General features: G+C 39.0%; 1 protein-coding gene across 5 annotated transcripts; it reads left to right on the forward strand.

Moving 5' to 3' along the window:
- The first annotated feature begins 17,365 nt into the window (after positions 1–17,365).
- Positions 17,366–34,106, forward strand: ZBED5 (zinc finger BED-type containing 5). Of its 5 annotated transcripts, none has more exons than XM_057552595.1 (3): positions 17,366–17,385; positions 30,627–30,742; positions 31,814–34,106. In XM_057552595.1, the coding sequence occupies exon 3, from the start codon at positions 31,955–31,957 to the stop codon at positions 34,037–34,039; it is 2,085 nt and encodes a 694-aa protein (XP_057408578.1). In that variant the 5' UTR covers positions 17,366–17,385; positions 30,627–30,742; positions 31,814–31,954; the 3' UTR covers positions 34,040–34,106. The 5 variants fall into 5 exon arrangements, with proteins under 5 accessions (XP_057408578.1, XP_028020510.1, XP_057408577.1 ...); XM_028164709.2 differs by lacking the exon at positions 17,366–17,385 and adding an exon at positions 27,665–28,767; XM_057552594.1 differs by lacking the exon at positions 17,366–17,385 and adding an exon at positions 28,783–29,002 and having other exon boundaries at positions 31,782–34,106.
- Positions 34,107–63,248: the final 29,142 nt, after the last annotated feature.

Genomic DNA, 63,248 nt, shown 5'->3' on the forward strand with positions numbered 1-63,248 from the left:
TCCATGAGGCACTCAAACCAGTGCCTCCAAAAGACCTGGCCACTCATTTGCTGAGCTCTGGGCCTGTTGACAACTCTCTTCTGAAACAAATTGAAATTTCTGTCATCAATTCACTTTGAAATGTCATAAAGTAGCTTAGGCCTTGGCTGGTTGAGCAATAAAGCAGGCCCTCTTGGCAGCTCAAATGAGCTGCCCCTGACCACAGGACAAGGGACAAGGCATTAAACCTTGCCAAGAATGGACAATTTGGAAGCCGCCTAGTGGCAGAAATGACAAGGCCAAAATCATAACCACTTTGAAAAGAATGACGTAGGTTGAAGGATAAACATAAAATGGGGCAATAGCAACATCATTGCAGGGCTATAAATGCTTAGAAGAACATTTAGCCTGATGTCCTTATATCTTAGCAGAGAATTCTTTTTATATTTGGTCAACCCCCATGATAATGACTGGCTCTGCCATGGATGAGTCACCTTGCAGGTAAAACCATGGACCACTACCTCAGTGAACCTCAGCTCATAACCATTACCTAGAAAACTAGTAGTGCAGATTTTAGTTACCTCATCACCCAACCCCATGGGTTTTTTTGTTTTTTGCTTTTTGTTTTAATTTTATTGAAGTATAGTTGATTTACAATGTTGTGTTAATTTCTGCTGTACAGCAAAGTGATTCAGTTATACATATATATATATTCTTTTTCATATTCTTTTCCATTATGGCTTATCACAGGATATTAACTATAGTTCCCTATGCTATACAGTAGGACCTTGTTGTTTATCCATCCTATATATAGTAGTTTGCATCTGCTAATCCCAATCCTTCCCTCCCCCACCCCTTTCCCCCTTGGCAACCGCAAGTCTGTTCTCTATACCTATGAATCTGTTTCTGTTTCATAAATATGTTCATTCGTGTCATATTTTAGATTCCACATATAAGTGATATCATAGGTATTTGTCTTTCTCTTTCTGACTTACTTTGCTTAGTATGGTAATCTCTAGGTCCGTCCATGTTGCTGCAAATGACATTATTTCATTCTTTTTATGTCTGAGTAATATTCCATTGTATATATGTACCACATCATCTTTATCCAGTCGTCTGTCAATGGACATTTAGGTTGTTTCCATGTCTTGGCTATTGTAAATGGTGCTGCTATGAACATAGGACCAAACTGTGTTTTGTTTTGTTTTGTTTGTTTGTTTTTAATAAATTTATTTATTTTATTATTTATTTATTTATTTTTGGCTGTGTTGGGTCTTCGTTGCTGTGCACGGGCTTTCCTTAGCTGCAGCGAGCAAGGGCTACTCTTCGTTGTGGTGCGCAGGCTTCTCATTGTGGTGGCCTCTCCCGCCATGGAGCACAGGCTCTAGGTGTGCAGTCCCCAGCAGCCGTGGCACACAGGCTCAGTAGTTGTGGCTCGCGGGCTCCAGAGCACAGGCTCAGCAGCCGTGGCTCATGGGCTTAGCTGCTCCGTGGCAGGTGGGATCCTCCCGGACCAGGGCTCGAACCCGTGTCCCCTGCATTGGCAGGCAGATTCCTAACCACTGCGCCACCAGGGAAGCCCCCAACCCATGTTTTGATGGAGCCTCCACTAAGCCTTTTTAATTAACAGGTTGACATTCAATGACATGCTAAGGATATTTGGCTTCCCTGGTTGGCTTTCTCCATAAAGCCTCAGCTACTGCTTTGAGTGGAGTTCAGGAATATGCATTTGCCAGGAAGACAGGCCTCCTGAGCCAGTTGTGTGCCTCTCCTAGTCCCACTAATAACTCCTTAGTATACAATTCCATCACAGCGCTCTTCATCCACAAAGAAGACACTTGACTATCAGCTTTTGGGGGGAAAGAGAGATCTAAAGGATCCGTTTGCTTCAGTGCCTCTAAAGTCTCCGAAATGAAAAGTTTAAGGCCCAGCAAGAGAAGATATCCAAGGGCTCTAGCCAGTAGAATCCTTTAGCCACACCTGGACACTATGGGTATAATGGAAAGATTGAGCATCAGAGGCAGACAGACCAAGTTCAAGTCTTAGTGTGTGATCTTCAGCAAGTCACACCTTTATGAGTTTGCATTTCCTTCTCATCTAGTATTATTATTAATTAATATAATATAATATTATTATATATTAATAATAATATTATTATATATTATAATATTAATAATTATTATTATTATTTCCTTCTCATCTAGTATATTATCTAGTATTATCTCATCTATATCCACGACACTAAAGATATGGTAAGCATTAAAAATAAAAAAGTGAGTTCTGCGAGCCCAGGCAGCTCTGATCAGTATTTCTAAGGACATTCCTGCTTTGAAGGACCCATCTAAGCAAGAGTTATCAATAAACTTAGAGGACAGAATAGAGTAGTGGAAGCATGCTGAAAGGTTTCATCTCATCAGCCATCTCTGCCTGATTCATAGTAGCTCCCTGGAACACTGTATTCAAAAACATTCTGAGGTCATATCTGGGTTCCAATCTGGGTTCAGAGGGAAAGAATGCCCTGATCAACGAGTACAAGAGGAGGGTCTGGCACTATGCATGACATCCCTATTGTAGTGATTGAGAGGACTGAGTTTGAAAGTCAAATCTTGGTGGAAGAAATGTGTATTAGGTCTTGCCTTAATAACAAACAACAAAAAACACAATTTCCGTAGCTTATAAACATAAACACTTATTTCTCACTACACAGAGGGTCAGGCTGTGGATTGGATTGGGTCTGCTCCACAGTTTTTCTCATTCCAGGACTCAGGCAGAAGGAACAGCCCTTATTTGGGACATGCTATGCTTGTAGCAAAGAGCAGAAACTCAAATGGCCAAACCAAATCAGACATTCATGTTTAAAACTTCTGTTCAGACATAGCATAAGTCATATCATTCACATTTCATTGGCCAGAAGTAGCCATATGGCAAAGCCCAAGTCAATGAGGAAGGGATATATAATCTTCTTACTGGAAAGGAGGAAGTGAAAAACTGCAATCAATGCAATATACCAGATGGTGTCTGAGAAAGATACTTTCAGTATTAAGACACTATGTCGGTTTTCTTAATTTTTTCTACAATATGCATGTAATTTAAAAAATGAAAAGTTAAAAAATGCTGGTGTATCTTGTAGATATTGGGAATCCCTGAGGAGGGAGCAAGCTGATACTTGGAAAGAGGAGGGCACCTATGCTGATGGAAGTCGGGGGAGAGAAGAATGCAAAAAGCAGGGAGCTCATCAAAGAATGTGTGAGTGTAAAGGAGGAGATGGCAAGGGAACTAATTAGATGACAATTACATCCACAATAGAAACCCAAGAAAAGCATCAACAGGAAGTTGATGAACAAGTGAGGTCATGCCCAGGAGGTGCCACTTGGATAAGCTGATCAGCTCAAGACCTGCAGAAGGCACAGAGCTCTCCGAACAGGGGGATGGAGGAATGGAGTGAATGAATGAATGAATGAATGAATAAGATATCTGAAAAACAAGGATTATGGAATACTGGTAAAGAATATAGTTGTCATCTAAGATAGCCATTTCAACAGAGTCAAACATCATTAAATCATTGAATATTTACTGAGTACTTACTAGGCACTGAGTCCCATACTGTGTGCCACAGGTACACTGGTGCACAACAAAAGAGACACAGTTTCTGCACTCACAGAGCTCAGAGTTGAATGGTAGAAACAGACAACAATGGAATCTCAAATGGATACTCAATCTTCTTTCAATCTGATAACACTTCCCTAGCATGTTTGCTTTCTACCATCCAAAACAACTGTTTTCTTCTTCTTCTCCCTCTTCAAATCCATTACCCCAATACTGCTGCCCCTACACACAGCATATAACCTCCCCTCATACCACCTACCCACTCAGCACACATTCTCTTTGCTTCCTTTCCATTACTATGAGCAACCCTTAGATCCTATCCCATTTTGTATTCAGTCTTCACTTCTGCAATTATCCCTTCTCTCTCTTGCATTTTCCCTCCCTACTAGATCATTTGCATCATTACACAAGTCATAGTTTGGAAGGTGGGAAGGCAGGATTTTCCCTTCCAAGAAGAATTAGGAAATGAATGAGAATGCATTTTGACTGTCACAGTGACAAGGGAGCCCTAGTGGCACTTAGTAGGGGCTAGGGATGCTAATTGTGTTCTCTCTCATTTAAAAAGGAAAACTCCCTTAAAACTCACAATTTCTACCAATAATTACCAACCAATTCTCAAACCCTCCACAGAAAAACTTCTTGGTAGAGTTATCTATATACACTGTCTCTACTTCTTCATCTCACAGTCTCTCATTCATCCACTCAAATCACATTTCTGCCCCCAGAGACTGCTCTTTTTGGAATTATCAATGACCCCCATGTTGCCAATCCAGTGGTCACTTCTTGGTCCTCATCTTATTTGATGTCAGACAACATTTGATGCAATGGTCCACTCCTTCCTTCTTGAAAGGTTGTCTAAAATAGACATTTTAAAATAACAAAACTGAACAAAAAACTCTTGATTTATTCTGTAGCCCAAGCAACCACCCAACCAATAAAACAAACAAAAAAGACCTCCTACTCCTCTTCTCCTTGTCTCAGGAAAGGCTATCCAGGTATGCAAGCAAAAAAAAAAAAAAAGTATTATCCTTGAGTTCTCTCTCCCATTCCCTACATAAGTCCATCAGCAAGTCCTATCCACTCAAGATCCAAGATATATCTCAAAAGTCTACATTTCCCTCCATCTCCATTATTGTCCCTCTGGTCAAGCCATCAACATCTCTTGCCTGGAGTATAGAAAAAGCCTCACTCCTTTCCCTGCCCTCCACCTGTACCTGTCTACTACCCATTCTTCATACAGCTCCCAGAGTGAACTTTTTAAAATGTAACTCCCATGCTTGAAACCCTCCACTGAATTTTCATTTCACTGAGAACAAGTTCCACACTCCTTACCTTATCTTACAAAACCCTGCATGATCTGACCCTTGCCTACCTCTCTGACTCCAGTTGATACTGATATGTTCAGCCACACTGGCCTTATTTCCATCCTTAAAATACCAATCTCATTCATAACTTTTTGTGCATCAAATGTTAAAGGATTTATTGCATAAAAGATTTGCTTAAAGCAGATGTTATTTAGAAGTGAGGTAGGTTAAATATCCACTTTACCACTCTAGATCAGAAAAAGCCTCTGATCAGAAAGACAAAGAAAGATATTATATATTGATAAAGGGGTCAATCCATCAAGAAGATATAACAGTTCCAAACACATACATACCTAACAACAGAATCCCAAAATATATGAAGCAAAGCTGACAGAATTGAAGGGATGAAAAGATCTAGAAGAATAGTTGGAGATTTCAATGCCCCACTTTCAATAATGGGTAGAACAATTAGAAGATTAACAGGAAAATAGAGGAATTGAATAACACCATAAACCAACTAGACCTAATAGACATATATAGAACACTCCACCCAACAACAACAGAATACACATTTTCTCAAATACACAAGGAAGAGTCTCCAGGATAGACCACATGCTAGGCCACAAAACAAGTTTCAATTAATCTAAAATGATTAAAATCATGGGTTTCCCTGGTGGTGCAGTGGTTAAGAATCTGCCTGCCAATGCAGGGGACAAGGGTTTGAGCCCTGGTTCAGGGAGATCCCACATGCCACGGAGCAACTAAGCCAGTGCACCACAACTACTGAGCCTGCGTTCTAGAGCCTTCAAGCCGCAACTACTGAAGCACGTGCGCCTGAAACAAGAGAAGCCACAGCAATGAGAAGCCCATGCACTGCAACGAAGAGTAGCCCCCGCTCACCGCAACTAGAGAAAGCCCACGCACAGCAATGAAAACCAAACACAGCCAAAAATAAATAAATAAAATAAATAAATTTATTTTTAAAAAATAATAATAATAAAAATAAAAGGATTAAAATCATAAAGTATTTTCTCCAAACACAGTGGAATGAAACCAGAAATAAATAACAAAAGGGGGAATTCCCTGGCAGTCCAGTGGTTAGGACTCCATGATTTCACTGCCAAGGGCATGGGTTCAATCCCTGGTCAGGGAACTAAGATCCCGTAAGCTGCATGTGGCCAAAAAAAAAAAAAAAAAAATACAGAAGGAAGTCTGAAAAATTCACAGATACATAGAAATAAAACACACTCTGACAAGCAATTGGTCAAAGAAGAAGTTCTTCGCAGAATTTTGAAAATTCTGCCTCCCCTAGCAACCTAGTAATTATAATACCTGCTGCCTTAATATCCTAGAGGAAGCAGTTGTATGATGTCTAGGCAATGCTATGAATCCCTGTACAAATCAGCTTTTGCTGCGTCATAAACCGCCATAAACCTGTCATGCAAGAATTAGCATTTATTCTCATGCTCACAAGGCTTCAGATTGACTGGGACAGCCTGCTTTAGGCTGCAGGTCTGTGGGGGAGGTGGGATGTTTAGGCAGAAGGAACAACAGCTACCTGAGGGCATTTTCTTCTCCTGCCAGAGGACAAAAGCTCCCAGAGCAATGAAGGGATGCACACAGTTCCTCTCAAGGCTCAGGCGCACATGTTGTATGTTATCACTCCTGCCCACGTACCTTTGGCCAAAGCAAATCACACAGCCAAGTCCAACATCAGTGGGAAAGGGAAGAATACTTACCCCTCTCATAAGGATTGGAGGGGAGGGAATGAATGTTTGCGAAACAATAATCTACTCTTCCACAGCCCCCTTGGAGAAGAGCTTTGAAAAATGGTGCTATTGTTACTACTATGGATGCTGAACAATAATGTCTTCTTATTAACCATGTTGGTTGTATTACAAATGAATGAGACTAATCTTCTTACTGTATTTATAATTATTAAAAGCCATACAGAAATGTTAAATTCTTCAAAGCCATTTTACCCAGATTCAGTCAACAAGTATTGATTTACTAATTTATTCTTAGCTGAGCAACATCATCACCTCAAGAAGAACTTTTGCTTAGACACAATTTCTATTCTAGGACTGAGTAGGAACTTTTTAAAGTGTCTGCATGATATGCCAAAACACGGAAAGTGAATCTGACACCACTAATAGGAATTGATTTAGTAGACCTTTTCTGAAAATCTTCTTAAAAGAAAAATCCCTGTGACATCTGAATTTTTGATTTATTGTAGAAAACTTCAACCCTCAGAAGGAAACTTAGTGAACTTTATCTCTGCTCAAGTAAAAAATATCCAATACAGAGTCTAATCTTTGATGTGTTGCTAATATTTTCACATGCAGAAAAAACTGATTATGAATGATGACATTATCCTGAATTCTGCGTTACTCAGTCAATTAATGGTGCATAGTTCCCTCTCCTTCTATAACCCCCCTTCCAATAAATATCTCTCCCACAAATATTTCCACTCTATTGTTTGATTTAGAACTTGGTGAAAAGAAAAATATTTTAATCTTAATTTCATGACAGAAAATATGAAGCCATGAAAACTTACTGAAAAGGATAGACATTTTTTAAACAGGATCTTAAGAGCCAGGCCCAATGCCTGTTGCCAAATTCAATGAAGAATTGTTTGGAGTAAGAACAGAACATTGCTCTGGGATTGAGCCAACTAGAAAGGCTGATACACCATGACATCTCTGGCTTGTATAACCTCCCTGCCCTTGAAATGAACTCTGGAGGGAGGCAGCTTGGCCAAAGTTGACAATGAGGTGAAGGGTCCATCTCTAAGTCACAAAGTACCCAAAACCTCACTATTTAAACCCACCTAGTTGGGGGAAAGATCCATCTAAATTAGTGGAAAATCCAAATTCCCATTATTTCCAAATACAAGGAATACCTCTGGATTTAAGAAATTGACAAATGGAATCAAAGTTTTTTCCACTTCTCCTTCCAAAAGTGCCATTGAAATAACAAAAATATAAAAAGAAAAAAAAAAAGCAGTACTAGAAAAATCGAGAGGAATGCTATTACCACCAAAGAAATATTGATGAATTCCTGAAAGATATGAAGCAGATAGGCTAAATATAACTCGATGTACATTTAAAAATTTATCTCTAAATATAAACATTTGACTTACTGATCAAACTGATAAGGCAGTTAATGACAAAGTTGAGCACCCAACACAGGCAGAACGGGATAGGGATGTACGTGGATAAGGTTTCCCCAAAATACTGTAGAAAAAAAAATCAGGTTCAGCACAACAAGGACATAAAGAAGAGTAGGCTGAGGGAACTCAAGACTAGCATATTAAAAGACTTAAATTTTAGAATTGTGTCACTGTCTCATATGCTGGACTAGCAGATATCATTGTGAGGCCTGTGAGATAAAAACTATTTTCAAAATAATACTGACATGCTATTTGCCTTTTTCACTGTGTTGACATCTACACTGATGGAACAAAAATAATTGTGGATGACACTGCTGACGCCTTAGACACCTAACTGGTACTAGCATCCATTGTATTCTTCATCACCAGACACAGATGGCGGGGGGTGGGAATCCGTTTCACATAAGAACGCCCTAAAGAAGCAGTAAAAATTATTAATGTTATTAAAATATCAAGTTTTGGATCTTTTTAATATTCTGTGTGACAAAATGGGAAGTACTTATAAAGTACTTCTATTGAATACCAAAATATGATGGTTGTCTCGAGAAAAAGCACTTGTACAGTTGTTTGAGTTGCAAGCTGACTTAGCTGCTTTTTTCATGGAACATCATTATTTCTTGAAAGAATAGTAGGCAAACTATTAAATATCTGGCAGACATTTTCTCAAAAATGAATGAAGTGAGCCTGTCACTGCAAAGGAAACAGCTGACAGTGTTTGTTGTCAATGACAACATTCTAGCTTTCAAGAAAAAATATTAGAATTTTTGAAAACTTGAATACACCACCATAAGCTTGCCATCATTCCAATATAACATAAGACTTTTTTGATGAGACCAGTGGTTTAAAAGAATGTTTTTTGATGTTGTATTATTAAATGTATCAGTACTTGAAAGATCTTCATAATTCAAGGAACCAATATTTTCCAAATGACCAAAGAATGATGTTACAAAATCATGCATGGGCAATCAAAAGTTTCAAGGTGCAAAGTAGATCACCTGATTTTAATGTAATAGAATAAAAAACATTCACTGCTAAGGTTTCAGATTCCACATTTGAACCATCCTTAAGAAACTTGCACTGGTCAAGTTTCAGCATAGTATCAAAGAAGATTATCCACATTTATCTGAAAAAGTTATTAAAATACTCCTCCCTTTTCCAATTACACATCTGTGTGATGCTGAGTTTTTTTCATCTGCTTCAACCAAAACAATATATTTTAGGAATTCCCTGGCGGTCCGGTGGTTAGGACCCTGCACTTTCACTGCCATGAGCCCGGGTTCAATCCCTGGTAGGGGAACTAAGATTTTACAAGCTGCGTGGCAAAAAAAAAAAAAAAAAAAAAAAAAAAAAATTTTAATAGATTGACTGTAGAAGCAGATGTGAGAATCCAACTGTCTTCTATTAAGTAGTTATTAAAGAAATTTGTCACAATGTTAAACAATGCTACTCTTCTCACTAATTTTTTGCTTTGAAAAATATAGTAATTTTTCATAAAATATGTTATTTATTATACATTAACTTGTAATGGGTTTCTATTGTTATTTTTAAATAAATATTTTTTAATTTCTCTAATTTTAATTTATAATATAATATAGTTACTATCAATAGATAATAATAATAGAAAACCATCACAGGGAATTCCCTGGCGGTTCAGTGGTTAGGACTCTGCACTTTCACTGCTGTGGGCCCCGTTCGATCCCTGGTCAGGGCATTAGGATCCCGCAAGCCAGGCCGCCAAACAAACAAACAAACAAACAAACAAACAAAATAGAAAGTCATCACAAACAAAAGCTCTTTGGGATCCTCAATAATTTTTAAAAGTGTGAAGTGGTCTTGACGCCAAAATTTTGAAGAATCAGTGCTGTATTCGCTCTCATGGTTGCCATGGTTGGTTTCTACCTTCTGGGGTAGAAAGCAGATGGAGTTGGGGAAGAGTGAGCATGGATAGTGTCCCAACTGCAACCAGCGTGGAAGGGAGGATGACAGCAGTGAAGCCCCTTAACTTTATCTGCTGTTTGGATAAATTTCCTCATACCTTTCATGAGGCTTAAAGTCCTGAGGGAGCATAGACACCCTAAGATCCATCGGTAGATGCTGGAAAAGTGATAGTTTGAGAACAGGATTGGGAAAGCAGATGAAAGGGTTTCCATACAACCCATTCAGACATGGAGCTGCTGGCCTGGCCCCATACCGATTTGAGAAAAGTTGGGGGATAAAATGAAGAAACTATGATGAAGAGAAAAATCATCTGATTTCAGTTGATGACTCCCCACCTTCAGGCAAACACACTATGAGTTTGTAGGCTATGACAGGCACTTTCTTCCTCTAGGAATGACAAGGTCAGGCCAAGAGCTAAGAGTATTAAGGCTTGGTGCATTTACAACCAAGAAAAGGTTGGTTTGGGATTTTAAAAAAAGGTTTAGATATATATGGATCTGCTACCAGATATACTCTCCTTCAGACTATCGCAAGTTTTCTCTTTTTTTTTTTTTTAGAAGTGGTTTGTTATTCTCAGTCTAGAAAACAAAATATTTCTAAATCAGTGATAAGGTAAAGCATTTCAGTAAATCTATAATGTTTCAATAATGCTGGAAACACAAATATCATTCTACTAAAATTATCAGTGAAATTACTTTCCAAAAATATCCAATGTAGTTTCTTTGGAGAGTGATAAAATCAACTGCTTTTCATATCTCAATTCTGGTGACTTAATTTGAAATTTTAAAAAGCACATCATTGATGGAGTTATGAGTCCTGAGAGAACTGGAAAATGGCTAACACCACTGACTGATAACACACCATCTTAGTTTCCTGTGTAATTGCCCCCATTTCTCATTTTTATTTTTGGTAACTAGGAGTGAAGTTTTGAGAACTCCTCCTCCCTGGTCTGCTATTATCCTCAGCAATCTTTGAAATTCCCACCCCTACCTAAAGTGACTCACCAGTTTTACAGCAGTCAGTGATAAAAATATTAGAGAGCTGGAAGGCAAACACTTCTTATTACTTCCTTTAGCATTTCTAGGAAATTGTGACTACAGGTGTGTTCCAGAAAAGGAAGACTATGTGTGTGTTTATGAGAGAAGAAAAAAGGCAGAGGGAGATTATTAAAAGGTGGTTAAGAGATGGTGTTGTGTCCATCTCAATGCCATATCTTCCACTATCATTCTTGGGCTGCAGAGGAGATACCATAGAGCTTGTCATGGATCCTTGTATCTTCCTCACTAATGAATTTAATCCTTTAGGGAAGGAAGTCTCCTCTGGAACCTCTTGGGAGATGTAAAAAGGAGGTAACACCAACTGAGTAAGAATAACTCCATCCTGTGTTTCTCCTACACTCTCGCACTACTACCACATCCACAATGCTTCTGACCCCAGATGTGTGGGCGTTTCCCATGCCAAGCAATTCTGCAACACTACCTGGGTGTCCTACAATTTAACTCAATGCTGACACTATCTACCTGGAGATAGCATAAGATCCCTCAGGTTAAGGGCTCAGTCCCATAAAACTGACCCCCTCTTCAGATGCCAATTGCAAGTAGTAGGTCCCAGGTTACCCACAGTTTCTCTCAGGTTTGGCTACAGATCATAGTTTTCCATGACCTCCTCCCCCTTGGATTTGACTATTTACTAGAACAGCTCACGGAACTCAAGGAAACACTTATGTTTACCAGTTTCTTATTCAATAAAGGATACGACAAAGCATAAAGATGAACAGCCAGATGAAGAGATATATAGGGTGAAGTCTGAGAGGGTCCTGGCATAGGAACTTCTGTTTTTGTGGACCTGAGGTGTGTCACCCTCCCAGTACGTGAATGTGTTCACCAGCCTGGAAGCTCCCTGAATCCCATCCTTTGGGTTTTTGTGAAGGCTTCATTATATAGGCATGATTGATTAAATCATTGGCCATTGGCAACTGAGGTCAATCTCCAGCCCCTCTCCTCTCCCTGGAAGTCAGGGGGTATGGGACTGAAAGTTCCAACCCTCTAATCACTTGATTGGGTCCACTGGCAACCAGCCCCCATTCCTAGGGGCTTTCCAAAAGTCACTTCATTAACATAAACTCAGGCGTGGAAAGGGGTTTGTTATAAATACCAAGACACCTTTCTCGCTTTTATCACTTAGGAAATTCCATGGATTTTAGGAGTTTTGTGCCAGAGATGGGGACGAAGACCAAATGCAGATCTTCCTCAACTTAAGATGGGGTTAGATCCCAATAAACCCAGTTGAAAATATGGTAAGTCGAAGGTGTATTTAATACACCTAACCTACCAAACATCATAGCTTAGCCTAGCCTACCTTAACCATGCTGAGAACACTTACATTAGCCTACAGTGGTCAAAATCATCTGACACAAAGCCTGCTTTATAGTAAAGTGTTGAATATCTTATGTAAGTTACTGAATACTATACTGAAAGTGAAAAACAGACTGGTTGTATGAGTGCAGAATGGTTATAAGTGTATCGGCTGTTTACCCTCATGATCACATGGCTGACTGGGAGCTGTGGCGCTGCCACTGCCCAGCATCATGAGACAGTGTCATACCACATATCACCAGCCCAGGAAAAGATCAAAATTCAAAACTTGAAATATGGTTTTTTACTGAATGCATATTGCTTTCCCACCATCTTAAAGCCAAAAAAAAATCATAAGCGTAACCATTGTAAGTTGGGAACTGTCTGTATACATTTCTTATTATAAGTCACCATATCATAGCAGGTCACACATGAAAATCTATTCCAACATTCCCACCTACTTAGCCTTTGGAGTCCTTCCGTATATTATGCAACGGAAGTTCTGGCACCAAACTTAATTGAATGTAGGCCATCACTGAGTCCACAATTTAGTCATCCAAGCAAGCTATTTGAGCCACTTCTAGCTTTAGCTAAAACATTAAATCCAGAATATCTGGTAAATGTACACATATTAATATATTAATCCTGATACAAAACTATATTCTGTTCTTTTTGGCCTAACACCCTTCGAATCTATTCTCACACATATTTCCTGGGCCTCTACTAATCAAACTAATCAAACTCCTGCATTTATTTTGAAGTATAAGCAATTTCTTCCCAGGTCAGAATCTTCATTCGTTCTGCTTGAGCATACTAAGGTCTGACTTTAGTTTACATATAGAATAGAAAATAATGGACAATGAAGATGGGACTTGAGGAGTATAAGAATCCCCTTGCAAGGTAGCTGCCTCAAGTAAGGTGATTACTGAGTCTTCAAGAAGGAAAGGTCAGTCTTCTCAGTCATAAGAAGAGGGGCTCTGCTTGCTCAGAGAGATGTGGGCATTTACTTTCATCCAAGTCCAATCCAAGTCTCAGAATCCCACTTGTTCCCAATGCCCTGACTGTCACATAAACAATTTGGTGAGTCTGTGAATTTAATTTCCATTATGATTCTGCAACCCACCCAGTCAAATTTTTAATAAAGTTAGTCTTACAGCTATAAGAAGGCCTCTTTAGGGTTGCCATAAAAGTTCTCTGATGTCTGAATGTGACTTGAGCTTAGACTTTAAAGCCTTGAGTTTTGTCATTTTCTGTCAGTTTTCTAGTGCAGTCATAAGATAACACCCCACCCACAGTTCTTGTTGTCATCATTACTACCATAATAGTTAAGTGCAACATCCACTTAGTCTCAAAGGCAATTACTTCAATAGGTACATCTTTCCAAGCAACCCCAGGTGATACTTTAATTAGTCGTGATCCTACTGTATGTTCTAGATTACCAGAATCCCATTTTCTGTTGACAAGGAACTAAGCACTTTATTCAAGGCCAAGGACATCTACAAATCCATCCCAGAATTCTATCTTTGAGGAATAGAAGGAATAACTTTAATTAAGTGGTACTGAGCTGGCACTACAGGTGACCCTCATTATGTCAGAGTCCAGTCAGAAAAAGAAACCACACTAGGTATTTCAGCAGAGGGAATTTATTATAGGGAAATTGGTGTTAGAGGGCTGAAAAGGGAAAAAGGAAATGCTGAGGTCACCTAGAACTAATAACCTCAGGAAGCCGCTACTGCCTTTAGGCCTGAAGGAATGAAAAGAAGAGAATGAGGTAACCAGAATAGGAATATACCCTTAGAGCTAGGGCTCAAACCTCTGAGGAGGGTAGAACCACCTGACTGCTCCTGGTAATCTCTGAGGGGGTGTGATGAGGCCGGTTCCAGTAGTACTGAATGAAGCTGGAGGCTGGACCAACTGCCAAGACTGGGAAGAAGTGCTGCTGCAGGTGAAGAGCTGCTGGCCCTGCAGGCAACACTAAAGAACAACAGGAACTGGAAGTCCGTTCTCCCCTTCTCCTGCCTCCCAGTCTCCCTCTAGTGCTCCCTATTGGCAGAACCTAACAAGAAGCAAGCTGACAAAGGAGTCTGGGAAACAGTTTGTGGAGAACTAGCCCCAGCATCCCAGCATACAGAAGGTGGATTTGGAGCTGAGACATAACATAATTGGCATAGATGGAGTTTATATCCAGTGTTTCTTTATAACTAGGTGGGGTTTATCCCCAAAATACAAGATTAGTGTAACATTTGAAAATTAAGTAGAGCATAGTTTTTCATAGATTATTAAGCTAACAATTTTTAAAATTTCAAATTTAAGGATTTAACAGTTTGAGTGATTGTGAAAACAGAAATACTACATTTTAATCTGTGTACTCCTTAGAGAAATGATTTAATATTTCAGTTATTAGAAATGCCATAATGTAACTGTAGTTTTTTATTATTGCTTTGTCATAAGTCACACTGTTTTGTCTAGTGTGTCCTGGATACTAGAAGTTTTCTATCCATAAAGCCCAGTGAACTCTCTCACTGTGGTCTGTATATATGTGTTTATATTATTTGTTTTGCCTTTGAATAAGAAGCTTTTCTTGTTTAAAAAATTCATCTCTTTTTATACTAGAAATGAATACATAGACACCAAAATTTAAAATACAGTACTATTTACAATCACTCAAAGGAAAAAAAAGGAAATGAAATATTTAAGTACAGATTTAACAAAATATTCACAGAATTTACATGCTGAAAACTACAAAATGCTGATGAAAGAATTCAGAGAGGATCTAAATAAATGGAGAGCCATGCCATGTTCATTAACTGGAAGACTCACCATAGTAAATATGTCAATTCTCCCCAAAATCATATACAGTTTTAACACTATTCCTATTAAAATTCCAGCAAGATTTATTGCAGATATAGACAAAATTATTCTAAAATTAGTATGAAAAGGTTAACAGCTAAAACCATTACGAAAAAGAAGTCTGCCCAATTTCAGCAACCAAGACTCTACGGTATTGGTGGAGGGATAGACACAGAGATCAATGTAATAGAAAAGAGAACCCAGAAACAGACCCACAGGAAATATGCCCAAATGACAAAGGATCAAAAGAAATTCAGTGGAGGGAAGATATCCTTTTCAACAAATGGTGCTGGAGCCATAGGACATACATGGCGGGCGGGGCGGTGGGGGCAGAAGAAGAATCTTGACCTACGAGAATATTAACTCAAAACAAATTATGGACTTAAATATAAAATGTAAACTATAAAAATTTTAGAAAAAATAGGAAAAAATCTTTGGGATCTCAGGCTAGGCAGAGAGTTCCTAGGTGACACAAAGGCATGATCCATAAAAGGAAAACTTGTTATATTCAAATTTTTAAAATTTTGCTCTGTGAAAGCCCATGTGAAATGGATGAAAAGATGAGCTACAGACTGGGAGAAAATATTTGCAAACCACTTATTCGACAAAGGACTAGTATGTAGAATATATAAAGAACTCTCAAAGCTCAACAGTATTAAAAAAAAAACAAACAAAAAAAACAAAGACACATTACACCTATGAGGACATACAGAGGGCAAATAAGTACATGCAAAGATGTTCAACATCATTAGCCACTGGGGAAATGCAAATTAAAACCACAATGGGGCTTCCCTGGTGGCGCAGTGGTTGAGAATCTGCCTGCCAGTGCAGGGGACACGGGTTCGAGCCCTGGTCTGGGAAGATCCCACATGCCGCGGAGCGATTAGGCCCGTGAGCCACAATTGCTGAGCCTGCGCGTCTGGAGCCTGTGCTTCGCAACAAGAGAGGCCGCGATAGTGAGAGGCCCGCGCACTGCGATGAAGAGTGGCCCCCGCTTGAAGAGTGGCCCCCGCTTGCCGCAACTAGAGAAAGCCCTCGCACAGAAACGAAGACCAAACACAGCCAAAAATAAATAAATTAAATAAATAATTAAAAAAAAAAAAAGAGAAAGGTTTAAAAAAAAAAAAAAACCACAATGAAGCATCACTATGTACCTATCAGAATGGCTAAAATATAAAATGGAGACCATGCCAAATGTTAGTGAGGAGGCAAAGAACTGGATCACTCATACATTGCTGGTGGAAATGTAAAATGGTACAGCTAAACTGGAAAACAGTTTAGCAGTTTCTTAAAAAACTAGATATGCAACTACCCTACACTGACTATTATGCATACAATTGCATCTTAGGTATTTATCCTAGAGAAATGAAAATTCATGTTCACAAAAAAAATCTGTACATTAATGTTTATAGCAGCTTTATTCATAATAGCCAAAAACTGGAAATTACCCAGATGTCCTTCAAAATGGTTAAACAAATTGTTGTACATCCATACTATGGAATACTGCTCAGCAGTAAAAAGAACAAAAGATAGATATATATTCTGGGTGAATCTCAAGAGAATTATGTTAATTGAAAAAAATCTAATCCCAAAAGGTTACATACTGTATGATTTCATTTATTTAACATTCTTGAAATGAAAAAATTATAGATATGGAGAACACATAAGTAGTCGCCAGGGATTAACTAGGGGTGGGATAGGGAGAGAAATGACCACGGCTATAAAAGGGCAACATGAGGGATCCTTGTGATAATGGAAATCCTCTTTATCTTGACTACATCAATGTTAATATCCTGGTTATGGTATTTTACTACAGTTTTGCAAGATGTTACCAATGGGGAAAAGTGGGTAAAGGGTACATGGGATCTCTCTGTATTATTTCTTACAACTTCATGTGAATCTATAATTATTACCACAAAAAAACTTTAATTTTTTTAATCTTAAAAAAAAACTGTAAAAAGTAACAGCAATTAATTTGGGGAGTGGAAAGTGGGTAACTGGATGGATGTATAGAAGACGTAAAAATGGCAGAATGTTGGTAACTGTTGAAGATTGGAGATAGGTACATGGAGGTTCATAATTATTCTGTTTACTTTTTATATGTTTGAAGTCTTCCATACTGAAAGGAAAGTAAAAGAGACCCTGAGAGAGGAGAGACTTAATAAACATGTCAACCAAATAAGTAAGTAAATAAATAACTTTTCTCTTACCAATAGTAAACAATTAGAAAATAGAATGAAAAAATCCTATTCATAATAGCAAACATTGTAAGAAATCTTAAGATTTAGATAAATAAAGCTATATAAATACACTGAAAATCCTAAAATAAGGCCTAAATAATGGGCCTAAATACTAAATGAAAAACCCACAATGCTCCAGAATGGAAAGACTCAATATTATAAAAATGCCAACTCTCCTATATTTAATCTATAAATTAAGTCCAATTCAAATCAAAATCCCAAGCTTATTATTTATAGAATCTGTAAAGCTTATTCTAATGTTATTATGGAAGAAAAAAATGTACAAGATATAGCCCTGCAATTTGGGGGGAAAAACAATAATGAGGAGAAACTTTCTATACCAGATATCAAGATAGACTATAAAGTTGTGTAACTGTAAAATATTACAATGTTAATGCAGAAATAGACAAATAGCTCTATCTAGACAGAGAATCAATAATTATGAATTTTGATATTTTTGAAAGATGGCATCTCAAATCATTGGGATTAAAATGAACAATTTTTGATTGATTTGAAACAGCTGGCTAAACATTTGGAAAAATATTAACATAGGTCCCTTTCTCACAGCTATTCAGAATAATACACTCCACAAGGATTAAACAGTACTTGGTGCTTTTGTAAACAGAAGGAAAATAAAAGAATGCTTTTTTATAATCTTGGGATAGAAGTGGTGGAAGAATTTCCTTCTTAAGCAAGATATAAGTCCCAGAAGTCATAAATGAAAAGATTGATTTCATAAATATTAAAAAACTTTTCCTCAGGGGAAAAAAATTAACAATATCTTAAAAGATACACGGTAAGTTGGAAGAAATATGCTTAACACAGCATTCATAATCATAACATTTTCAGAGATTTTACCAAGCAATAAGAAACAGGGAAAATGAGAATGCCTCTGAATGGGCAATTCACAGAAGAGTAAATATGAATGGTTGATAAACTTATAAAAGGATGCTTAACCTCATTTGTAATCAAGAAAATACAAATTAAAATGAGAGTTTTTAATCTATCAAATTGCAAAATTTAGAAAGATTGATAATATACAAAACAATATTGGCACAGGTATGGGAGATGGGTACTGTCATGTGCTATTTCTGGAAATAGGTAGCAACTTTGGGGGGCACAATTTAACATATACCCTTAAAGGCTTAAAGTTTAAGCCAATAATTCCTCGTTAGGAATGTAAGCCACAGAGGTACACACATAGATGTACAAAGACACACAAGGACATTTATTGTAGCATTTGTTTTTAATGCTACAGGATTAGAAATAATCTAAAAATCTTTCCATAAGAGAATGATTAAATAAATTAAGTAGAATACTCTGCAACTGTTAAAAAGAGTTTTACATGCTAACATGAAAATGTCTCCAAGGCATATTGATAAGGCTAAAACATGTTGCAGAATAATTGATAAAATATGTATATCAAACAATTATATACATTTGTACATATACATATGTATCTGTATAGACAAAAAAGACTATTAACCGTGATTACCTTTGGTGAGTGAGGGGAATGGGAGGGATAGGAGGAGATAAAATGAGATCATACTTAAATCTTTTTTGCTCATTTCTATAAAAAATTATAAGAATAATTTCTTGTGAAATGTTTGTAATTACAGGTTTTTAAAGAATACACGCTACCTGGGAAGCGTTCAAAGCTTCTCAGAACAATGCTACTGCATAAATTCAAGACACTGACATCACCATTGTTATTTATTATCAGCATCCTTACCCTTCACAACTATCAACACTGATGTGCCTTTCATCAGAGACATTTAAACAAGATTTACAAATAGAGGTTTGTTTATTCATAGAGCACATCTTTGAAGCAAGGCTGTAATTCCAAAATACGGACATAATAAATGACTTGCCCAGATTCTCAAACAAGTCAAGAAATGGTCCAGAGCCAGGACTCCACTCTTGTACAGATAAATATATATTCTGGCTCTTGGCACAGAACCATAAATAACCCCATCCCCTGGCATTTTAGTCTCTCCCCAAGTAATTGAATGTTTAAATGACTTGCAAACCTTCACTTTGGCTTTAAAAAATGCCCACTGTGGCATTCTTTTTAAAGGAATGCCTTTGAAAAGTTTAGCATCAACCTTCCAAAGAAAGTAAGAGAGTAAGATTAGTTTTCACCTTCTTTAAGAGGAAAGCCCTAGAACATAGTGCTTTTCCAAATGACAGCTCGGATCATATTATTTAGCCTAAAATCAATAACTTAGCAGGAGTACTCTACAACAGCATTAGCCTAATTCGGAAAACTTTCTAAAGAAAAAGAAGCATGAAAGACACTGATCCGAATCAGGAAAACTGATCCAAGCAATGCCTCTGCCAGTAACCATATGTGTGACCCTGCATAACTCCATCAACTCCTCAAAACCTGAGACTCCTCATTTGTAAAGTGGGAATAAGAACACCTCCCTGCTTAACTAAATGGATTGTCTCAAAGTTCAAATAAGAGAGATCGTGAAGCTGCTCTGTAAGGTATGAAGTTCCAGATAAATTACTATTAATGTACAAAACCTGAGTTCTTGATACAAGTATACTCTCTGCCCCCACCCCCAAATGTGAGAAAACATCTGATTTGCCACATTCAAGCCTCTCAATTTGGGAGCCAATCATTTGTTTTTTCTAGATCAACAGGTCTCAACTGCAGTGTCTAGAAAAGAGGTGTGTGGCATTTATTTGTGACGTGTGTCACAATTTAAAGTGACAGAGTGACCTAAGCCTTTTATAAACTAAAGAGGATTATGCTGGAGATATTTCTCACTGCAATATCTGCTGTGGTCCTTTTCTGAGTGAATGCCCCCTCCTTCCACTGCTCACATGATCCTTCCTTAACCACAGCCAAAGCTGGATTAAAAGGTGAACAGTTGGGCAGTTGCCCAAATCATTAATCTATAAGGGGCACTGAAATATCACTGGAATAATTAGTAACTATAAAAACAGTAAAGGCTTCTGCAGGCAAATTCTTACACACGTGGAAGAATATAAATTTGCTCCTGCTTGAAATACAGTACAGGGAAGTCGAAACTAAAAACAATAGAGTTACTCTGACATTTATTGGATGCTTATACCATACCAGACCCTATACCAAGTACTTTATGTATGATTGCATTTAAACCCAGCAATTATTGTATGTTGTCATTTTTAAACCTATTTTCATATGAAGAAATTGAGATGTACCTTGTACTTGAGACTGCACAAGTAGCAAACAGTGGAGGTGCAATTTGAAACCAGTCTTCTTCCAGGACCTGTATTCACTATGCCTGCCAGCTCTCCCCAAGTCTAGCTAAGTCTGTCATATGTTTCTGTGTCTAGTATTCATGCAGGAAAATTAGATGAAATTCACCAGGCAGACTAAATCTGAAACCAAAATTTACGGATAGTGAGTACTGTTGGCCAGGAAACCAGTGAAAATTATAAAATACAAATTTCACACCTTTTGATAGGTTCTTCAAAGAATGAGTCTGGTTCAGAAAAATTTCAAAAGAAAAGTGAAAAGACAGTAGAAACTAATTTTTAAGGTAAAATATATTGCCAAATTGTTTCAAAATACTGACACTGCTTAGGGACCTATCTATAATTTTAACTGATTGAAAATTAAGCTTCTCATTGCCCCCATCAAGTAATTGTTGAACAAATATTTAAAGAACACTTTTGAAAGGTGCATTAGAATTCAGCTGTAAATAACAGATTTCACTCTAGCTAATTTAAACAGAAAGGGATTTACTAGGAGGAATTAGGGGTTTATTAAATCATTAAAAGGGCTAGTAGAACAGAGTTGAGGCTGCACTTACAGGCACAACTTCTAGAAAAGTATTGCAGAACTGGCCCCACATGGGCACCATGCTTCTGCCACACTTCTGAGGCTGGGGAATGAGGAAGCCATCTCCATACCCGCTGACTCGGACATAATCTGAATCAGGAAAATGGATGCCCTGCTCCCTATCTCTCATCACCCATGAAATTTAGGGACTGAATGCTGGGACCTCCACTGGAACTGTCCCAGAAAAACCAACATGTGCCAGTGGAAATAACAGAAGTGGCAGAAATACAGCCTCCACCTCAGAATGTTCACTTTTTTTTTTTTTTTTTAATTTATTTATTTAATTAATTTATTTATTTATTTTTGGCTGTGCTGGGTCTTCGGTTCGTGCGAGGGCTTTCTCTAGTTGCGGCAAGTGGGGGCCACTCTTCATCGCGGTGCGGGGACCGCTCTTCATCGCGGTGCGCGGGCCTTTCACTATCACGGCCCCTCCCGTTGCGGGGCACAGGCTCCAGACGCGCAGGCTCAGCAGCTGTGGCTCACGGGCCCAGCCGCTCCGTGGCATGTGGGATCTTCCCAGACCAGGGCTCGAACCCGTGTCTCCTGCACTAGCAGGCAGACTCTCAACCACTGCGCCACCAGGGAAGCCCTGTTCACTTTTTTTTTTTTTTTTTTTTTAAGGATTTTCTTTTTAATTAATTAATTTATTTATTTTTGTCTGTATTGGGTCTTCGGTTCGTGCGAGGGCTTTCTCCAGTTGCGGCAAGCGGGGGCCACTCTTCATCGCGGTGCGGGGACCGCTCTTCATCGCGGTGCGCGGGCCTTTCTCCATCGCGGCCCCTCCCGTTGCGGGGCACAGGCTCCAGACGCGCAGGCTCAGCAATTGTGGCTCACGGGCCCAGCTGCTCCGTGGCATGTGGGATCTTCCCAGACCAGGGCTCGAACCCGTGTCCCCTGCATTAGCAGGCAGACTCTCAACCACTGTGCCACCAGGGAAGCTCCCTGTTCACTTTTAACTTGCTAAGTTACATCTATTTTACAGAAACTGGGTTTCATGAATCCAAGCTGTAAGGACTTCTGGGAAAACTAGTCTCTAGGTTTGTAGCCTCAAGCAACGAGATTTGCTAGAAGAGAGTTGTAATGGAGCTGAGTGCATCGATCTGTGACCTCAGCTACAATCAGACACCGAATTATTAGAGCCAGCCCAGAGCACCCACACATCATACTCTACCCCTGACAACAGCTCCCAGTAGGGACTCAAGAGCAGCCCACCCCAGGTTGGCCAGTGGTAGGTGACCTTATGAAAACATAACTTGGGACCAGATTCCTCTCTCAGGATTTTGGGATTGGGACATTGAGGGAATGAGCCAATGAATTGATGGGCTTTATAGGTTTAGCCAATGAATTGAGGGGCTTTATAGGTTTTAGGTTAAGTAGATTGGGAGTCAGAATGATAATGGGTCATGTGTGAGCAAACGGCATTATACACATATTCATTGAGAAATATGGAGGTAAATACCAAAAGGAATGGAATAAAATGTTACAAGTTGTTACAACGGAAGGAGAGGCAAAGGAATATCTTTTTTTGTTGTTGCTTATAAATCTTTTAGTGCTACTTGAATTTTTGAATGTTATGCTTGTATTACCAGGGTAAAAATTAAAATTAGAAACACCATAAGTAAACCCATCCCCTGGCATTTCAGTCAACAAAATGAACACCCCAAATTTGAGCATTTAAGCCAGAACAACTAACCTACATATCACATGACCACTAGTTGAAGAGAGGGAGCTCCAGACAATCCAGTCCTTCCTTGCCTCACTTCCCACCTAGCACCTCCACTGCCGTAAAATTGAAAAAAATTTAAAAACCAAAACCAGTTTAGTGAGAAACTTGAATGCCAAGCCAAGGAGTTAATCACCCCAGCAATGGGAATAGCTTTGAGTGAGGGAATGACTTTAATGTGTATAGAGTGCTTATCTGTGTGCAGGATAAATTGATAGATATTGGCGATAGCCAGGAGATTGATTGGGAGATTACTAATAGGATCCTGGACTAAATCAATGGTAGTGGAATTGAAGAGAAAAGTTGGACAAAGAGATATAGTAGTGGAGGATTTTGTGGTAGCTGATCAGATATAAGGGGCAAGGAGAGTAAATTTGGTAGGTATATTCCACTTTTCCAGAAATCCCTTCCTTTTAGGGGTGGCCCCTTACCCATTCCATGAGATTCTGGTGGTGAATCAGAGTAAACTCATACTCCCCAAACTAAAGGACATATATGTCCCAAGTTGACCACACTGAGTACTCCTTCCCTGCACAGTGTGTTTGGTTCACAAGCATAACCCAAACTTAATGAAAGACCTTTCTGGAAACCATTCCCCAGTGCTACTGGGGAAGATGCTCTCTTCCACCATGAGTTTGGGAATGCCAGAAGCCATTATACTGCCACGTAGAGAGGGCCTATCATGAAAGAGAGAGTCAAACAGAGCCCTGACATCATTTGAGTCATTGAACCCATCCATACCTATACTGATGGACTTTTTAGTAATGTGAGTCAAGAAATTAACTTTTTTGCTTATGGATTGGATTTCTATCATTTGCAACAGAAAGAGGACTTATTAACAGAGTCAAAGATGGCTTAATTTACATATCAAAAAATATTTACGGGGCTTCCCTAGTGGCGCAGTGTCTAAGAATCTGCCTGCCAATGCAGGGGACACGGGTTCAAGCCCTGGTCTGGGAAGATCCCACATACTGCAGAGCAAATAAGCCCATGCGCCACAACTACTGAGCCTGTGCTCTAGAACCTGTGAGCCACAACTACTGAGCCCATGCGCCACAACTACTGAAGCCCGTGCACCTAGGGCCCGTGTTCCGCAACAAGAGAAGCCACCAAAATGAGAAGCCCGCACACCACAACGAAGAGTAGCCCCTGCTCGCCACAACTAGAGAAAGCCCGTGGGCAGCAACGAAGACCCAACGCAGCCAAAAATAAAATAAATAAATTTATTAAAAAATATTTATGGCATATATGCCAAATGAACAGTTAAATGTCCAGTACAATGGGAAATAAAAAAAAAAAATCCTAAGACATGCCTCATACACCTTGAGATCTATTTCAGCGTTGTCACCAGTTATCAATGTGACATCAAAGTCATGCGATAACTCTGGGATTCATTCTTCTCTTCTGTAGGACGGAGGAAAAAGGGGATTACATTGTACAGTTGGCTCTATGTATCTAGTTTCCACATCTGAGGATTCAACCAACTTTGGATCAAAAATATTCAGAAAAAAAATTCCAGAAAGTTCCAAAAAGCAAAACTTGAATTTGCCAAGCATGAGCAACTATTTACATAACATTTACATTGAATTTATTACTACTTACATGCATTTACATTGTATTAGGTGTGATAAGTAATCTAGAGATGATTTAAAGTGTACAGGAGGATGTGAGCAGATTATATGCAAATACTATGCCATTTTATAAAAAGTACTTGCGCATCCACAGATTTTTGGTATCCAAGGGGCAGGGGTCCTGGAACCAAACCCCTACAGATACTGAGTGAAGACTGTATTATTTTCTACAGATTTTCCTCAGCTCTAAAGTTTTATGATTCTATGCCATGACATAGAAGAACTAGTGAGTCACTCCAAGATTCTAAAATATGGAAGATTGGTATGCTAAACCAATTAAATGGAAAAACAATGGAAGCTAGGAAGACTGTGGCAATAATTTAGAAGGAACATTTCTTGAGCCTGGTCTAGAGAACATGTGATAGTGATGGAGGGATGTGGATGAACCTAAGAAATATTAGAAGAAAATAACAATTTGATGCCTGCACATATGGAATATGAAGATGAGTGAAGAGTGACTATTGACTCCAAAAGCTTGCTAGCTTGCGATATTAAAATAATGATAAAATCTTTAACAAAAATGAAGTCGTTGAGAAAGTACAAGTGTTAGGAGAGATTTAGTACAGTTGTGAACATGCCGCATCTGAGCTGTTGGTATATATTCAAATAGAAAGTCTACAGACTTGAAAATCTAGAACTGAAGTTCAAGTGGGAAGTCAGGGCTCATGTTATATTTTTGAGAATCATTGAACATAGAGGGAATAGTGAAAGTCCTGGGAGTGAATACTAGCTACAATAAAAACTGATAATTGACATGACTAATTTGTTTATTAATAGGCAAAGACATTAAAATTGTAAACTTGTATTTCTTAAGCCTCTAAAAAGCTCAATTTATAAATCTTGTTAGTCTATTTATAAATCTCATAATCTTTGCATAAAAATATGGACAATTACTTTCACTTATTCTCTATGATTTAATTAATTCACAAGCATAACAGACTAAATACTTCTTGAATATTTAACATCACTTGCATACTCCATTAATTAAATTTTCTTAGATATCTTAAACTACAATTACAAATGTAATATATCTAACATCTTGGCAGTGAAATTTTATAAGCACTTACATAACTCTTGTAAATCTAATAGCAATAAATCAATCTTATACCTGTGGTCACAAAATTCTCTTAAATGTTTCATATTTTTTTCTACCAGTTGTATTGAGATATAATTGACACACTGCACTGTATAAGTTTAAAGTGTACAACATTATGATTTGATTTACATACATCATGAAGTGATTATCACAAGTTTAGTGAACATCCGTCATCTCATATAGGTACAAAATAAAGAAATAGTAAAAAGAGTATCTTGTGATGAAAACTCTTAGGGTTTATTCTCTTAACAACTTTCATATATAACACACAGCAGTGTCAATTATATCGATCATGTTGTACATTGCATCCTTAGTACTACTTATCGTATAACTGCAAGTTTGTACCTTCTGATTGCCTTCATCCAATTCCTCCTCCCCCCACCCCCTAAACTCCCACCCTCCCCCATAGATCTTAAAAGTTCACAAAGCACACAACACCACAGTAATTATTAACTTTCACAGAAATAATGAAAATTGTATTAATTTACCACCTTTATATTAAAGGTGACACATTGTGGCAGGCATGGAGATGTGCCACTCAGACCCGTCTTCAAGAAAGGACTTGCTGCCCTGCTCAGGGGCCAGTACTGTGATCAGCAGATGGCCTCCAGCTGTCAGTGCATTCAGGGTCTGCCTCAGCTGCAGTCCTGCCCTTCCCATGGCCGCCATATACTATCTGAGGGAGAGGGGAGTATAAAGGGTGGAGTGGGGCACTCCAACCTACAATACTGACTCCAGAGCTCCCTGTCTCATCATCTGCTTCTGGCAAACCTAACTGCAGTGCAAATTAACTCATGCAACCAACATGAACAGAACTGCCATCTCAGACCTCTCACAGCAACTAAGGCTGCAAATTTGGGATATCAGTCAAAATTCCTGTTACTACTTCCTATGATGATTTTACGGGAAGTAACTCGGTTAGTTACTTGAGCCCCGAGTAACTAACCGAGTTCCCTTTTCATGGTGAAGCTCTACCTGCTTACCCAATGTATTACTGTAATCTTACTTGAAATCGTTTTCTGCCTGATATAAATATGTACAAGCACACCCCACCCAGACACACATGGCCTGTAGTTCCCACAACCTCACTGCACTTAATCTTGGCTCTGCCAACAATTAGCTGTGGGAACTTGGGCAATTTATTTACCAATCTGTGCTCAATTTCCTTATCTGTAAAATAGGCATCGTCAACTGATAGGGTTGTAAAGAGTAAATTAGCTAGTACTTTAAAAAGTGTGTAGATAGAACAGCCTCTGCCAATACTGCATATTCAATAAATGCTAGCCATTATCATTATTGGTCTGAGTTCTACATTGTCTATACGTTTTCTTATCTGTCTCAGCAACCAACATCCTATAATAACGTATCGACTAATCAATTACAGAAAAAGTTCTTATGTTTCAAGCCCCTTAATTATCAGACTTCAGATTTTTGGACCTAGGTTAAATCCTAGACTTGACTTCAGTTGAATTTGTTATCAGCTGAATGTTTTGGATTTTCCCAGTTCACGAAGATGTAAACCAGATACGTGAAGATTAAATCGGGAGCATATATGTAAAAGGCTTTTATGAAATATAAAACATATGAAAATGTGGGATATTATACCAATATTATTAAGAAGCTAGACAACTCCTGCAATTACAAAATGAAATTCTTCGCTCTTCAAGTAAAATTGAGCCCCTTCCCCAAAATGATTTCCCCCTCGGTGGTTAAAGCTCAAATGAGGCCGATTTAAGAGGAATCATTTTAAAATGATTGGATAGCCTACCATAGGGCAAAGTTCTGAAGATGCTGAAATGACTTTAAAGCATTTAGGACCAAATGTTAACATCTATTATCAGTCCTAGGAAATCATATTTTTCAGTCCTCCTGAAAATTCTGTTAAATAAAAGGTTAGACTTCTTTCAACGCCTAAGAAAGTTATTCGCATATCAAAGAAGAGCATATTTAAGAAAAACAAAAGCTGCCCTTGCTTTTGACCACAAGTTGGGAATTTTCTGTCATTGGTGCAGCGCCTGAAAACAAGATCCAACTTTCATTTGGCTATTTCTACGGGGCCTCGAAAATCTAAAATATTGCAAACAATGGGACCCACTGTTTAATGCTACGCGTATTTTAACAAATTCCCTCCAAGAAGTGTACATATTTTAAGATGCCAGTTTGGAAAAACAGACTGCAGGTCGCCACGACGGATCTCACACAATATGGAATAACGGAATACACAGCCCGAAGCCTTTTGCTGTGTTGTTTTTAAAAAGAGGGGATGGGCGTAGAAGAAATGGGCTTAAAACACCCGATGCTACAGCTAGCAAACTGATTGTTCCAGAGCGCTGGACGTTCCTCCGAGGAGGGAGCCACCAGGGAGGGGTGCAAAGACACAGGAAGCGGCCTCTTTGCCGTTGACACTGCGGAGACGCCGCTATCCCTACATATTCCTACCCGCGGCTCCCCGACCCAATGTGGGGTCACCCGAGAGCAGCGCCCCGGCAAGATCAGGCTCAGCTCCCAGCTCTGCCCGCTAGGGCCCCCCGACACGCCAACGTCGGGGAGGGGCGGGGAAGGGAGAGAGAGTTTTCTGGTGAGAAAACAAGGAAAAGAGGAGGCGGTTGCGCAATCTGGGCCTGGGGTGCGGCTCGGGGAACAAAGAGGGCGTGAAAGCACCAGCAGCCCAGACTCTGCGAATCCACTCAAATCTGCCGCCAGGGCAGAGCCCCAGTGCTTGTGGATACGCAGATTTCTCAAAGCCAGTCCAGCCTACAGGATCACAAATGCTATCTCGCAGCACCCAGGACTCTACACTGTAAACAAACGCCGGGGCTGCTCGGGCCCAGGGAAATTTGAAAACAATCGCTTCACGTCGCCATTCACCTCAACCTCCTTCAGCTCACGATTGCAGACTGCCAGGGGCGACGGCAGCTGGGCAACGCCTCAACCGAGCTTGGTCCTTCCCTTTGGTCCCACCCCACTGCTCAGCGCGGATTGGTGGCGGGGAGAAACTCCGGCGCTGATTGGGCGGCGGCGGAGTCGCTCAAGGAGACAGTAAGTTCGGGTGCCCCAGAGTGCTAAATTTATCTTCAGACGAGCTACCGCGCCCGCCGCGAATTGGATCTCTATGGAGGTGGCATAGGCGATATCCCTGAGCTGAGAGCATCGCCCGGCCCCCCGAATCCTTCTTCCCTCTGTTTTGTTTTTCATTTCTCCCCTTCCTCCCTTCCCCCCTCTCCCCTCCAGTCCGCGACGACTGGCTCTTGACCCCGTTCAGGCCTCGGTGAAGGTGAGGACCAGAGCCGCCGCGGCGGCTGAGTGTTGCGTTCTGAAATGGCCGCTGCCGTGAGCTTCGTAAAATGGCGGCCGCAGGCTCAGCTGGGGACCGCGGCGCTGCTCCGCAGCCCAGCCGCAGCCGAGACCGTTCTCTCCATCATTGATGGAGATGAAGGAGAAAGATAGCGTCGGGTGCTGAGACGTTTTCCTGTGGTTGTTAGCTGAGGCGACCGCCCGGGGACGCGAGAGCAGTTCCGTAGGCGAGGGTGGACGCCCACAGGAAGCCAGCCCCCAGCTGTGGTGGGCAGCGCGCTCCTGTGACAAGGAGCAGCCGAGGGATAGGTGGCCGGGCCGCCCATCGAGGTGCCCGTTTAAAAAAGCACTTAGGTGCTGGACGGGGTGTCCGTGCCCACCTCCTGCCTCGGCTTATGAATGGACTGCACTCCTACCCAGCCCTCCTGCCCCACGGGTATTGTTCAGAGCAGGAACCGCCTGAGGGTGGGGGGTGAATGGAGGGTGCTACCTGTCACCTTAGCCGAAGAGACAAAAGATGAGGGTTCCCCCCGCCCCTTTTCAGGGAGTCGAATAGAAACTTTACTCTAGGGAGTCCAGTCTCTTTGTCCTCGAGAGATTCGGGGAAGCACCTCTAAAAAGGTGGAACTGAGGCCCTCCGAACAAAGCGTTTCCACTCCGTCGTGTCCTTCTGTGGTAGCAGGGGAGAGGGATCCTAAATTTTGAGGTCACCCAGCGGCTCCGTGAAGTTCTCGGCAGCTAAAGCGCATTCAGGACTGTGAAAGGACAGTCTACTCTTTTCGCTCCCAGTAATGAAGATGTAGGGCTTTCTCCTGCTGCCGGTTTGAGACCCTCGACTTTCTGGCAGTTGTAACCCATCGTAATTCATTTCTCTCTGCACCATCCAACTCCTGGTAACAGATTTTTTAGTGCTTGAGAGATTAAGAGTATTCAGAGACACACAAGCAGTGACTAGGCACGTGGGCTCTGCAGTCGAACTTTCTGGGTTCTTTTCTGAGTTTTTCCCAGATGTGTTAACTTAGCAGGTGACTTAGCCTCTCTGTATCTATTTGTTCATCCCTAAAGGGGGGTTATTAATAATAGTCCCTGACTCTCAGGTTTGTTTTGAGGATTAAGTGACCTAATCTAGGAAGGATTTAGCAGTTACTGGCACATAGTAAACAATGATCACTCAGTAAACATTAGTAACGTTAAGGAGCTTGGTTATTGAGACGAGTGGTTGTAACAAAAAGGCATAGTTCATGTGACCCTTTCATGTATAATTCCATTTTAGATTACTTTCAGTGCTTAGTTTTAGAGACACTTAAGGTGTGGCTGTACTTTAAAAAGTTAGGTTTCGTTTCTGAGAGTTTTTAATGGTTTTCTTTGAAGTCAGTGGATGGGGGAGCATTTCAAAATAATGAAATTACCAGGGTATTAAACAGGACGAAAATACTAGCATTTTTACTATGTTAGGCATCTTCTATTTCAGTCTAAGATCTGCATGGCAGTGAAGAATCATTTGCACTGCATGGCTCTAAAATAAATTGTAAAGAATGGTCATCTTAGAGGTGTATAGTTCGTTCTCCTTTTGTAGTGTCTAATTTTATTTTTTCTCATTCTAGGCTTTTGGTTACTCCCCTTCCACCCTATCCCTTAATTTTATTTTTTTTGAAGCGTCTGCATTTCAAGCTGCCAAGTTGGAGAGAGTGATTGCAGAAAGGAGTGCTCCTCATTTCAGGTATCTTACCCTCTAGCTGTTACTGAGAAAACCATTTTGATTCAGGATCTAATATGAGAATCCAAAGCTTACTCTGGGCCAAATCATAAAGTTTAAATCAAAAGTAGCTATATTTAGGTAGACACTAAATTTGAATGCCTTAACTTATAAGGCTGGTATTCATCAGAGGTCCTAAACTTTGCATTACTCTTCCATTTAATTATGCTTTTAAAAAACTATTATATGAGGAATAAACCTATTTAAATGAGAGTTTTCTTTAGGTCTTCATTAAGCCTTCACCTAAAGAATAATGGGATGCAGAGTAATCAGTAAAATATATGCATTACTTTGAATGAGTCTTATTTTGGATAATATAAATATTTATGTAATTTAAGTCCAGAGAAATAGTAGCTAACTTTTGGTTTACAGTTTATTTTTCAATGTTAACACACAGTGTTTAGATACAACAGAATTCTGTGTCTTGCAAAACTTTGAACTGTTTGTGTGTTTTTGACATAGCTCATCAGAATAATTACTAGCCCTGAAAGGAGCCTTAAGATGTATGACGGTGTCAACAGTGAATGTATCTAATGACAGTAGGCATCAGAAAGCTAGAAGAGATTCCAAGATACTGTATATCATGAAAGGGGATGATAAATTATGGCCCCATGCTGTCTGTTTTTATAAATAGAGATTTATTGGAACACAATTGTGCCCATTCTTTAACGTTTTGTCTATGGCTGCTGCCATGCTACAACTACAAAGCTGAGTAGTTGCAACAGAGACCATACGGCCCATCAGGTAAAAAACATTTACCGTATGGCACTTTACAGGAGAAGTTTGCCAACCCTGCCATGGGACCTCAAGGTCCCTTTCTTAAAAATGCATTTATCAACTCATTATTTCTTAGTCCAATGGTTCCCAAACTGTGTTTTATAGAAGATTAATGTTATCTTAAGTTAATAAGCGTTGTGAGAAAAAGATCAATGCTAACAATAGTTTCTTCTTTTAGAATTTATTTTAAAATGTAAGTTTAAGACTACTAAACTCATTTCTATAGCTTTTATTTTTATGTGATAATCTACCTTTAAGAAAAGGTGTGCCATACCTGAGAGCACCAGGAAGTCGAATGAGAGATCACCTGATACACGAACGTGTGATGTTCCATCTGCGCGTTGATGCATAGGCAGCACTTACAAATTAACTGATGTGTTGCTATATATCATCTCTTTGATGGTTGCTCATCTTCTGTGTATCCTGTCTTATGATTTCAACACATTTGTGATACTCAATGTTTATTCTAAATTAACCATGTTTTGTACCACAAATTCATTGCCTATGGATCTGTTGCTGAAACAAGGAAGTCTTAAACAAGAAGTAGAATCTTTTTGTTACCAAATTGTGTCTGAATCAAATGATCAAAAGGTTGGAATATTACAGAGTGAAGATGAGCAGTTGCAGCCTGCAGTTTCTAAAAATTCAGAAGGTGAGCTTTCCAGGGTCAAATTTATGTCCAATTCCAACAAAATAACAACATTTAGTAAGAAACCAAAAAGAAGAAAATATGATGAAAGTTATTTGTCTTTTGGATTTACTTACTTTGGAAATAGAGATGCACCTCATGCCCAGTGTGTATTATGTAAGAAAATTTTATCAAATAGCTCTTTGGCCCCTAGTAAGCTTCGAAGACATTTGGAAACTAAACATGCTGCATACAAAGACAAAGACATAAGCTTTTTCAAGCAACATCTTGAGTCACCTGAAAATAATAAACCCCCAGCACCTAAAATTGTCAATACAGATAATGAAAGTGCTACAGAAGCATCATACAATGTAAGTTACCATATAGCCCTGAGTGGAGAGGCTCATACTATTGGAGAATTGCTTATCAAGCCTTGTGCAAAAGATGTGGTGATGCGGATGTTTGACGAACAGTATAGTAAAAAAATAGATGCAGTACAGCTATCAAACAGTACTGTTGCACGTCGAATTAAGGATCTAGCTGCTGACATTGAAGAAGAGCTTGTTTGTAGACTGAAAATTTGTGATGGGTTTTCACTGCAACTAGATGAATCAGCTGATGTTTCAGGACTTGCTGTGCTGCTTGTGTTTGTTCGTTACAGGTTTAATAAGTCTATTGAGGAAGACCTACTCTTATGTGAGTCTTTGCAAAGTAATGCCACTGGTGAAGAAATTTTCAACTGCATCAACAGTTTTATGCAGAAACATGAAATTGAATGGGAAAAATGTGTTGATGTTTGTAGTGATGCTTCCAGGGCAATGGACGGGAAAATTGCTGAGGCTGTCACCTTGATAAAATATGTGGCTCCCGAAAGCTCCAGTAGTCACTGCCTGTTATATAGACATGCACTAGCAGTTAAAACAATGCCTGCATCTCTGAAAAATGTGCTAGATCAGGCTGTACAAATCATCAATTATATTAAAGCTCGACCACATCAATCCAGACTACTAAAAATTTTGTGTGAAGAAATGGGTGCCCAGCACACAGCACTTCTTCTAAATACAGAGGTGAGGTGGCTTTCCCGAGGTAAAGTCCTTGTAAGACTTTTTGAGCTTCGTCGTGAACTGTTGGTTTTCATGGATTCTGCTTTTCGACTGTCTGATTGTTTAACAAATTCATCTTGGCTGCTAAGACTGGCATATCTTGCAGATATTTTTACTAAATTAAATGAGGTTAATCTGTCAATGCAAGGAAAAAATGTGACAGTGTTCACAGTATTTGATAAAATGTCATCATTGTTAAGAAAATTGGAATTTTGGGCCTCATCTGTCGAAGAAGAAAACTTTGATTGTTTTCCTACACTCAGTGACTTTTTGACTGAAATTAATTCTACAGTTGATAAAGATATTTGCAGTGCCATAGTGCAGCACCTAAGGGGTTTGCGCTCTACTCTGTTAAAATATTTTCCTGTAACAAATGACAATAATGCTTGGGTTAGAAATCCATTTACAGTAACAGTTAAACCAGTCTCATTAGTAGCACGGGACTACGAGAGCCTGATTGATTTAACATCTGATTCTCAAGTGAAACAAAATTTCAGTGAACTTTCACTAAATGATTTTTGGAGTAGCCTAATTCAAGAGTACCCAAGTGTTGCAAGGCGTGCAGTTCGTGTACTTCTTCCTTTTGCTACAATGCACCTGTGTGAGACAGGATTTTCATATTATGCTGCAACAAAAACGAAATACAGGAAAAGACTCGATGCTGCACCTCACATGCGGATCCGACTTAGCAACATTACACCTAATATTAAGCGGATATGTGACAAAAAGACACAAAAGCACTGTTCTCATTAAAATTGGAGGGTTTTGCATGCCTCTTGATAACCAAATATAAGATGAAAATAAAAGATGATTTACTTCACTGATGATATCTTGGGGTTTTAAAACAATGATTCAAATTTTTTATACCTCTTAGATTTTAAGAAAGGTAGAGAATCAAAAATTTAAACCTGTACTGCTGTTGGTATTTCTTCTTCACGTAATTTCAAAGGGTTCCATGGGCATGACTCTGGGAAATATTGATTCACAAGGAAAAGTCCCAGTTTCTTAGCATGACATAGCTTTTCAGGATCTAATCACTGCCAGTGTTTCTAAGCATGCCACCCTGTAACCCTCCAATTACAGGGACCTTCTTGCCTAAACATATCACTGTTTTATGCTTTCAGGTCTCAAAAAGCCATTCCTTCTCCTTGCTTCCTGACAGACTCCTATTTGCTTTTCAACCCTTTGACTTAATTTATCTTCAGTACTTTCATTCTCTGCATCTTTCTATTTGGCCCTATTTTTTGTGTATGTCTCAGCTGTGAACTGCTTGGTGGTCTCATTAATTCCCAGTGTTATTGGACTGTGCTGTTATATGGTCTTATCCAGCTCTATGTCTCCATTATCTGGCAGAAGATCTTACTAAAGTAGATGCTAAATAAAGGAAAAAATGTTGGTGAAGGTGAACCAACGAAAAATGGAAGAGGGCATGGTAGCTTATATATGTATGTTATCGTGTATAGAATGCTACTCTTTGTGGTTTGGGCTCAGTTATTCCATTACCTAGAATTTAGTGTGGCCATTAGGCAGAAGTTACTGGGGAACGTCAGAGCTTTGATTCGAGCTGAACTGTTGGGGAGGTGGAGGGAGTGTGAAGAACATTTTCACATTTTCTTTGTTTCTAAATTCGTGTATAGATTATTGCCAATTCCATATACTATAGTCTAAATTAACGAGGCTTTACTGTACTTGAAGATGATTGGACTTGAAACCCCTGTCAGTGTATTCTTAGAATACTATGAAAGATTTCTGACTGACATTCCTGCCTCTAGTCTTCTCTTCCATGTCACATTACGCAACACAGTTCACCAACTCAGGGTTAAATATTTTTTTTTATTCCTATAGTCAAGGCCTACCATTTAACTACTAGATAGCCATTATTTATTTAATATCACTTATTCAAACCCACTCCCCATTTTGGGGAAGAGGAGAACCTCCCCTCCCTAAGGCAGAATGTGATAGGATGATTAGGCTTAGGTACCTGCTCCACTACTTAATTAGCTTTTTTTTTTTTTTTTTTGGCGATGCCGAGCAGCTTGTGGGATTTTAGTTCCCTGACGACCAGGGATTGAACCCAGGCCCTCGGCAGCGAGTGCTCGGAGTCCTAACCACCGGACCACCAGGGAATTCCCTAACTAGCTCTTAACTTTGGTCAATTTGAGCCTTCCTGAACCTATTGTCTCATTTGTAAAATTGTAATTATGCCTCCTTTAAAGAGTTATTAAGATAAAATGAGTATGTATGTAAATCTAACAGTGGGTAGTCAGGAATAGATAAGTGACTTACATTAGTTCTTCGCCATATCCAGCCATGTTCCAGTCAAACTTCACTCCACACTCACACTTCCAGTCTGAGTTTTTATTCTATGTGGAGACCTAACAGGCTATATAGGACCTGACCTAATATGAGGCAGCAAGATTAAGTATTTTTAGTCTAGGTTTTTTCTCCTTTGTCACATTAAGCACCTATTTACCTGTCAGTTACTCTGCTAGATGCTTGTATGTTATCAGTAATCTTACAACAATCCTATGGGATTAGGTAATTTCTGAATTTGCCCAATGTCACACAAGTAGCAGAACTTAGTTTAAAATGGTCTTTTCTGACAGTACTTTTGCCTTCATTGCATTTCAAACTTTTCTAAGAGCATCAAAAAATGACTTGGGAGTATAGCTAAAACTCCCTACTAAGATGTGAGCATTTCTTTGAAATCTGTGCTTTCTTGTCTAAATTCATCCAAAATAGCCATCTACTTCAAAGCATGACTGCTTGTTTTAGTATAAAAATATGTAACATAGGGATTAAATTGCTATCAAGTAAAATTAATTCTCCAAAAAGATTCATCATAATTATTCATACATGCAGTACTTTTTGTCAGCTAATCCCAGAATTAAAGGTACACTATTTCAAGAAGTATGTACAATGCCATGATGTGTACATTTGGCTGGTGCCTCAAGTGTGGTAACCAGACTCCCTGTGTGACTGCTGAACCTGAGCCTCTGCTTAGGTCATCTGTCCAGGAGGTAAGCCTCTTGAGATATAAGACCTCTTGCTTTCTAGTCCTTTACCCCTAACCACCTTCTCTGAGAGTCTGCTCTTCTGCATTTAAACCCAAATCTATTGACTGAGACACTGCTAACTGCTACTAGACCTGTTTAATGCCAGCACTACCCAACTTGGTTCTTGATGTCAACTACTGACCTGTTCTATAACCTATCAGGACTAACCTGTGGGTACCATGTGCGGCTAGTGAGAACAGACTTTTGTACCTAAAGGTAGGTCTTGTACCTGCTGGATGATGGGCAAGTCTAGTTCCAGACAGCAAATTCTTTATTACCCTAACCCACTGTAGTTACCATGACTGAATCCCAAAAGAGGAGATTCTTTTCATTTATGTTTAAACTCTACCTACCCTTCAGAATCAACCTTCCTTAAATAAAGCCAAAGCAAAGTAAATCTTCAGCACTCAGATTCCCTTTATTTTGTACCTCCAAAAACCTTTGGTTACCATTCTGCCAGTACTTCCTAAGACTCCAAATACTAGAGGCTCTATCTAGAACTAGAGGGAAGATTGACAAACCCTGTCACACAAAAGAGAAAACTCTAAAGGAAGAAATGGGTGGCGTTCTACTTAATATTGCAAGAGATATTTGGGGGCTAAATAACATGGCAACCTCAAATGACAGCTGCCCTTCTTGCCTGCATGAAACGGTGAAGTTCCTGTAATGTATCCAATCCAAAAGGGCTTTCCCACTTATTTTTTTTTTTTTTTTTGCCTGTTTCTGAAATTAATTTAGTTGGCTCCCCATTCTCCTTAAATAAAAATACGAACCACAAATGTTTCTTGTATTAGTCAAGGCTCTCAATTGTAATTTATAGAAACCCAAATCAAACTTACTCAAGTCAGAAAGTTTTACTTATTGGTCAGTGTTTGCAATAGCCTCAGGGATGATTGGATCTTTGTTTAGATGATATTATCAGGAATCTCTTTTCATCACTTTGGGGTTTTTTTGTTTTATTGAGGTATAGCCAATGTACAATATTTTATGTACATTATCCCACTTTTAATCCCTATAATTCAAGTACAGTTGATCCTTGAACAACACAGGTTTGAACTGCATGGGTCCACTTATACCCAGATTTTTTTCAGTAGTAAATTATACAGTGCTTACATGGCCCATGGTTAGTTAAATCTGCAGATAAGGAGGGGTGACTATAAGTTATACGCAGATTTTCAACTTCATGGAGGGTTGGCACCCCTGACGCCCATGTTCAAGGGTCAAGTGTAATTGAAATTGCCTTGATTTTTTTTTTGTCTTTTTAAAAAAATTTTATTGAAGTATAGTTGATTTACAGTGTTGTGTTAATTTGTGCTATACAGCAAAGTGATTCCATTATATATATTCCTTTTCATATTTTCCATTATGGTTTGTCACCGGATATTGAATATAGTTCCATGTGCTATACAATAGGACCTTGTTGTTTATCCATCCTATATATAATAGTTTGCTAATTCCAAACTCTCAATCCTTCCCTCCCCCACCCCCCTTCCGCCTGTCTTGATTTCTTAATGAGGATTGTTTCCTATGTAAATCTTGCCCTAGTACCACACATATATGAATACACAAATTGTAATCTCTTGTAGTTTAGACTTCTTTTGGATCATTCATAGATTTAGCAAATTTCTAATAATACTATAAGTGCTCAGTGAATTGAATTCCCTAACTTAAAAGGTAAGGTATTAAGGTGAAATATAATTCATACTACAACATTATGAAAATTAGCTTTAAAATTCTTGGCTTCAACTTAAACAGATAAGGCAGTAACTATTCTTTGTCTTTCAAAGACTTCAAAAGCAGCATTTTTTTTTTTTTTACTCTGTACAAGGCTTTCTTTTTTGTTTTTAATTGAAGGAATATATACATTACACAAAATTTACCATTTTAACCACTTTTAAGTATACAGTTCAGTGGCATTAAGGACCATCACCATCATCCGTCCCCAGAACTTTTTCATCTTCCCATAGTGAAACTGTCCCCATTAAACATTAACCCCCCATTCTCCTCCCCTAGTCCCTGGCACTCATTATTCGCATTTTCTGTCTCTGAATTTGGCTACTCTAGGGACCTCATAGTGGAATTATACAGTATTTGTCCTTTTAAGTCTGGCTTATTTCACACAGCTATAAATAGGTTCATCTATATTGTAGCATGTGTCAGAATTTCCTCTTTTTAAGGCTGAGTAGTTTTCGTGTGTGTGTGTGTGTGTGTGTGTGTGTGTGTGTACACATTTTGTTTATCCAGTCATCCATCAATGGACACTTGGGTTATATCTGTCTTTGGCTACTGTGAATAATACTGCTGTGAACATGGGAGCACAAATATCTTTTTGACTCCCCAAAGCAGCATTTATTGATAAGCCCCCCGTTTCCTTAAAAATGCAGTTTTACTCTTCAAAATATAATTCACCTACAACTCTTGAAAGAATCCAACAGCTATGTAAATCTAGGTGCCTCTGGAGCTTATGCATGTTATTTACTTTAATTTGTTAAAGTTGGTAATAACTGCACTGTTAATTAGTTACAATGTAAAGAATTCTGAAGCAGCTATCAAGAGACTCGTGTTCTTCAACTAATTGCCTTAGATAAGTTCATCCTTCTTTCTTGGCCTTAGTTTCTTCACTTACCAAATGAAAGGGGTTGAACTAGAATGAGCTCTAACGTTCTTGTCAAATAAGTTAAAAATTTTAACCTAAATAAAGATTAGGGTGATGATAAGATATGCTCAGTTTTTTGAAATATGTGGATTTTTCCCTTGGAAGCCAAGCCTTTTTTTTTTTCTTTATTGAAATATAGTTGATTTACAATGTTGCATCAATTTTTGCTGTATAGCAAAATGACTCAGTTATACATATATATACATTCTTTTCCAAATTCTTTTCTATTATGGTTTATCACAGGATATTGAATATAGTTCCCTGTGCTAGACAGTAGGACATTGTTAAGACAAGCTTTTTTTTTTTTTTTTTTTTTTTTGGCTGTGCCTCATGGCTTGCAGGATCTTAGTTCCCCAACCAGAGATCGAACCTGTGCCCCCTGTGATGGAAGCACAGAGTCCTAACCACAGGACCGCCAGGGAATTCCCATAAGCCAAGCTTTTTACATTAGTCTTTTACCATAATATTTTATTTACCAATTAATTTATAAATTGCCCCATCGTGGATACTTACTGGATGAAAGGAATGAAGTGCTTTTTTGGAAGGGAAATGTACATTGGAAAAACTAAAATATGTTTGGTTGTGACTATGTTGGAATCTAGTATAGTTGAAGGCATAACTCAAGCATCAGGCAGGTTACAGTGGAAATTATTGATTAATCCCCAGCATCTATTTTCCTCTCCGAAGTTGTACCCTGGTTTTCTTTCAGGTATCCACTTTTCCCCTACATAATCCATATACTTAAGTAAAAGCTGATCCGTCTCCAGCTTCAGGAGTGGACTTGTTTTGTCTAAGATAGTTTTTTGACCCCAATTCACATAGGAAACAGATTTTACAATATAATCTAGGTGTGGGCATGTGTGAGCACCAAAGTTTCATAAAACAGTACTAATCCTTTGTATGTGCAATGTAATCCCAAATATATTTAATTTTTTAAATGATGAAAACTCAAAGATTAATTTCATGACCCATTCTTAGGTCCTGATCCACTGTTTGAAAAACACCAGTGAGTGTAATGCCATTGCCCTTAAAAAAAATTGTTCAAGGAACCTGGCTGTAAGCCTATTAAGGCATAGTATTGCTCTGGCCACAGTAATTGGCCCAGGAATAGCATGTGACCCAATACAGGCAAGTGAAAAGCAAGAGCAGTATTACAGGGGCTTTGACAAAAGTTGCTTCCTCACTCTTAATGAAGAGATAAATATCCTGTGTACTTGGGAAGCCTGGAATTGCTGCAACTCTTTAGCTACCAGCATGGGGATAAAGCCAATACATAGGCGGGGCACAACCAAAAAATTAGAAATTAAACCAGAGCCCTGACTGCACCAAACTTGATCACATTCCTGCCTTTAATTTTTTTGTTACCTAGGCCAATAAAACTCTTCATTGTTTAAGACCCTTTACATTGGGTTTTCTATTACCATAGACAAAATCATCTTAACTAACATAGTGGTCTAAAGGGAAAGCAATATAAAACTAGAATTTACTGGTAAACTTAGCTGCAATGATGAGTCCCAGCCCAAACTGAAATAGTCTGATCTCTGGTTATTCTGCCATCTACCATAGTGCTATCACTCAAAACTCTGCCACTGGCAATATTTTATAGACCAGAAACTAAATCAGCACATGTATTGACATTATTAGATATTATCAAAAATGCCATTTCTCTTCATGGGACAACTTGGTAATAAATGGATTTTACGTATTAGTTTAGGCTGGCCTAGTTATGAATCGGGTGTGTAATTCAAATTAGAAATTAACCTTGAAAACAAATCTGCTATTCATTTTTCCTTTAACTTGTTGAAGACCCTGATAAATGTGATGGGATTTTTAAAAATTTTTGACGTTTAATAAGTCATATGCTTTGTAGGGGAAATGATCAGCCAGAAATAATTTGAGTAGTCCTCTACCTTCAAAGCTGTTTTCTGTCAAAGTTGTAAACAAGTTCCCTACAAGATTGTTTTAACTTCTCATAAGAATTATGTGTTGACAACGCAAAATCTGTTACATCGCAGTTCACAAGGCTTTCTTGACAAATACCTTTGAGCAAAATAAACCCTTCCCCAAACAAGCTGGGACTTTCGGTGTAAGGTGGTGATCTAAATGCCTACATTTGACTCTTACCTTCCTAAAAGTCCACAGACATGCTGAAAGAAATATCAAAGTTAGACTGAATCCACAGCAACACTAAGAAAAGGGAGTAAAGGTGTCATTACTCTCAAAGAATTTACATTCTAGTGGGAAAGACAAACTATTGAGTGCTATTAAGTGAATAGGTTAATGAAGGAGAATGTTAACTGAGTTAATCTGAGATAGTCTCATTGAGAAAGTGACATTTCAGCCAAAACCTGAGTGATAAGAGGGGGCCAGTCAGATGAAGATTGGGGAAAGAATACTACAGATGGAGAGAAGACAAGTGCAAACACCCAGATACAGAAAAAGCTTGGTGTGTTTGAGGAATAGGAAGATTAAACGTCTGGAGTAATGCACACACGTCACTGTGCATGTGGTAAAAATTGCCAAAGAGGTAGGAAGAAACCAAATTATTTAGGGTATTAGAGGCCAGTATAAGGAGTTTGGATTTTATTTCAAGTACAATGGGAAGGCATTGTGGTTCTCAAAGGGGAGAAGGGGGTAGGGATTAGGATACCATCTCCAAGGGACATTTGTAAATGTGTGAGGGCATTGAGGACTATACCTGGGGTATTTTAAATCCATTAGTACATAATATCCACCCTTTCTTTTGAAGAGTTCAGAGTTTGGATGACACTGGAACCTTCATATATTTCTGAGAAGACCCAGAACCTTAGAGACCCCACTTTGGAAAATGTACATGTTAATTGAAAGAGTCTCCATCTCCACTCTTAAAAGGAGGGAACATATATTGGGCCTCTTTTTATCTCATATAGCACCATGCTTTTTACTCCTTATGGCACTGTTTTGTGGCATAAACTTGACAACTATCCAAATTTGAGGGCATGCAAAATATAATGGTGATTATCTTTTAATTATTTTTTCTCATAAGGAAATATAGTGCATTAATCAAAGGCTTATGATGTATAAAAATGCCCAGATTTGGCTTTCATTATGTTTTTATTGAATGAAGGGATGAATGTTGAGTCTCCAAGCCTTGTCTAGTAACTCTTCAAGTTGGCTGCTAAATCATGTCCTTGTTGGTGTCGTAACTCTTTCCTACCCTTCCCCTGTCCCTCAAGGAAGAGGATCCCAGAATTCTTAGAGGGTAGAGAAGCAAAAGAGACTCACTCATCCTTAGGAATTTCACTTTTGGAACTATTTGTTAACTTAACGTTTAATGATTTCAAGACTTCATATAAAGTAGCCCCTACCTCTCTTCCCAAAATAATGTAAAGAGAACTCTGGTCTGAATGGTACAAGCATTGGGGTTGGCCTGGGATGACAGAGTAAGATTTTAGTCCAAGGCTTTTCTCCATGCTGCTAAAACAATATTTTAAAAGTCACTCTGGATATCCATTTCTAGAGCACTTCGTGGGTCTTAGGCAATTAATCCTGAGGTAGGTTATATAACCATGTTACAGCTATGGAAGAATTAAGTGCCTAACACTTACGAAGTACTTTGGGTTTAGAGAGGGGCTTTAAAATGCAAAATGTTATTTTTACTATTCTACATGTATAAATGAAAAGTAAAGTAAAAGTCATGGTATATTGTCAATCGTCAAATACTTCTGGAGTCTTTAAAAGGCTCCCAGATACACTCAGAAACATTCATACACCATTTTCTTTCTTAACCAAGCACCTATTTCAAGAGGCAGCAGTGAGAATCTCTCTAGAATACATCCACCTTAACATCAACTCACTTTTCACGTAGCCCTCCCAGCTTTTAAATATACATATGGTCGATCAAAGCACCATGAATCAACCAGACAGCTGTCATCAGGAACTAAGCCAACATAACATCCCTTTTCAGGAAGGCTTTGGAAACAGTTTTCTTTCTGACAGTCAAACTGTGTACTTGTTCTAGAAAACAAGCTACTCTCAAGGCTTCAGTGTCCAGTCAGATACAATAGAGAGCTCTAGTCTGTTACGGGCTTGAAGTTCTGAGTCTTACTGATTTCACAATATATTGACTACCAGTTAGGATAGTCTCAGTGTTCCTGCAAGCATCAGATAAGTCCGTCACTCCTTAAATTGTGCAACATCAATAAACTGTACCTATTCTATTTTTGCTTAATTTTGTATTCAAGGAAAACAGACTTTCATCAACTAAACTTTATGCCAAAACATGACAAATGAATAGAGCTTTTGAAACAAAGCCCTGAAGTTCAAGACACAAACTGTTATGAAAATCAATGAAGAATTGTTTGGTGTAGGTATGCAGGATTTATCTAGTACTTAGCCAATCAAATACTGAAACACACAACCATGCCTCTGCTTTGTATTACATCACTGCTAGTGAAATTTACTCAAATCAGGACAAAGTTGATGATAAAGGAAACGTTGCATTTCCAAGTCATAAAATATTAAAAACACACTACTCCAAAATAAACATAGGAAGGATTTAAATAATGAAACATTTAAATTTTCATTTCCAATTGCATAAAGAGGAATGTAAATTCCATGGGGGCAGAGACCTTGACTTTCTTATCTACCTCTGTATTTTCAGGACCTAGAATAATGTCTGACACCTAATAGTTGTTTGTTAAGTGTTAGATGTCAACATGGTAATGATGGGGAAAGGCTAGGTTTGAATCTCAGCTCTGACACTTTCTAGTTGTAGAACCTTGGACAAGTCACTTAAATTCTCTTGAAGCTCAGTTTCTTCCCCTGTAAAAGAGGAATAATATTTTAGTCTCTGTTTTTCTAATACGTGTTTTTTACAACACCACCAAGCAGTTTTCCAGTTCTCAGCAGACACTGACTGAGGTGTCCTACGATTTAATTCAATTCTGACACTGTTTACCTGGAGATAGTGTCAGATCCTACAGGTTAAGGGCTCAGTCCAACAAGAGTCCCCACCAACCCTCCTTCAGACACCAATAGCAAGTACAGGTTAAATTGGAGGTTCCCATGACCCCCTCTTCCAGTTCAATTTGCTAGAGTGGCTGAAAGAACTCAGAGAAACATTTACTCAAATTTACTGGTTTGTTATAAAAGTCTATAACTCAGGAACAGCCAAATGGAAGAGATGCATAGGGTAAGTAAGGTATATAGAGGAGGGAATGCGGAGTTTCCAAGCTCACCCACGCGCGCGCTCTCCCCCTAGCAGGCCACTCTCCCCACATGCCCACGTGCTCACTAACCCAGAAGCTCAACTCCTGTGGTTCAAGAGTTTCTATAGAGCTTAATCTGTAGCCCTCCTCGACCTTACCCTTCCCAGATGTCAGTGTGTGGGTGTGAAATTTCCAACCCTCCAATCACTTAGCCTTTCTGGTGACCAGCCCCATCCTGGGCTAGGGGCCCCACCCTAAGTCACCTCATTAGCAAAAACTCAAGAGTGCTCAAGAGAGACTCCTACTGAAAGACAAAAGGCGCTCCTATCAGGAAACTCCAAGAGTTTTCTTTGGATGGCTCTGTGCCAGAAACCCAGGACTAAGACCACATACATTTCTTATTACACCACGGTTTTACTTATATCCCTGCTCTGAGAGTCAAATAAGATATGTATCAAAAGTCACTGTAAAACTATAGCATTATTAAAAAACATTATTCTAATGCTATAACCAACAATGCTATAACAAAACATTGCCTGGTAGAGATCCTTACATCTGGCATCGTGAGTGTGTGTGTGTGTGTGTGTGTGTATACACACACACACACACACACACACACTCACGATGCCAGATGCTCTTTATTCATTTTTTAATTATATCTCTGTGAGGTATGACATCAGTATTAGTTATCTGTTGAATAACAATTTATTGGCTGTAAAAAACATTATTTCCTCACAGTTTCTGTAGGTCAGGAATCCAGGTGCAGTTTAGCTTCAGACTCTGTTTCAGCATCTCCCACGGCTGCAATGAAGGTATTGGCCAGGGCTACAGTCATTTCAGGGCTCCACTGGGGAAGGAGCCACTTCCAAGCTCACTGCTGTTGCCAAGATTCAGTTTTTCACAGGCTGCTGGACTGAGTGGGAGGCTGCCCTCAGCTCCATGACACATGGACCTCTCTATAGTGCTGCTTACAACATGCCAGCTGGCATCATCGAAGTGAGCAAGTGAGAGAGTGCCAGTAACACAGCAGTCACAGACTTTTATAACCTAATTTTGGAAGTGCTATTCCATCACTTTTCTTGTGTTCTATTTATTAAAGCAAGTCACTAGTGAGCCAGGATGCAGGCTTGCACCAGCCACGGAATCTGCTGGCACCTTGATCTTGGACTTCCCAGCCTCCAGAAGAACTGTGAGAAATAAATTTCTGTTGATTATTTAAAATAAATAAATAAATAATTTTTTTAAAAAAATGCAAGTTACTAGATCCAGCCCATATTCAAGAGGAGAGAATATTACACAAAGGCATGAAAACCAGAAGGGAAAGATCACTTTGAGCCATTTTAGAAGGCTGCCTTCTACAGGCTCAGAGTGTTCAAGTTGCTTATCTAGTTTCACAAAGGTAATAAGTAGCAAACCTGAGATTCCAAATCACATCTGCCTGATTACAAAGCCCACAGGGTTTCCATCTACTACTCTTCTCCCAGTGAATACATAGGAATAATTATAGGGTTAACATAAACTTGTCTAGCAATGATTCTTTCTAAAGTGTTAAAAATCTGTTTGTTCTCTAGGATAGATCTCCATTCTAATTGTTCTTCCTAGGATTTTTCATCCTAATCATTTTTGTCATAGCTAGGACAAGTTAAACTTTTTTTCATTCGTGCTCCATGGTACCATAAACTCCAAATTAGTGATACAAGAATTTTCAGTATTTAAAAAAACCTGCAAAGTGTAAGTTTCCTCTCAGCAAGACTATCTAAGGAAAATAATCTTGTGGACACGTTAGGGTTACTTACTAACAGACCTTTGGAGAGAATATCTTTCAATTGTTAATTTATTCAGAGAGTCATGGGAAAGGACATAGATGTTTGTAAATAACAATAAAGGTGTATACAAGGAGCTCTTAAGTTCAGAAAAGAAATATGGTTAAAGAAGTATGATTCAAAGAGGAAAAAACAGTTTGAGCCTTGAAACATGAAAAGCATGAATCTGAGTTTGCCAGGTGGCCAGGACACAGAGTTATTAAAAAAAAAAAAAAAAGAAAAAGAAACATGGCCTAGGATTATAAACAAATTTGGAATTTGGGAGATTCCCTGAAAGTCAGAGGGCGGATGGGATCAGAATGGCAGAGCAAGAGTCAGACTTCAATCTCAGAGGCACATGATACAAGGAGTTGGGGGATGGGCTGGGGGAAAGGCACAATGTCCTAGAACAACCATAAAGGGTAACTGGGGAATGGAATTTGAAACCTCTGGTTGGGTTGGCTTCTCACTCCATTCACTTTTCAAAGCTAAGGTTATCCTGAAATGGTATTTTACACTAAACTGTCACTCTGTGACTCTGGAAACTTGGGGCAGATAAGTCAGGCAGTACTTCAGGTGGCTACATCCAGGAAAGGAAACCTCATTGCACACCCAGAATATCAGCCACTGGTATGCGCCATCCAAGATTACATTTTAGCCCTTCCTCACAATCATCAGAGCAAACTATGATAAACTGAAACTACCTCAGGCACAGAGAAGAAGGAATACCAAGATGAGAACAAAATCAAGAACAATCAAATACCCAAGGAAGACCAATACCATGAAAGGGTGACACCAGTCAACAAACAAAAGAACTAACACCCAAGCAAGTAGTTATTAGAATAAACAGAGGATCTTGGAAACAATAATTGTTAATATTTATTTAGTGCACACTAGGTGTGGTATCAGGCATTGTTCTCATGTATTTTTTAAAAATATTTATTTATTTACTTATTTATTTGGCTGTGCCGGGTCTTAGTTGCAGCACATGGGATCTTCATTGTCACGTGCGATATCTTCGTTGTGGCATGCGGGATCTTTAGTTGTGGCATGTGAACTCTTAGTTGTGGCGTGCGAACTCTTAGTTGTGGCATGTGGGATCTAGTTCCCTGACCAGGGATCGAACCCAGGCCCCCTGCATTGGGAGCACGGAGTCTTAGCCACTGGACCACCAGGGAAGTCCCTCTCATGTATTTTTTTAAATTTATTATTTATATGGAGTATCCCCAGAGGAATATGAGAGAGTATTGCATCTAACTTTCATGAAAAAGAGCTAGTTTTAAAGATGGTTGAAAAATTAAAAGACAGTCTAAACAGTAAATAGACTCTGATGAATAGCAAAACGAAAGAATAAGCTGAAGAATTATTTCAAAAGAACAAAGATATGGGGGAGAGGTGATTTAATAAACATGCAAGATGGGGGCTTCCCTGGTGGCGCAGTGGTTGGGAGTCTGCCTGCCGGTGCAGGGGACACGGGTTCAAGCCCTGGTCCGGGAGGATCCCACATGCCGCGGAGGGGCTGGGCCCGTGGGCCACAATTGCTGAGCCTGCGCGTCTGGAGCCTGTGCTCCGCAACAAGAGAGGCCGCGATGGTGAGAGGCCCGCGCACCGCGATGAAGAGTGGCCCCCGCTTACCGCAACTGGGGGAAGTCCTCGCGCAGAGACGAGGACCCAACACAGCCATAAATAATAAAATAAATAAATAAATAAATAAATAAATAAATAAATACCACAGCTTAAAAAAAAAAAAAAAAAACATGCAAGATAAATACAGAGATTTCAGTATCTCTCTCATAATTCCAAAGAAGAGATAACAGAAAATTGCAGGGCAGCAATAACTAAAAAAATAATAACGAAAAATTCCTGCTATGACTGGTGTAGTTTAGAAGAAATGTTTAATGCCATTTAATATATTAAAAAAATAAATAAAACATTATGTAAGTGTGTCTTATTTTTGCCAGGTTGCGCCTGAAATTTCATCACTTTATTATATGTATTTCTAAGTTATATATTCTATATGTTTTCGTGATAATTTGCTTTATTTAGCTTTTTATTTTGAAATAAATTTAGGCTTACCGAAAAGTTGCGAAAATGGTACAAATGCCTTTCACCTAGCTTCCTATAATGTTAACATCTTATATAACCATTGTACAATTATAAAAATTAATAAATTAACATTAGTACAATACAATTAAACAACAAATGTACTTTATATAAACTAGGAGAGAAAATAAGTCAACGGGAATGATTAACATAAATAGATATATATAAAACAGAACAAAGGAGGTGGGTTACTACTACATTCTCATTTCTACAACTGGTCTTGAGGTTCTGTTTACAACATCCTTCCATCATCATCTATTCCATATTCATTTTGCCAGCATCCATAGCTGGTTGAAATTTTCATATGATGTGGTGATCCTCATTCCTGAGGAATGAGTCCTTGGTGGTTCTGTTTGAATTGGATTGCTATAGTCTCCTATTGACTTTTACCACTGTATATGGCAATACTAGGAAGCGACCCAAAGCATCCCGTGGGTTTGAGACATTCTCATCCTTGCTCCCATTATGTTGTAGCAATCAGATTTCCCCTTGATAGCAAGGATAAATCATCCCAGCCTATGCTGTAAACTCTTTTTTCCCCCCTATTATTTCAATGTCAAGAAGAGCCCAAAATAATTAATTAGTAGTATAAACTTCCAATTAAGTGGAACCATGATTGGGTTTTCTGGGGAGAACGTTCCTTCCTTGGGCCTTTAAATGGGCAAAGCTCAAAGTCGTGGGAATAGAAAAGACATTTTGTGAGTGGATTAGTAAGTAATAATAGTGGGAGTTGTCTATCTCACTCCTGGGCTCCCCAGCTCACGTACTGTAGACAAGGGAGAAATAGCACTCTGTTGGTCGCTACTTCACAACACATAATGATGTGGGACGAGTTGGCAAACTTTTTCCTGTGAAAGGCCAGAGAGTAAATATTCCAGGCTCTAGCTTTAAGGGCCACTTATGGGATCTGTCACATATTCTTTGATTTTGTTTACAACATTTAAAAAGTATAAAAGCTATTCTTAAAGGCTGTACAAAAACAGGGTGTGGGCCCGGTTTGGCCCTCCGACTGTAATTTGCTAATCCCTGCTATAGGACAGCAACCTAACTTTGCAAAGTGTCCCCCTCCCTTTTGGTGCTGGAACTGAGTCTTCCAAAGACCACTGAAGAGTTCTAAAGGCCAGCTGCCACTGGATGATGGGGATATACAGTAAAACCAGTGAGTCCTGTGTGCATAGTATTCTGGGTCACCAGGGATTAACACCATTGTTCAATAATCCCTTAAAGGTCAAGATGGTTCTCTTCTTCCCTCAACCCTCATGCACAATTTTACTCTAGCAAATAGCTGTATATCCCTTTGGGGGAAGAGTAGGAGAAAGCTCTACACATCATACTTTTGATGTTATGACAAAGCCCTTTCTATATAGCATACTCTATTCAGAGGCCTCTGGGTCTGTGAATTTCCCAGGACTAGGAGATGGGTGAGGGCTATTACTCTTATGGTGTCTCTAGTCAGGCCTCTATTTTCCCAACCTAGAGTTTTTCGATTACACAAATATTTAAGTCCTTAGGGAGCTACTCATTTATTTTGGTACCAGAAATTCTATGATCAGTTAACCATCACCAAAGATCTCTGTAGATCGATGCTTTCAGTTACCACTCTGTTAACTACTTTGTATTGTAAGTGTGCCCACTGTGTTTATGGTGGTTATGTTCTGCTACCTCACCTCTGCTACCTCAGGATCTCTTACCATCATTGAAAATAGAAAGCCCAAATGGCATTTCTTCTTTTTTTAAATATTTATTTATTTATTTATCTTGGCTGCACTGGGTCTTAGATGTGGCACATGGTATCTTAGTTGTGGCATGCGGGCTCTTAGTTGCAGCATGCATGCAGGATCTAGTTCCCCGACCAGGGATCGAACCTGGGCCCCTTGCATTGGGAGCACGGAGTCTTGCCTACTGGACCACCAGGGAAGTCCCTCAATGGCATTTCAATGGCAACACATGGAACATTTATCCCTAGAGGACAGCCATTACAGTAATGTTCAGGGATGCTAATGCTGTTCTCACCAAAGTATTTCTTCACACTTCCAGTGAAGAGAATGTGTGCTCTAAGCTCTTTTGGGTATACAGGGGCTATGATCTAATACAAATAACAACCCTCTTCAACGTTGCTTTCTTCTCAAAACTTTGGAGCTTGTCTTCAACATTATATCAAGAAATTTATGGCAACCCAACTTTATTTAGTTTCAGTCACCAGTCGAGTCTAGTTTTTTTTTTTTTTTTTTTTTTTTTATTTATTTATTTATTTATTTATGGCTGTGCTGGGTCTTCGGTTCGTGCGAGGGCTTTCTCTAGTTGCGGCAAGTGGGGGCCACTCTTCATCGCGGTGCGGGGACCGCTCTTCATCGCGGTGCGCGGGCCTTTCACTATCGCGGCCCCTCCCGTTGCGGGGCACAGGCTCCAGACGCGCAGGCTCAGCAGCTGTGGCTCACGGGCCCAGCCGCTCCGCGGCATGTGGGATCCTCCCAGACCAGGGCTCGAACCCGTGTCTCCTGCATTAGCAGGCAGATTCTCAACCACTGCGCCACCAGGGAAGCCCCTCGAGTCTAGTTTTTAATTAACCAACTGAGCATAACTAGAACCACTCCTAGATACCCAAACTAGTACTTTGACTCCAAAATCTCTGGTAAGTGTTCTCAGATCAATAAATTCTTCTTTCCTTGGTCCTGAACCCTCATAATCTATTCCTACATATATTCCCCAGCTTTTTGCTAATGCAATTTAGCAAAATCTTGCCGTTCTTCTTGCATGTAATCTTTCTCCTCCTAGATTTACTTTGTAATTCGTCCCCTAGAGCATGCTAGGTTCTGACTCCGTTTGTAGGTTTGGAGTTAGTGAGAAGACACAGGGTAGAAAAGAAGGAGAATTGATATACCTGTGCAAGATGAGGTCTACATTATCTATTACTGTAAATAAATTTCCTAAAATTTAGCAACTGAAAATTACAAGCATTTCACAGTTTCTATAGGTCAGGAAACTGGAAATGGCATAGCTAGATGGTTCTGTCTCAAGTTCTCTCATGAGGTTGGTGTCAAGATGTCAGATGAGGCCCCAGTTATCTGAAGGATCTTCTCCCAAGATGGCTCACTCACTACCTGGCAAGTTAGTGCTGGTTGTTGGCAAGAGACCTCAGTTCCTCACCATGTGGACTTCTCTATAGTGCTGCGTGAGTGTCCTCACTACATAGCATCTAGCTTTCCCCATATCTAAGAGAGAACAAAGGGGAAAATGCAGTATCTCTTATGACCTAGTCTCAGAAGTCACACACCATCATTTCTGCAATATCCTATAGATTACAAGGTCAGCCTGTTCATTGTAGGAGGAGACTGGTTACCATAAGGTCTCTATTGGGTTTCAAGAAAGGTAAGACCAGCCTCATCAGGGGAAGAAGGGAGCTGCCTCTGCAGGCAAGGGACACTCAGTGGAGTTCAGCAACACAGGACACCAGTTTTGGAATACTACACTTTTCTAGTCAGTACCCTAACTTCCACATCAGAGATCAAGTGAGGTTGTTAATTCTACCTCTGTCATAATTCAGCATTTTACTGAAAAACATTCTGCTTCTAATTTTTGGTGTGTTAGACCTGTAGCTATAAGCGATAAGGGATGTTTTTAGGACAATCATAGAAAACCCCTGGTTTTCTAAACATGCCCTGAGCTAAAAATTTGAAATCTTGAGCCTATAATTTTCTTTAACTTTTCTAGCACAGTTAGAAGCAGCCAACACTGTCCCTGCCCTTGTATTCCTTGAATCTTCCATAATGGTCTAACGCAGCAGCCAGCTGGTCCACCAAAGCCTTGCCTCTAATAGGCACTTCATTCCAGATGACCCAAGATGATAACTTTTTTAAGCAAAAATGGAATATAGGGGACTTTTCTGGTGGCGCAGTGGTTAAGAACCTGCCTGCCAATGCAGGGGACACGGGTTTGAGCCCTGGTCCGGGAAGATCCCACGTGCCGCGGAGCAACTAGGCCCATGCGCCACAACTACTGAGCCTGCGCTCTAGAGCCCATGAACCACAACTACTGAGCCCGCAGGCCACAACTACTGAAGCCCGCGCACCTAGAGCCTGTGCTTTGCCACAAGAGAAGCCACCGCAGTGAGAAGCCCACGCACGGCAACGAAGAGTAGCCCCCGCTCGCTGCAACTAGAGAAAGCCTGCACGCAGCAACAAAAGCCCAAGGCAGCCAAAAATAAATAAATAGATAGATAAATTTATTTTAAAAAAAGAATATATTTTCTCATGTAACTGAAAAGTCTATGGATAGACCTGAATCCAGGGACTCAAATCATGTCAATAAGAATCCATCCCTTGCCATCTCTTGGCTCTGCCTTCCTCTGTTGTCGTTATTCCCAGAGAGACTCTCCATGCGATGGCAGAGATGGTCTCTGACTTACATTTTAGTAACTTAGCGATCCATGATGAATTTTTTTTTTTTGGCTGCACTGTGCGGCATGTGGGGTCTTAGTTCCTCGACCAGGATCGAACCTGCACCCCCTGCAGTGGAAGCTCAGAGTCTAAACCACCGGACCGCCAGGGTAGTCCCCATAGATGATACTTTAAATAGCTGTTTCTCCATTATGTGTCATGGACTAACAATGTTCACTAATAGTAACCAGATCCTCACTGCCTTCAGATACATCCAGGTCATATAACTCTTCTCACATTCCCATTTTCTGGAAATTCAATTGTTTACAACTTTTCTTATTACTGCATCAGTCAGTGTTCAGTTGCATAATACAGAATCCAGTCTAGTACAGGCAAAAAGAGGTCTAAACAAGGAATTGAGTGCTTACAAAATCACTGAAAGGGCTGGAGGGGCAAGCTCTAGGTCCAGCTCCTTGGAACAACTTCCAGCCCTCACAAGCACTCTGTTTCTACTGTGGTTAGAAATGTTCCCACTATCATTGCTGTAGGAGACAGTTACCATTGATTATCACCACAGAACTGTATTACCTTTGCTGCCGCTGCCGCTGCTGCTGCTGCTACTGCTGTTTTAGGAAATTGCTAGCTCCAGAATCACACACATCACCTCTGCCAAATCTGTACAAGCAAATTAGGCCCGATGTATTTTTCCTCTCTCCTCACATGGCTCAGTTCTGTATTCATTTCTCACAAGATGCATCGAACAGAATCACATCTGGAATCCTAACTGAAAAAGAGTCTGGGAAATGTCACTTATTAGCTGTCCAGCTTCATAGCATATTGTGTACATCAAATATTATTAATCTGTAGAATTGTTAGTTGCGTTTGCTATATTAGATTGAGAGTTCTTTAAGAATACAGATTAAATTTTATTCATATTTCGGATACCCAGCATTCATCAGTGCCTCCATTAAACATTATCTCACAATTAAATACAATACTACTTTACAAATTTTATGAAATATTTGCTAAGAACTTTTGTATGTCTGAGTAAAGACTTGTCCTTACACAGTCCCTCTTTCAGGCAGAGTCTACTCATTTCCTCCACCTTTACCCCTTACTGAAACTGAAATTTCCTTCACATCATTTCCTCTCTTATCACACTTGGAATACAGCATGGTAATTGGAAAGATCAAGGTTTTGGAGATCAGACAAATTTGTGTTTGAATTTTGGTTTGTTCACTTAATAACTCCACTTAAACTTAGCTATACAATGACAATAGTAATACTTACCTCACAGAATTGTCATAAGGATTAAGTGAGATAATGTGGGAAAGTACCTGGCATATAGTACACACTTCAGAAGTAGTATGTAATACTATTAAAATGTTTTCTCTTACCTCTTACATGTAACTCTGGAGTTGGAAGGAACATAAGAGTTATCTAGTCCATCTTCCTAATACCCATGGATAAGCCCAAAGCTAAAGGAAGTGAAGTTTTATATCGGTTTCTACCTACCCCACTCTTCACGGCTTGACTGGCTCATCTCCTATGTATTGACATAACTGTGTCTTAGATCCCTCATAGATACTTGTTTGAGTAGATTTTTATCTTCCCTTTGAGTGAGACTTAGTATGGAATTATCTTCCCCGTTCAATTAGCCCAGAAATAGCTATCTAGTCCTGATCCTTGGACATTGAGTCTCAAGGACAACTCACCCCATATGTCTCATTCTGAAAGGGAAGTTTTTATCTGGCATTCTGGAGTCCAAGACCTCCCTTCTATATACCAGAATGTACAATTTGGATGCCAACTTTTTATCTCATCATAACTGTAGATCGGCCCATTTTTAGATAGTGAATCTCCCCTATATTGCCGAACCTCCCTTTGCCATCAGCCAGGCTCAACATGGTGGCAGGGTCTAATGCAGTGGTTTTCAACTGGGTGATTTTTTGCCTCCTAGGGGACATTTGGTAATGCCACAAGACATTCTTGGTTGTCATAGCTGGGGGGAATTTTGCTGCTGGATCTAGTGGGTACAGGCCAGGGATGCTGCTAAACATCCTATAATGCACAGGACAGCCTCCTACAACAAAGAATTATCTGACCCAAAATGTCAATAGTGTCGAGGTTGATAAATCCTGGTCTGATTTTAGTCCCCAGTCTTATATCCTAAACCTTGTCTTGGAGTGTCATAACTCACCAGGAAGTTCTAAAATAGGACATCTTTATCATGATGTCATCCCTTATGATTCCTGCCCATAGCAACTTCTTCATCTGCCTTCTATAAGGCTTTATTCATTTATAGTCTCCTAACAGCCTTCTTTTATTTCTTCTGTGTTTGTACATTGTCTCTCCAAACAGGCTATAAGCTCTTCAGGACAATAGTCCGATCTCCCAGTTTTAATTAATCCATTAAAAAAATTAAAGAGCCTGAATTCAGACCAAATCTTTCAGAATAATCCCACTCTCTGCACAAAGGTCCAGAAAGAAGAAGAGGGTCCTTATCTAATTGAAATATTTAACCCACTTGAAGTTAAGCAAATAAAATCTCCTTGGCTTTATGGATCTCCATCTATTCCCACCCATTCATGAGAGTTCTTGGTTTTTATCTTGGCTTTTGATTTCTTTCCTCTGAGAATTTCTCTTCTGCTTATGCGTAATTGTTCCCTTCACTAATACCCATAGCAATTTGTACTTCCTCTTTTTTTTTTTAAATTAATTATTTATTTATTCATTTATTTATTTATGGCTGTGTTGGGTCTTCGTTTCTGTGCGAGGGCTTTCTCTAGTTGTGGCAAGCGGGGGCCACTCTTCATCGCGGTGCGCGGGCCTCTCACTATCGCGGCCTCTCTTGTTGCGGAGCACAGGCTCCAGACGCACAGGCTCAGTAATTGTGGCTCACGGGCCCAGTTGCTCCGCGGCATGTGGGATCTTCCCAGACCAGGGATTGAACCCGTGTCGCCTGCATTGGCAGGCAGATTCTCAACCACTGCGCCACCAGGGAAGCCCCTGTACTTCCTCTTTTATGACATATCACATTTGCATTTTTTAGTGTCTTTCTTCACCAAAAGACTTTTAGATATGTGAAGACAGAGACCATTTCTGCCTTCTTCATTACTATATCCATAGCACTTTAGCACAATGTCTGACACATAGCAGGTAATTTCCCTTGTTGTTAGTGCATTTGACAATTTTGTTTTCAAAGTGAATTTTATTAAGACACACTGGATTTCAAAAGGAAGTTCAATAAAGAAACTACAAAAAGGAAAATTCAAATTTAGAAAGTATAGCCTCCTGTTCTAACAGGTTGATTGATGCCCAGGCTCATGAGATTTGTACCACAGCCTACTTGAGGGTGCCACTCACCTAGAGTGACTCCTAGATGCCATTCACTTCTTTGGTCCCCTTCCTTCCTTGAAGTCTTAGACATGTAAGCCCCGGGGAAAATTGTACATGAATTGATAATGAGCTCTTTTTTGGATGAAGTGCTGCCCTTCTTTTTCACCTGGTACCTATCAGCAGTTTATCTGTGCATCTACATGTAGATCCTGTGCATCTACATGCAGCAATTGGATCAAGGGTGATGGCAGTCCTCTTCAGTCAATGAGGAACAAAAATCATGTACTATTCTTGTTTCCACAGGGCCATTTCTTCCTAATTGTCTCCCTTGGAAAGATTGTTATGCTGCGTAAAATTAAAAACTCCAAGTCAAGCTAAATTTCATATATCACCTCCCCTTCTAGTTTTTCCTATCATAAAGGATTGGTTTGAGAGAGATTATTTTTTTTAAATGTGTTCAGTATTACTTGTTAGTATTTATATTGTTCCTCTGATCAAAAGGGACAAGGATTTTGGGGAGCAGAATTTGAGGGGTGGAGTTAAGGGGAAGCTTTAAATCTCCCTGAATTCAACGTGCTGCCACCACAGCATGTAGTGGATTGGATTCATCAACTTCTGAGTCGTGGCCTTCTGGATCCATCTGCCTCTCCAGTTTGACCTGTGCCAGTTTTTGTCCTTGGCTTTTGATATCTCTCTCTCTCATTTTGCAATTTTGCAATTTGAGAGAGATTTCATTTTGCAATTTCTGCACAAACAAAGGTGCTCAGACAAGGAGTCAAGATCTTCTGAAATCCACTGCTCCACTATACACTAACCAAGCTGTTGGTATGAGTGAGGGTATTTGTCCCACTATTTAAGCTAGCAGAGGCCCTTCCTCATTCCCAGGGCTTAGTATCAGCCAACTCCTGATATCTATAGTAATTACCCAGCCTAGTGGCACACTTCCTCTTCTTGGTTCTTAGGTCAGGAAGGTATCCAGCTCTGGTTTAATTTACCATGGAGTTACCCCGGGGCTTTTTCCTCATTGACCTGAGGCAGTATTTTTTTTAAAATATTTATTTATTTATTTGGCTGCGTTGGGTCTTAGTTGTGGAATGCAGGATATTCGTTGCGGAATCTTTCATTGCAGCACTCAGGCTCTTCACTGCAGCATGCAGGCTTCTCTCTAGTTGTGGCGCACGGGCTTAGTTGCCCTGTGGCACGTGGGATCTTAGTTCTCCAGCCAGGGATTGAACCCGAGTGCCCTGCATTGGAAGGCAGATTCTTAACCACTGGACCACCAGGGAAGTCCCGACCTGAGGCAGTATTAGGTGGTGGTATAGTTTAGGCTCTAGAACCCATAGAGCCTAGTCTCAAATCCCGTTTCTGCCACATATTCATTTCTGTGTGCTTCAGCTTCCTTGTCTGTGAAAGAGAGAATAGTATCAACCACCTCCTAAAATTGGGTGCACACTTAAAACATTTAGAACATACTTTGCAACACAGTAAGCACTTAGTGTTTGTTAACGATTATTACTTTCAGTTGGCCCATGACCTTACTGGGGAGAGGTCCACGTTACTGCTACCAAACTAACAATTCAGGAAACGTTTCTTGAATGACCACAGTGTGCCAGCCACTGACCTAGGAAGAACATAGAGATGGAGCAGAAACTAATGCTGGCTTTGTTTCTCATGAGCTGCTTTTGGTCTATAGAGGGTAACGATGGCAAAGGAATAGATAGTCATTCACAGTTGTCGCCATTGACTCTTTTTTTTTTTTTTTTTTTTTTATTTTTTATTTTTTCCACACACACACACTGTATTTTATTTTTACAAGAGATAGATAGACTGACACCAAGCATTGTACATGGATGACCACAACAAAAGCAACAATGATTGCAATTACCAAACATGAAACACACTTATACTATGTCATAACATTGACATTCAGTCCAGTAATCCTCCACTGTAACAGCTCCTTTACTTTGCAGTGAAAATTGATTTGTATATTCTTTTCCTCTGAGTCCTTGTGGGATTTTTTTTTTTTTTTAATTCAGACAGAAAGTCACAAAAATTATACTCATCCTCATCAGTTCACTCAGTCCCATGTAATTAATTTCTTTTTTTTCATCTTGATCTTTTGTTAGCACTTTTATGAGTTCATCAGTTTTTCATTAGAGTTCTGAAAATGCTTATTCATTCAGTTCAGCAGTACAGTCAGTTACCAGAAACCTGTACTTGTCAGAGTCTTTTCCATGAATTTCTTGAAGATGAAACTCTTTTATAGGAACATATTTGCAAAATCATCAGAGTACACCCAGAACTGTCTGTAAATGACAAAAGACTTAAAAATGACCATGGTTAAAGATTTGATGAAAGTTCATAATAATGCAGTTGACAAGAAAATTAGTTATTTCTGAGATATACATTTTAAAGTAATAACTAGGATTATTACTTATAACATTATACCAGAACATATAAGATTTTTAGACGTTTCCTGTAATGTCTGAAACATTTATATTAACATATTTCCATACATATTTCCATACAAATACAAATATAAGATTTTTAGAAATTTCATGTAATGTCTGAAACATTTATATTAACATATTTCCATACATATTTCCATACAAATACAAATATAAGATTTTTAGAAATTTCATGTAATGTCTGAAACATTTATATTAACATATTTCCATACATATTTCCATACAAATACAAGATTTTTAGAAATTTCATGTAATGTCTGAAACATTTATATTAACATATTTCCATACATATTTCCATACAAATACAAATATAAGATTTTTAGAAATTTCATGTACTGTCTGAAACATTTATATTAACATATTTCCATACATATTTCCATACAAATACAAATATAAGATTTTTAGAAATTTCATGTAATGTCTGAAACATTTATATTAACATATTTCCATACAAATAACCCAATGAAAGTTTAGTATTAGTTGTTTTGTTTGTTTTTTTATACTGCAGGTTCTTATTAGGCATCAGTTTTATACACATCAGTGTATACATGTCAATCCCAATCGCCCAATTCAGCACATCACCATCCCCACCTCATCGCAGTTTTCCCCCCTTGGTGTCCATATGTCCATTCTCTACATCTGTGTCTCAACTTCTGCCCTGCAAACTGGCTCATCTGTACCATTTTTCTACGTTCCACATACATGCATTAACATACGATATTTGTTTTTCTCTTTCTGACTTACTTCACTCTGTATGACAGTCTCTAGATCCATCCACTTCTCAACAAATGACTCAATTTCGTTCCTTTTTATGGCTGAATAATATTCCATCGTATATATGTACCACAACTTCTTTATCCATTCGTCTGTTGATGGGCATTTAGGTTGCTTCCATGACCTGGCTATTGTAAATAGTGCTGCAATGAACATTCGGGTGCACGTGTCTTTTTGAATTACGGTTTTCTCTGGGTATATGCCCAGTAGTGGGATTGCTGGGTCATATGGTAATTCTATTTTTAGTTTTTTAAGGAACCTCCATATTGTTCTCCATAGTGGCTGTATCAATTTACATTCCCACCAACAGTGCAAGAGGGTTCCCTTTTCTCCACACCCTCTCCAGCATTTGTTGTTTGTAGATTTTCTGATGATGCCCATTCTAACAGGAGTGAGGTGATACCTCATTGTAGTTTTGATTTGCATTTCTCTAATAATTAGTGATGTTGAGCATCTTTTCATGTGCTTCGTGGCCGTCTGTATGTCTTCTTTGGAGAAATGTCTATTTAGGTCTTCTGCCCATTTTTGGATTGGGGTGTTTGTTTCTTTGATATTGAGCTGAATGAGCTGTTTATATATTTTGGAGATTAATCCTTTGTCCGTTGATTCATTTGCAAATATTTTCTCCCATTCTGAGGGTTGTCTTTTCGTCTTGTTTATGGTTTCCTTTGCTGTGCAAAAGCTTTGAAGTTTCATTAGGTCCCACTTGTTTATTTTTGTTTTTATTTCCATTACTCTAGGAGGTGGATCGAAAAAGATCTTGCTGTGATTTATGTCAAAGAGTGTTCTTCCTATGTTTTCCTCTAAGAGTTTTATAGTGTCCAGTCTTATATTTAGGTCTCTAATCCATTTTGAGTTTATTTTTGTGTATGGTGTTAGGGAGTATTCTAATTTCATTCTTTTACATGTGGCTGTCCAGTTTTCCCAGCACCACTTATTGAAGAGACTGTCTTTTCTCCATTGTATATCTTTGCCTCCTTTGTCATAGATTAGTTGACCATAGGTGCGTGGGTTAATCTCTGGGCTTTCTATCTTGTTCCATTGATCTATGTTTCTGTTTTTGTGCCAGTACCATATTGTCTTGATTACTGTAGCTTTGTAGTATAGTCTGAAGTCAGGGAGTCTGATTCCTCCAGCTCCATTTTTTTGCCTCAAGACTGCTTTGGCTATTCGGGGTCTTTTGTGTCTCCATACAAATTTTAAGATGATTTGTTCTAGTTCCGTAAAAAATGCCCTTGGTAATTTGATAGGGATTGCATTGAATCTGTAGATTGCTTTGGGTAGTATACTCATTTTCACAATGTTGATTCTTCCAATCCAAGAACATGGTATATCTCTCCATCTGTTGGTATCATCTTTAATTTCTTTCATCAGTGTCTTATAGTTTTCTGCATACAGGTCTTTTGTCTCCCTAGGTAGGTTTATTCCTAGGTATTTTATTCTTTTTGTTGCAATGGTAAATGGGAGTGTTTCCATAATTTCTCTTTCAGATTTTTCATCATTAGTGTATAGGAATGCAAGAGATTTCTGTGCATTAATTTTGTAACCTGCAACTTTACCATATTCATTAATTAGCTCTAGCAGTTTTCTGGTGGCAGTTTTAGGATTCTCTATGTATAGTATCATGTCATCCGCAAACAGTGACAGTTTTACTTCTTCTTTTCCAATTTGTATTCCTTTTATTTCTTTTTCTTCTCTGATTGCCGTGGCTAGGACTTCCAGAACTATGTTGAATAATAGTGGTGAGAGTGGACATCCTTGTCTCGTTCCTGATCTTAGAGGAAATGCTTTCAGTTTTTCACCATTGAGAATGATGTTTGCTGTGGGTTTGTCATATATGGCCTTTATTATGTTGAGGTAGGTTCCCTCTATGCCCACTTTCTGGAGAGTTTTTATCATAAATGGGTGTTGAATTTTGTCAAAAGCTTTTTCTGCATCTATTGAGATGATCATATGGTTTTTATTCTTCAATTTGTTAATATGGTGTATCACATTGATTGATTTGCGTATATTGAAGAATCCTTGCATCCCTGGGATAAATCCCACTTGATCGTGGTGTATGATCCTTTTAATGTGTTGTTGGATTCTGTTTGCTAGTATTTTGTTGAGGATTTTTGCATCTATATTCATCAGTGATATTGGTCTGTAATTTTCTTTTTTTGTAGTGTCTTTGTCTGGTTTTGGTATCAGGGTGATGGTGGCCTCATAGAATGAGTTTGGGAGAGTTCCTTCCTCTGCAATTTTTTGGAAGAGTTTGAGAAGGATGGGTGTTAGCTCTTCTCTAAATGTTTGATAGAATTCACCTGTGAAGCCATCTGGTCCTGGACTTTTGTTTGTTGGAAGATTTTTAATCACAGTTTCAATTTCATTACTTGTGATTGGTCTGTTGATATTTTCTGTTTCTTCCTGGTTCAGTCTTGGAAGGTTATACCTTTCTAAGAATTTGTCCATTTCTTCCAGGTTGTCCATTTTATTGGCATAAAGTTGCTTGTAGTAGTCTCTTAGAATGTTTTGTATTTCTGCGGTGTCTGTTGTAACTTCTCCTTTTTCATTTCTGATTTTATTGATTTGAGTCCTCTCCCTCTTTTTCTTGATGAGTCTGGCTAATGGCTTATCAATTTTGTTTATCTTCTCAAAGAACCAACTTTTAGTTTTATTGATCTTTGCTATTGTTTTCTTTGTTTCTATTTCATTTATTTCTGCTCTGATCTTTATGATTTCTTTCCTTCTGCTAACTTTGGGTTTTGTTTGTTCTTCTTTCTCTAGTTTCTTTAGGTGTAAAGTTAGATTGTTTACTTGAGATTTTTCTTGTTTCTTTAGGTAGGCTTGTATAGCTATAAACTTCCCTCTTAGAACCGCTTTTGCTGCATCCCATAGGTTTTGGGTCGTCGTGTTTTCATTGTCATTTGTCTCTAGGTATTTTTTTATTTCCTGTTTGATTTCTTCAGTGATCTCTTGGTTATTTAGTAACGTATTGTTTAGCCTCCATGTGTTTGTCTTTTTTACGTTTTTTTCCCTGTAATTCATTTCTAATCTCATAGCGTTGTGGTCAGAAAAGATGCTTGATATGATTTCAATTTTCTTAAATTTACTGAGGCTTGATTTGTGACCCAAGATGTGATCTATCCTGGAGAATGTTCCGTGTGCACTTGAGAAGAACGTGTAATCTGCCGTTTTTGGATGGAATGTCCTATATATATCAATTAAATCTATCTGGTCTATTGTGTCATTTAAAGCTTCTGTTTCCTTATTTATTTTCATTTTGGATGATCTGTCCATTGGTGTAAGTGAGGTGTTAAAGTCCCCCACTATTAATGTGTTACTGTCGATTTCCTCTTTTATAGCTGTTAGCAGTTGCCTTATGTATTGAGGTGCTCCTATGTTGGGTGCATATATATTTATAATTGTTATATCTTCTTCTTGGATTGATCCCTGGATCATTATGTAGTGTCCTTCCTTGTCTCTTGTAACATTTTTTATTTTAAAGTCTATTTTATCTGATATGAGTATAGCTACTCCAGCTTTCTTTTGATTTCCATTTGCATGGAATATCTTTTTCCATCCCCTCACTTTCAGTCTGTATGTGTCCCTAGGTCTGAAGTGGGTCTCTTGTAGACAGCATATATATGGGTCTTGTTTTTGTATCCATTCAGCCAGTCTATGTCTTTTGGTTGGGGCATTTAATCCATTCACGTTTAAGGTAATTATCGATATGTATGTTCCTATGACCATTTTCTTAATTGTTTTGGGTTTGTTTTTGTAGGTCCTTTTCTTCTCTTGTGTTTCCCACTTAGAGAAGTTCCTTTAGCATTTGTTGTAGAGCTGGTTTGGTGGTGCTGAATTCTCTTAGCTTTTGCTTGTCTGTAAAGCTTTTGATTTCTCCATCAAATCTAAATGAGATCCTTGCTGGGTAGAGTAATCTTGGTTGTAGGTTCTTCCCTTTCATCACTTTAAGTATTTCATGCCACTCCCTTCTGGCTTGCAGAGTTTCTGCTGAGAAATCAGCTGTTAACCTTATGGGGGTTCCCTTGTATGTTATTTGTCGTTTTTCCCTTGCTGCTTTCAATAATTTTTCTTTGTCTTTAATTTTTGCCACTTTGATTACTATGTGTCTCGGCGTGTTTCTCCTTGGGTTTATTCTGTATGGGACTCTCTGCGCTTCCTGGACTTGGGTGGCTATTTCCTTTCCCATGTTAGGG

The sequence above is a fragment of the Balaenoptera acutorostrata genome, chromosome 9 (genome assembly GCF_949987535.1).
Source record: "Balaenoptera acutorostrata chromosome 9, mBalAcu1.1, whole genome shotgun sequence".
Lineage (NCBI taxonomy): Eukaryota > Metazoa > Chordata > Mammalia > Artiodactyla > Balaenopteridae > Balaenoptera > Balaenoptera acutorostrata.

Coding starts and splice junctions, on each gene's coding strand:
- ZBED5 (XM_057552595.1), top strand. CDS start 31,955: ATGGTTGCTCATCTTCTGTGTATCCTGTCTTATGATTTCAACACATTT.